The sequence below is a fragment of the Schistocerca americana genome, chromosome 2 (assembly GCF_021461395.2).
Source record: "Schistocerca americana isolate TAMUIC-IGC-003095 chromosome 2, iqSchAmer2.1, whole genome shotgun sequence".
Taxonomy (NCBI): Eukaryota; Metazoa; Arthropoda; class Insecta; order Orthoptera; family Acrididae; genus Schistocerca; species Schistocerca americana.
The window spans coordinates 731,573,172-731,645,260 of NC_060120.1; the positions used below are offsets into that span (position 1 = coordinate 731,573,172).

A 72,089-nucleotide genomic window follows, 5' to 3' on the forward strand; every position below is an offset into this window, starting at 1 on the left:
TAAATAAAACATTGAATCACTGTAGCTTTTCCGTTTCGTGATCTGATTTTGATTAAATAAAGCCCATACGTTGCTCCACACTACTCTCAACTTACCTGTGAAAACCTTATAAAAATTCATGTAGTGGTTTTGGAGATTAGCACGTTAAAACAGACAGACATGACAGTTTTAGGTAAAACTTTAAATTACGTATCTTTTTCTTCCAAGACCCAGATTTGATGAAATAAATCATACATGTCACTGGAAGCTACGTTCAAGTCACCTGTAAAGGCCCCGCGAGAAATAGTCTGGTAGTTTTGGAAATGAGCGAGTTCAAATAGAAAGACAGACAACGATTTTATAGTTTTATTATTAGAATAGATACTGGTATTAATATACTATGGCGTTGGATGGCGAATGATTAGAGTGTTAAACTGCAGTCAGACAGATGCGCTGTGACTAATAGTACGCGTGTAATAGCTACGGACAGTATGTTCAGTGTACTAGTCCAAATACCAATTTATTCTCTGAATTCCATTTCATAAAAGCAAACTGCAGGAAGACTTCGGGTAGACAATGAAACAGGCAGTACGCAGGCCTATTTTGGTTTCTTCGTCGGACTGGGGTCTGGAAAGTGTATGACTTATGGTCCCGCTGGATGATGATGTCGACATGCCTTTCAACGACTGTGCTAGATGGGCGACGCAGTTGGCTGGTATAGCTCAAGGCAGCAGAGGCCGAAGCCATAGCAAACTGTCTTTGGCAGTCCCTTTGCCCGCTGTGTACATAGAAAATGGAACCGCGGACATGACACTGGTCAACTGTCTATGAAGAAATTACGCACGTCAGACACCAAATTAGTGTCCCCAAGGATATCTCAGGCTAATTCCGCGTAAAACCGATCCTAAGCGTGATAATAGCCTCATTTCGGCGAGGAAAGTTTAAAAACCCTCAAACCAGCCAGTGAGACCGTCCAACCAAGAGATCTGCTTCACTTCACTGTTTAGCAGTATTTTCAAATCCATCCTTTCGCAAAGCACACATAAAACCAGCGTCTGCCCCTCCCTGTCAACCAGTGTGGCTCGAGACCTAAATCTTTCTCTGACGACCCATTCTACTAACTTTATATCCGTAAATAAATGTCTTTAAATTCGTTGACCTAGGGCTTTTGTGGCTTTCATAATCCAATAAACTTCCAATAAATTATGTTCACCTTATTGTATCCTTTCTAACCAATCCTATCTAACTATGAACAATACTAATTTCAGTGTCATCTATCCCACTGCAGGTATGCCTTGCTCCACTCTTGTGTATCATCTGCACTGCCGCTATGCCTAAACCCAAATCACCCAAACTACTCCCTCCAGTAAGCCGACGATACAGCCTTCCTACCCTTATACCCAATCCTCGATAAATCACAGCGCTGTTTCTAATAGTCCCAAATGTTTTCCACAGGGTTGGGATTGATGATTTAGCGAGCCGGTCGAGGAGAGGATCCCTGAGTTTCGTCAGACCTGTGAACACGGATCTTGTCATGTTGGACGATGGGAGTGCCCACAGCATTATCATCACGAAGATGTTGGCTAAAGGGTAGCACTTGGCCACCTTAATGTTGAAATAAACCTTCTAGTTTATGTTCACGGTAACATGAAAGAGTGGGCCCGAGTCATGGTACGAAAACACACATCACAGAACGACCCCCGACGTGAAGCACACCCTACACACGTTGCGGATTAACTTGCATCACTGGAAAACAGGCAAAATTGTGACTCGTCGGACGACGCTGCACTCCAGTAAGCTACTGTCTAGTTTTTACACTATGTGATCAAAAGTATCCGAACACTCCCAAAAATATAAATTTTTCATATTAGATGCATTGTGCTGTCACCTACTGCCAGGTACTCCATGTCAGCGACCTAAGTAATCGTTAGACATCGTGAGAGAGTAGAATGGGGCTCTCCGCGGGACTTAGACCGAACGTGGTCAGGTGATTGGGATTCACTTGTGTCATACGTCTGTGCTCGAGAGTTCCACTCTCCTGAACATCCCTAGGTCCACTGTTTCCGATGTGATAGTGAAGTGGAAAGGTGAAGGCACACGTACAGCACAAAAGCGTACAGGCCGACGTCGTCTACTGACTGACAGAGACTGGCGACAGTTGAAGATGGTCGTAATGTGTAATAGGCAGACATCTGTCCAGACCATCACAGAGGTATTCCAAACTGAATCAGGATCCACTGCAAGTACTATGACAGTTGGGTGGCAGGTGATAAAACTTTGATTTCATGGTCGAGCGGCTGCTCATAAGCCACACATCACGACGGTAAATGCCAAACGACGCCTCGCTTGAGTGAGGAGCGTACACATTGGACGATTGAACAGTGGAAAAACATTGTGTGGAGTGACGACGGTACACAGTGTGGCGATCAGATGGCAGCGTGTGGATATGGCTAATGCCCGGTGAACGTCATCGGCCAGTGTGTGTAGTGCCAACAGTAAAATTCGGAGGCGGTGTGTTATGGTGTGGTCGTGTTATTCATGGAGGGCTCTTACACCACTTCTTGTTTTGTGTGGCACTATCACTACAGAGGCCTACATTGATTTTTAAGCACCTTCTTGTTTCTCACTGTTGAAAAGCAATTCGGGGTTGTCGACTGCATCTTTCAACACGATCGAGCACCTATTCATAATGTACGGCCTGTGGCGGATTGGTTACACGACAGTAACATCCCTGTAATGGACTGCCCTGCGCGGAGTCCTGACCTGAATCCTATAGAACACCTCTGGGGTGTTTTGGAACGTCGACCTCGTGCCAGACCTCAGCGACTGACATCGATACCTCTCCTCAGTGCAGCGCTCCGTGAAGGATGGGCTGCCATTCGCCAAGAAACCTTCCAGCACCTGATTGAACATATGCCTGCCAGAGTGGAAGCTGTCATCAGGGCTAAGGGTGGAACAACATCATACTGAATTCCAGCATTACCGATGGAGGGAACTTGTAAGTCATTTTCAGTGAGGTGTCCGGCTACTTTTGATCACATAGTGTATGTTGTCTTGCCCACTGTGTAGCTTTACGCTCACTGTGACCAATGGTGTTATGGTGTTCAGAAGGTGCCCGACTCTAAATTCAATTGCATGTATTTCTCTTTGCAGTGTTCACTAGGAAACTGCGCTAATTCCCAACAACCGACTGTCACACACCACTTCACTGCCGTGACTTATCGTCAGCAGCAGATGGTCACGTTACCTCCTGGAACCAGTTGTACTCCATTTTCAACGCTCCAAGGCGAACTGATTAGTCGAGAATCCCATTATATTACAGTCATAGAACTGCTGTAGGCTACCGTAGGCTGTCGTAAGTATGTGTAGACTACGGTAATTTTCCTAGTAGCTGCGGTCAATTAAGGTCGTAACAGCTAGGTGTGTTGCATACCTGTCGGGCGTTACCTCATTTCGATCGCTTTGCTTGCGTATGAAGCCAACGTTCTACAGATTCCCCTAAAAAACGAAAGTTGTGTACCGTCTAAAAACTAAGTGAGGACATGTAAAGGGCCTCGTAACACACGGACTATTTTTGTTCCACATAGATCTCCTCCTGTCCGTTACTTATAAATAATCAATATTTATACAAAAATTCAAATTGTCAATATTTAATTATTGTTTTACTCGAGAGTTGTTGATTTGTAACGTGAAACAGAGGAACGTTTTAGCAGAAATAAAAAAATAGTACCGGTTTATCACATAGCTCTAGAAAACGCAATTTCCTCAAAGGAAGATAAAACGTAGAAAAAATGAATGGAAAACAAAAACGTATCAATAATTTTTGGGAACATTTCTCCTGGAGTACACAGATTATTTTTATCGCTCAAAAATGAACATGAACAGTCACAACCGTAAGAAACTTCTTTTTTTCATGAGGTTGCCAGTTTCCGTCTGTTTAAGAGCAGTTTCGGGCCTCACACCATGATGGTAGACGGTGGCTGTAAACGGAGCAGTCGCTACGACTCCACAAACGCCACTGCAGTTCCAGTTTGTGGTGCCGTAGCGACTGCTCCGTTTACAGCCACCGTCTACAATCATAGTGTGAGGCCCGAAACTGCTCTTAAACAGACGGAAACTGGCAACCTCATGAAAAAAAGAAGTTTCTTACGGTTGTGACTGTTCATATTCATTTTTAAAAAAACCTATCATACATCGCTTCCAGTACTTCCATAAAACATGTTCCCGTTATTGCTAAACAACTTTCTCACCAATAATAACAGAAAACTCTTGTCTTTGGCCATGATGAAGAACGTTCTAATCAGTACACAACAACAACAATAATTATATAGAATTTTTATATCTGTGCGCGTAATCTGTACTTGCGTCTACAGTTTTTGCTTTGGGTGCATGAAAGCACAAAAGTTACGCGAGCTGCTAATTTTTATTTGTTATACAATGAAATTTATATTTCGTAAGGATATAATATGCACAGTGGAATAACACTGAACGATGTGCGATTCTAGTTATGTGCAACACAAAAAAAAAGATAGCTGGTTGCCTCCCAGTTCCTTTCTCTCACACATTCGTTTATATTTCTTTCCCTACCAATGCTACTAGTTCTTACACTCACTAGGTCAGGTATGTACCGCACCTAAAAGATCGAACTGTAATCTTGGAAGAGAGCAACTCTGCATAGGACACAGGATTCTGCATGCAAGGTCACTTAAAAAAGGAAGAAGGCGTCTACATACCAGATATCCTATACGTCATAACTCGTGAACGGAGAGAATTGAATGGGAGGATGCTCAGCTACATTTGTCCAGGTTCTTTGATGTAACTGTGCTGTGAATTGGGAACGTCAGTGCTCTGTTACACTAGCAACTCTAAGGTTTACTGCAAAATCCAGTCTTCAGACTACCCTGTCAGTTTTGCAGCCACAGTCGTTGCAACTCAGCTATAGAGAGCCGTGACACAATGGTTCGTCAACATGTATTGTCATTCAGTTGTCCTGATGATGTTCCTATCCGGAAGTAGCTGATCACGAAATCTAATACTTCACTTTGCGTAAAATTGTGTAAAGAGGGCCGTCCTTGGTCTGGCGAGAAGGAGTAGACCTGGCTCACGGCTGCTTAGAAATTCATTGGCCGTAGTACGATAGTCTCGGGCTATTTTCCCAGGCTTGCGTTTGAACGCTTTGGACGGTCAAAGAAGCACAGCTGTTTCTCGTACATTCTAAATAACTACATGATTTGAATTATTCGCCCGAGCGGTTCTAGGCGCTTCAGTCCGGAACCGCGCGACTGCTGCAGTAGCAGATTAGAATCCTGTCTCGGGCGTGGCTGTGTGTGATGTCCTTAGGTTACTTAGGTTTACGTGGTTCTAAGTTGTAGGGGACTGATGACCTCAGATGTTAAGTCCCATAGTGCTCAGAGCCATTAGAACCATTTTTTTAAAATTATTTGCCAACTGTTTGGAATACGATATTTTCTGCATTAACATTATGTTAGCGCTGTAAGCAGGGAAAGTGTCATTATTTCGTAAATGTGGCAGCAGAAGGTTCAGACCTCAATCAGCTAATGCGTCGGCGTCGTTCTATACAATTCGCCCGAAACAGCACCAACAACTATCTGCGAGTATTTGGGGAGAATGGAAACAAACTGAGTCTTCATTGTACCATATGTTAGTGGAAAGCTCCATCGAAGGGTGTAATAGTAGTAATACAACTGCAGGTATCAACTGGACCATGTAGTAGAGGTTGTTGGAGGAATTTCGCCCAGTAGTGTTCCTTCATGGCTTATAGCACAACGTTAAGAGACGATAAGAGACAGCTGAAATCGATTTCTAATCCCCCAGATACTCTTGCGATTCAGCAGCATCTGCATTCAGACTATGTTTCGAGGAATACTGAAATTATCCCATATGCCATCCTTCCGATCATTCCATCAAAAATTTGACCTAAATTTTTTAAATGATAATTTTTCGAATGTACGCGTCAGTCAAAGAGGATTTGAAATGCAGATAAATAATACTTTGATAAATAAACTGCAACACATTTCATTTTCATATTAACTACTCAACATATTCAATCAATGGAAAATCCTGGATGGAATGTAACAAAATTATGAGAAGGAAAGTTGCTACTCACCATATAACGGAGACACTGAGTCGCAAATAGGCGTCGCGTTTCGTCCGAAACAGCAGCAACTACTATCTCCGAGTATTCGGGGAGAATGGAAACAAAATGAGTCTTCATTGTACCATATGTTAGTGGAAAGCTCCACTGAAGGGTGTAATAGTAGCAATACAATTGGAGGTATCAACTGGACCATGTAGTAGAGGCTGTTCGATGAATGTCGCCCAGTAGTGCTCCTTCAACGCTTATAGCACAACGGTAAGAGAGTCTTTTTGTTGTGCCTATCTGCGACTCAGCATCTCCGTTATGTGGTGAGTACCAACTTTCCTTCTTATAATATTGCTACTCAACATATTACTAGATCACGATACAGGCGGGTCATTCGCTTAACACAATATTTTTCCAATATTTTTCAGAATTATAAACAGAGACTCTATTCCTCTAGCTCCTAGGCTCTTCATCAGGAGTCTGTTGAATGCGGCACTAATCTTCCCACTCAGATTCCCTTTCGGTATAAAATGATTCAAATGGCTCTGAGCACTATGCTTAGGTCATCAGTGCTTTCGGTATAGTTAGAGACCGTGAGGGATCAGCAGTTGTGGTGAACATACGAACGCAGGAGAAGGAAATGGGAAGTGTTGAAGGGTACATATAAGGCACACGTATTTGCTCAAATATTTGGAGCAGCAGAGAAACTACTCCTAATATCATCGTTCCAAATCAGTAAAACACCTTGATGAAGAAGGAAGAGTGATTTAATGAGCTTCGACTCTAGAGGTACATCTTAGCGTCTACCCTAAAATGCTGCACTAGCGCCGGTTGCACTCTGAGAACGAGTGTAGATAAGCGAGAAGGCACCATCTAGCAGGTGGCTGGGTGGTGCGCCGGCCGCTACAGGATGAAGAGCTGCTCGTAAGGCACCTGCAGGGCGATGCCGGACAGGATCTGGCGCACCGCCTCGGCAATCGCCTGTGCTATCACGGGGCCCACGTCCGTTGTCACCTCCCGCCAGTTCTCGTTCAGGAACATGTTCGTGTTGTCTCCTGAAAGCCACACATACAGCGGGGTTAGAATATGCAGAAAAATCTTCCCAGACGCTTTGGGGCTATAGACATGTTTATAGAACCACACGCTCTCTGTCACACACTTTCTCCTCCTCTCTCTCTCTCTCTTTGTCTTTGGCTGGCACGTGCCAGAGACAAACTTAAGGGGTCAGAGAAAGATAGAGTGTATGCACGCAGGTGCTTGACGTACCAGAGATCAACAAGACATATATCAGATGCGAATGTTTGTTTCTCATACAACTTCAAACGCCAAATCTACGTGTAGTAATCGCTCCTGGATATCTGGTGACGCATAAATTCCAAACCGCGTCGTTTTTTTTCATCAGTCTTCTCACTGGTTTGATGTGAACGCCACGAAATTCTCTCCTGTGCCAACTTCTTCACCTCATAGTAGCTCTTGCAACATAAGTCCGCAATTATTTGCTGGATGTATTCCAATCTCTTTCTCCTTCCACAGTTTTTGCCCTCTACAGCTCCCTCTAGTACCGTGGAAGTTAGTCCCTGATGTCTTAATAAATGTCCTATCATTCTGTCGCTTCTCCTTGTCATTGTTTCCCACATACTCCTTTCCTCTCCAGTTCTGCGCAGAACCTCCTCATTCCTTACTCTACCAGTCCACCTAATTTTCAACATTCTTTTCTAGCACCGCATCACAAATGCTTCGATTCTCTTCTGTTCCAGTTTTCCCACAATCCATGTTTCACTACCATACAATGTTGTACTCCAAACGCACATTCTCAGAAATTTCTTCCTTAGGTTAAGGCCTATGTTTCATACTAGCAGACTTCTCTTGGCCAGGAATGCCCTTTTTGCCAGTGTTGGTCTGCTTTTGATGTCCTCATTGCTCCGTCCGTCATTGGTGATTCTGCTACCTAGGTACCAGAATTCTTTAACTTCGTCGTCACCATCAATCCTGATGTTAAGTTTCTCGTTGTTCTCATTGCTACTACTTCTCATTACTTTCGTCTGTCTTCGATTTACTCTAAATCCCTCCTATTTACTAATTAGACTGTCCATTCCATTCAGTAGATCATGTAATTCTTCTACACTTTCACTCAGTATATCAATGTCATCAGCGAACTGTATCATTGATATCCTTTCAACTTGAATTTTAATTGCGCTCCTGAACCTTTCTTTTATTTCTATCATTGTTTCCTCCTCTTAAAATGATTTTTGTAAGGAGACGTACTATTTCTAAGAGTCATTAAGGTCATATGTCTCTGAAAACCTGCATTTGTGTACAATTTAAACACAAACTGTTGGACACAACGCACTGTAACAGACCATTATGACCAACCTATTCACAATAGACATAAATAGGTTACTGGACAACATTTATAATAATGCGTGGTTTCACGGCAAAATATACTGATAAAATCGTCTCGACCTTCCAACAGCGTCAAGCTGTTTAAAATCCACGAACTTTTGATGGACTATTTCTGAGTCATTGTCAGTTAGTGACTGTCGTGGTGTTGCTGCCGACGGCTGAAGCAGCCAGACGACAGTTATCACTTGACAATGACTGCAGAGTACTCTGTCGAAAGTTTGTTGTGGATTTAAACCATTTCGTGTGGCCGGAAATACGAGAAAATTTACTACCCTAACATTTGCGAAATAATGTACGTTAAAACATGCAGTATATACACAGACACATTGTCTAAAATAGGAGTTCCTTTCTTGTGACAAGTTCTTTCCTTATTTCTCATTGGGGTACTTGTGCGGAGTTTCAGTTAAGTGATTAAAGCACTGGGGAATGGAAGACTATGTACACATGACAAGAACACCTTGTGGACCTATCATTTTCGGTTTATTCACACTGTAGCTGTGCTATACAATATCAAAGGCCATAGTGATCATACTAACCCGAGCTTTGCCACAAGCGTAAAAACGTAGATGAGCGTGGTATAATTATTGAACTAATGTTGTTACGAATATTCTTTGATTGTTTAGACATAACTTCAACATTCACGTACATCCTTTCACGTACATCCTTCCTCTCAAATTCACGAAATTAATGTAGGTTAAACATGTGACAGCAGGGTGTGTTGTTACAGAAGTTTGTTCTAAAGTACACAAATGATATTAGATTTGCACATAAAAACACGTTGTTGTATCGACGAAGTGAAAGAAGACTAGGAAATGTCAAACAAAAAAACTGTGCAGAAAGAGAGTTTCAGTGGGCATACAACACTGATGTACTGAGGTGAGTAGTTCAGCTTTTCCATTTAGTTGTTTTATATTTAAATCGCGAGGAACAGGGATAGTTTTAATCGGTTATGTCGATTTGATATCAAAACACTTATCACAAAGTAAAAGATGTTTAATCTATTTGAGTAACAGCTATATTTCACTTCCGCATCATAAAAAAGTTAGGTAGGGACATAAAAGTTACACGAGAACCGTAGAAGACCAAATAGCCTAATTCTATTGAAACGACTAAAATATGAAGCTTTTACAGTCAAGTTCTTCATTCATCCATTTCCAAAAAAACAACTTGAGCGTATTTCGAAATACTATTTAGCCCGCTCTCAGAATAAATTTCCCCGTGCAGCTGGGTTTGTGGTGATGAGAAACAGTGATTGAAACTGTGTCACAGGAACTCGCAACTGGGACCCTCGCCTTTCTAGGTACGGCTTCCGGTCCAGCATCCAGTTTTAATTTACCATGAAGTTTCTCATCAGCGCACAATCCGCTGCTGAGTGAAAATTCAGTCTGGGAACAATCTCCTGGGTTGTAACTAAGCAATGTCTGCGCAATATTCTTCCTTACAGAAATGGTAGTCCCGCAGTGTGTACAGGAGAATTTCTGAGAAGTTTGGAAGCTGGGAGATGAGGTACTGGCTAAAGTACAGCTGCAGGGCGGGGAGCGATTCTTGCTTGGATAGCTCAGCCGCTGCAGGTACGGTCGCTTAGCTTGTTCGGTCAGAGGGTTAGCTGCCCTCTGTAATAATAAAAATAAGAAAAACTGAATGAATGGGTCATCAACGAACTTCCACGGGTGCCGTGGGATGTCCGCCCTGAACAAATGTAAGAAACAATAACAAAGATAATGAAATTTAAAAAAAAGTTGGTAAATCACTTGCTGCGAAAGATTCGAGTCCCCGGCCGGCACATTGTTTTGATTTGGAAGTAAGTTTCGATTTTAACTGGTGATTACACTTCCACAGCGACTTCTTTCTCTCATGAAATTAACCGAAAAGCTTTCGATTCTTCATAAATAAGTGGGTCGAGAGGTCACCTTTTTTATCCTTTATAGCGGACTTCTCTGCCAAATAAGGTTTTAAATATTTGTTGTCACGAGAAATGAATTTTCAGCGTTTCCCGCCAGTCCTTTGAGTTTTGCATTCCGCCATCATATGTAAGGACATACCCACTGAATCGTGCTACTGTGAATGACTCATTTTACAAGACGGAAGGATCCAGCCTTAGAAAACCTATAAGATACGCACAACTGCCCAAGTGAAGCACTAGAATATCTAGGTTAAATGAGTGCCGTAGTACTGAACTTGAAAAACGTCTTTTGTATTGCGTGTTTTTTTTAAATTATGTATTATATACTTTGTGTGTGATATCTACGCGTTTGTGTTACAAAATGAGTAAATAAATATAATAACTAGATCCTTATTTAGAATCTAAAAATGCAATGGAAGTAGCAAGTATACTTGGAATATTTAAGTTTACTATTTACTAAATGCGGGATTGACTGTTGTTGAAAGATAGTTATTCCCTCAGTCTAAAAGCGTACTAGTGATAGCGAGCCAAATAAAGCAATCTCAACTTGACCTATGAAGTTTCACGTGCTTTATGAGGGTCGCTGTTTTCCTCTCTGACTCACCCAGCAGTTTGTCACCGTTGAACAGGTTGTCGAGCTGTATGTAGGTCCGGCTGGTGTCGAAGGTGGGCGTGGCCTTGGTTGGGTTCAAGTACTCCTTCCCGTCCTCCTTCTTCACCAGCTCGTACTCGAACTTCAGCGCTAGTGGTACGTCAACTGGAAAACACAGGCTAGCCTAGTAGGGCAATTTATGTACCTCTATATTTTTGGCACCACAGGTTGAGTCTAACTTGTTGTTAGGCCAAACTTGCTATATCTCTTACCTTCTTTTCTTCTTTATATTATGTATGCCAATAAAATTGGAAATTTGTGGTAAGAACTACGGGACCAAACTGCTGAGGTCATCGATCCCTTGGCTTACACACTAATTAATTTAACCTAACTTACGCTCAAGACAACACACACACCCATGCCCGAGGGAGGACTTGAACCTCCAACGGGGGAAACCGTGCGAACCGTGACAAGACGCCCAGACCGCTCGTCTACCCTAGGCGCCTGGCAATAAATATAATAGAAGCAGAGACAAATTAATTGCAGATGAAAGAGCTCACATAGGTAGAATGACCAGATCTGTTAAAAATCCCTGGATGACAAAGGAAATATTAAATTTAATTGTTTAAAGGAGGAAATATAAAAATGCATCAAAAGAAATAGGGGAAATAGCATACAAACGCCTTAGAACTGAGATTGACAGAATGTGCAGAATGATTACGTAAGGAGCTGTCTATGGGAAGTTTAATGTGACTTTTGACGAAAAAGGATACAGCTATATGAATATCAAGAGTTCAAACGGAAAGCCAGTAATAAGCAAAGAAGGTAAGGCTGAAAGGTGACGCTCTATATAAGGGCAACTAACTTGAAGACGGTATGATATGTAGAGAAGACGAAATAGCTGGAGTTGGGAGACATGATACAGCGACTAAAATTTCACAGAGCACTGAAATATACAGGGTGGCCCAAAAAGGATGGTCACATTTTAAATAACTATAACTCCATCAGTTTTACAAATTAATTTTATTCAATTACATAACTAAATGCCCCCAGGCACCCAATTACAAGAACTAACCACAAAAAATCATGTACGGAAAATGACTTCCGGAAGATGGTGTCCTTCCTCGGTGATGCATTCCACAAGTCTTTCCTCGAAATTTTCCATCACTTTCACTACTGTTTCTTCTTGAATTGCCATAATTTCCGCACTGATTGCCTCCTTCAGATCAATTAAGTTTCGGGGCTTCTTTACGTAGACTTTTGACTTTAGGTATCCCCAAAGAAAAAAATCACAGGCTGAGAGGTCAGGTGATCTCGCGGGCCAGTGGACATCTCCAAAACGCGAGATGATGTGGTGGGGGAACATCCGCCTTAAAACACACATGGAGTCATTGGCTGTGTGGGCCGTGGCCCCGTCCTGTTGAAACCAAATTCGATCTCGATTTACATGTAACTCTCGCAGTTTCGGCACCAAAAAGCTACGTAGCATGTTAACGTAACGTTTCGAGTTCACTGTGACTGTAGCGTTGTTCTCCTCAAAAAAATAAGGACCAACAATCCCCAATCTTGAAATTCCACACCAGACTGTTACCTTAGCACTATGAAGAGGCTTTTGGTGCAATTCTCTGGGATTATCTGCTGCCCAATACCTGCAGTTTTGTTTATTGACATAGCCGTCTAAATGGAAATGGGCTTCATCTGACATAAGAAGCACAAGATCATTATTAGAGTACAAAATGTCAAGCATTGATTCACAAAATCGTCTTCGCTGCTCAAAATCACGATCATACAGCTTTTGCGTGATCATAATTTTGTATGGGTGAAACTGTAACTCACGGCTTAAAATACGCTGCAACGAACTACGGCTGAGGCCTAAAGTTTGAGCACGACGCCTAGTGGAACGACGCGGGCTTTGCAGCACTGACGCTCTAACATCATCAATGTTCTGTGGAGTAACTGCCGTACGTGTACGCCCTGTAGATTTACCACTTTTGACAGACCCTGTTGTCCAGAATGCAGTCACCCAACGTGATATGGATCTGCGATCTGGAATGGGTCCATCACGCGCTACACCAAAACGTTGTCGAAACAATCGTTGCACAGTAATAAACGATTCATCATTTCTGAAAAACTGTTCCACAGCAAAAACACGATGCTCGACCGTCCACTGCGCCATCTCGTGGCAAACTGGGTGGTAATGGCCGACTTGCAGACGGCCGGCAGTGGTCCCCCCTCCTCACCTTTCAATGGTACTACACAGTTCAAATCCGACCATCCTTTTTGGGCCACCCAGTATAAGCCGAAATAAGGCCTCAGATACAGTAAACAAGTTCAAAGAGATGTAGGCTGTGGTAGTTACACAGACATGAAAAGAGCTGCACAAGATAGAGTAGCACTGAAAACTGTACCAAACCAGGGTTCGGACAGAAGACCACAACTACGCCGGCCGGTGTGGCTGAGCGGTTGTAGGCGCTTTAGTCTGGAACCGCGCGACCGCTACGTTCGAATCCTGCCTCGGGAATGGATGTGTGTGATGTCCTTAGGTTAGTTAGGTTTAAGTAGTTCTAAGTTCTAGGGGACTGATGACCTCAGATGTTAAGTCCCATAGTGCTCAGAGCCATTTTTGAACCACAACTACAACAACAGAAACACTGGACATACATCTCCACAAACATTTACCGATAAATGTCAAGGGTAAATATCAGTACTTCATTTGTTATGTCCACCTGAATATAAGACCTTTTATTCTCTTCAATATTGATACACAAAATAGCGGCTTAATCTCGCAGAACAATGGTTATGTTAATTCTCTCTTTCTCTATGAGAAAAAAAGTCAACGAGTAAAGGGTGTGCAATAGCAGAGATCTAAATTACTCGTGTTTTGTCTTAGATGGAATAGGCAGACACTGCTAGACCATAGAGGTAATTAAAATGATATACTTTAAATATTTTTTTAATTCAGGCTCTGCACTCTATGATTTGTGTGTAAGAGCCGGAAAGCTTCCTTTCAACATAATCTGATCAGTAAGTGGCAAAAGTTTTCCTTCCAAAGAGGTTAATGTCGAGAGCATTCCATAGCATTCTCTGGGTTCAGTGATAACTCTACTACGCCACTGTACAATCAGGGCACAAAAGAGCATAATTTGCTTAGCTGTAGAGACGTCCCTTAAAACTAATCTCTGAATTTATAGATCGTAGATCTCGTCTGTCGAAAACGCTGACTTGTTTCTCTGTTGCTGGCTTCAATGGTTGTTACACTGCGAGTTTCAGTAACGTGGATCTGTTTTGAAACTCAACTCTTCATGCATTTGTGTCATCTATGTACTGCCGTTCCATGTTTCTTACTAAACAGAGTAGATGACAGCAACTCAAGACTCATGTCTGCCGAAAGGGCACTTGAAGCAGCAACCAGTGACTAGCTGAATTCCTTGTTAGGTTAGAATCATGTGAAAATACATGCTTTTCCGTAGTAACTTGTGCTGTCCCTTCGAACAGAGCACGACGTTCTCTTCCTCCATGTTTAAAACGATGAATTATGCTGTAGCTCAATTTCTTTTCACAGGCCTGCACAAAAGTAATTGTTACTTCTGTTACGTGTTACGTAGTGTGGACGGTTCGTCCTCTCAGTCATATTCGACCGCTTGTCTCATAAAATTCTTTTAAAACTTTCTGTAATTTGTGCCAAAATATTGACTGAAGCCAGATATTTCATTTACAGTGTTCATTTCTTCTCGAAAACAATTAAGTTACTCTTTGTCATTGTTGATTTTTGAATGACATTTTTCACTGCAGAAATTCTCCTTTAGTTACACTAGGCAACACTGAAAAAGTAATTGGGATGAAATAAATGTTTGTTGACTGTGTCGGTCACATTGATAACGAAAACGACAATGAAATACGTGAATTAGATCTCTTTCCACGTTAATGGGGGTGCATTTAATTACACTTTCTTAGGATTCATTGTCAATCCCTTCCCATATAGGCTTCGAAATCCCGTTCATGGTAGAAAGAGTGATGAAGTTTGTCGCCCGTGCTCGAAGCAACACGGCGAAGGGGAAAAGGAAGCGAGGAGCTGAGCATGTTTCATTTCAGCGTAGTTTCTATCTGTTACAATCTGTGTTCCGTTCCTGTGTTGGAAGAGGGTGTTACTGAAGTGTAGCTAGTGCGTGGGGTCATTGTAATTACTGTGATTCAATGTGCTTTGCAAATGCGTAATCGGCGTTGACATTTTGCTACATTCGCGGACAGGCTACACTGAAATCTTAAGGAGGTCGTAACGTCATATATTAGGAAGGAGTACAGACTGTGCTTTGGGTGTGACATCAGGGGCCAGTACAATCCGTGAGCTCCTCATGTATGCTTCATATCTTGTGTTTAGAGTCTTCATTCGTAATGGAATCGTAAAAGATCTTCCACGGGACTTCTATACCCGTGATCCGGCGAGAACCATCAAACCATGGGAGTGATTGTTATTTTGTATGACAATTCCTTTAACACATGGCATTTCCAATAAGTCTTTCTTGGCGCATCCTAACATGTCGTTGGCCACGTGACCAGTCCTCCACGGAGACTGCCTGTTCCTGCCTCACTTGACAGTGGCAGTGACAAGAGCGGTAGTGTAATTAGTGCTGCACCGTCATCTTCAAAACCCAATTCTTCGGAAATCCTGATAATAATGAGTATACAGAGATTCGCAAAATAACACACTAGAAACTTAATGACCTAGTGAGAGATATGGAATTGCCTAAAGGTAAAGCTGAACTGTTGGCGTTGAGACTACAACAGTGGAACCGTCTTGATAAAGTGGTAAATGTGACAGCGTTCCGCAATCGCCGTATGGCATTCCATCCACTTTTAGAAAGCGAAAAGAACTCGGTATTTTGTGGAGATTAACAGCGAGTAATGGCAGCTACGGAAAATTTCTGGGAATCTGAAAGCTACAGGCGGATTACTTGGGCTACAACACGGCTACCAAACTGTGTTGCTTCCTGGGACTCTGGGATAGCAGTGTCAAACCTCTTCATTACAAAAATAAAAAAGGGAGATTGACCTAACCGTCAACCATTTGAACCACTGATCTCGTCGAATAAGAAAACTCGTAATTCTCCATGCTCTTCATACAAAATTCGGCCTAACGAAAAACTTCGTTAAGGCCACGGACAAAACTGGGAAGCATTTCTCTATTTGAACGACCAGTTTCCACTCCTTAGTGAGGCGAAAATAAAATAGGGGATATTCGAGGAACCAAACATATGCAGACTGTACAGAGATCAGCATTTCAACACCCCGTGTCAGGTGATGAAAAGTTAACTCGGGATGCCGTCGTTCAAGTGCCAACAAACTCTCTACGAAATAAGAGAGCAGAAAACTTTAACGATATTGTGGCAAATCTTCTGCACTGCTACAGCAGATTGGGGTTGCAACATGTTCTTAAAGTTACAATTCCTAGATTCTCACTTGGACTTCTTTCCTGACAACTGTGGTGCTGTTAGCAACGAGCACGGAAAACGCTTCCACTAGCAAATTTCGGAGGAGGAAATGAGACACCAGGAAAATGGAATGTCTCAGTGTTAGCCAATTACTGCTGGACACTAATCAGGGAATCACCAGCAGAAAACTACAAACGCCAGGCAAAGCGGTTAAGTCTTCAGTGCCCCTCCTTTGAGAGACAACATCAAGGTCTATACATGTATCAACTTAAACCTGTAGTTATCATAACTTAAAAACGAGAACTAATCTTACACTTTCATTGACGTGTACGTCATCAGCACATCCTAAAGCATAGAGATTATCTGTTTTTATGCCAGTTACAGAAAAAAGTAAAGTTTTGTTACCTCGTTTTATCATTATCTTAATCTGGTTGCTGGAAACTCTAAATTTTGCTCTTTTGTCATGAACAAATCATTGTAAAGATTTTTGAAAGTCATCTGAAACTGAAACAGCTATAACATATTAGCTGTTACTGAAGTTCTTTGTGCAGTTAATTATCGTTCATGGCAACGAAAACAGTATCATAAGGAATATTTGACGTCGCTGTAAGATTTTTTGTTATATTTTTCTGACATACATAGCCACATATCAAATTATTGTCCAGTTAGAAAAACGTAACTAATCTCATGATTATTATCCAGCTATAGACCTGGCAATCAATGTTTCACCACGATGTCTTTTCTGTAAGACTTATTTTTGTATGGAGCATAAATGTTGATACATAATCATCTCTTTCTTGTCCAGGTACAAAATTCGTCGATGAAACTTGTGTCCTCTTTAGAGGGACCAAGTGATTTCTTATTGATATCTATGGAAGGGGATTGCCTTGGAGTGTAATGTGTGTTAACATTCAGAAACGTAACTGAGTGATATCTAAATGAACTTCCTGTGAATTAGTTGGTATATTTCATAGAATACATCAAAAAAACATGTAATTATTGAAATTACTAATGTGAGTATGATTAGATTCAAAATAATATGCTATTATTAATCGAGGATTTTAGTTAACAAGCCAGCAGAGAGCATAAATAAATTTCAGAAACAGCTATTACGAGTTTCACTTAAATACGTGACGTGGTTCAAAGTCGCAAAGTACTTACGGAGAGTAATGTTGGCGGGGCCACTGCCTTTCAGGGGCAGCACGAGAATCTTGCCGTCCACCTGGTAGTCGGCTAGAACTTGCAGCCGCGGCAGGAAGAAGCCCCACTCGAACTTCTTGCCTTTTGAGTCAAATCTACGACAAAGGTTACATTCCTATACTGCCATGCATGTTAAACTGGATCAGTGGAGATATAAAAGAATTCTATTGCGTTAATGGCATTGAATAAGATCACTCGCGGGAAAGTAAAAGTGCTTTAACTTCAGTTCTGACGCTCTCTGCTCTCCATGAATTTCTGCAAAGCTGCATCTACTTACACAGGAAATTTAACTATTGGTATACTTTGTAATAAATAAACGGCTTACAGTTACTTTGCCCTAATATTTCATAGTGAATCAGTAGGGAGGCAGAGCTGAGAATATATGAAAAAACTTATTGACTCCTATTGTGTAGAAGTCCATAAAAACGTTAGCGATGTTAGTCCCAGATGAAACAACAGTGTAGTGGGTTAACAAACTGAATTTTCTTATAGGTAGAAACTATTTAACATTTTATAATATTTCCTAGGTCTGCACGCCTCTCTCCCGGCCGTTGTCAGTTTTCTTGCCCTGGAGCCGCTACTACTCGGACCAATAGCCCCGCACGTGGTCACACGAGGCTGAGTGCTCATTTTTCCACGCCTCCAGTCAAGGAAGTATCCTCGGCAATACAGGGAATCGAACACGGATCCACCACATGGCAGTCTATCGTGCTGACCCCTCACCCATGGAGACGGACTAGCAACTGTAGGTTCTTAATAAATGCCACACTTCAAAAACAATCATGATATAGGCTCTAAGATCGAGCTTTATCCTGGTCTACCCCCTTAAACGCTCTAAACATAGTTCACCTTACGTTAATTTTAGATCGTTCATTGTTTGTTTGTCTATGAAGCTTTTGCTGCGTTTGTAAATAAACTCGCTTTGTTTTCAGAGCAAATTTATGACATAGTTGTTCATACACAGTAAGTCCTTCCTATTCCTCACAACTTTGCTGGGTACATACCTATCTGTACAATATCCTCGTACTTCGTCTATTATGGTCCAAAAATTTTAGTCCCAGAGATGGATATTTATTACTCATGTTATCCAAATGGTTGCATTTACCAAGACATACATCCCAATGTTCCTTCACATTCCTACTGACGCCCGTAGTCTGTGATCCTGGGGGCCTCATGACCACTGGTTCGGTACTCTACGTTAACTAAGTCTGATATTTGAGGCGTGACGCGCTGCCCTCTGAGAGTCCAGAGCGGGGCGCACTTACACAGAGGATCGGAACTCGATGTCGGTGATGCCGTGCAGGCGCACGTTGCGCAGCGTGATGTTGAGGCCGCGGTCCGCCACGCTCACCTCGCTGATCACCAGCGGCTCCATGCTGGGCACCCGGTACTTGGGGTCTCCTGCAACAGCACGAGTAACAGGTGTGCAGCGGGGACGGGCTTCAATTACAACCACTATGCCTTCGTATACACACGTTTTACGGGGGCGTGCTGAAAAGTAATGCTTCCGAATGTTTTTGAATGGAAACTCTTAAACCTTTTTGAATAACAGAAACGTTATTGACATTCTGCACTTTTATTATTGAAACTATATATTTATTCCTCAACATAGTCACCCTGGCGACGAACACATTTCTCCTTACGCGAGACCACTTTATTTATACAGTCGCTGTAGAATGTTTGTTGACGGGGCCACAGCCGCACCTCTGCTTGCACCGCTTCATCATTTTCAAACTGAAGTTCTCGAACATGTTCTTTGGCTTTTGGAAATAGATGAAAACCAGATGGTGCCAAGTCGTGAGGGTGACCGATGACAGTGAGCCCAAGGTGCTCGATTACTGAAGACGTCGCAGCGCTCGTGTATGGTCTGACATTGTCATGCTGAAGAAGAGGGTGATCTGTGTGTGGACAAAATCTTCTAATTCGAAACTCGATTCCATCAAGCTGTTCCACACTCAACGAGATAGTTACGTTACAAATCGCCATGTTACACGTTTCAAGGCATGACTTTGCAGCACGCCCTCGTATACGAACGATGAAAAGATAATCTTTTGTCAGTGCGGCGCTTAGCTGCTTACTGTGGAATTTTGTTTTTATGTTGGTACATTTTACGCAGTAACGTAAGTCATATTTAAACGCGATTTGGGTAATACCGTTGTCTGCAGGTTTTTCTGAGTTAGCCATGTTCCGTGTGTTCTCAAATAGATAAACTGTGAACTGCGTAGTCTCCAAACTTTCGTTCTTGACGATTGTGGCAGCGGAATTTCATTGAAAGTTTTCGAATATTTACAAAACATTGATGGCTGGCAATATTGGCAAGTTATCGCACCTCTGTCGGAATTGGTCCAGGTGAATGACTTCCCGAAACAGCAACCACAGTTGGTTCAAATGGTTCAAATGGTTCTGACCACTATGCGACTTAACTTCTGACGTCATTAGTCGCCTAGAACTTAGAACTAATTAAACCTAACTAACCTAAGGACATCACACCCATCCATGCCCGAGGCAGGATTCGAACCTGCGACCGTAGCGGTCACGCAGTTCCAGACTGAAGCCCCTAGAACTGCACGGCACCACAGATGGAAAACATCGAGGAAGTGTAGAGTGTGGTGTTAGGGTATGCACTGCTGGAGTATTCTATTTGTACCTAGTGCAATTGGCTTATCAGTCAACAGGATGTATCGTGTTTTCCAATAAATTATAAGAACGCTATCTGCAAGGTGACTGTCATGTAGTTTAATGCAGGCAAAAGAGATTGCGCAAATAAGTGTCTCCTCGTGTTCAGATCTTATTAAAACAAATTAAAATTTTTTGTATAATATTGCTATGGAGAGAGTGATACATCCACAACTTCTAGACATAAATGAAACTGCAGTCTAAGTAGTCGGAAGAAGCCAGTAACCCTGCACGTCTTTGTGAGCAACGGAAGAAAAGAGTACTTGAGAAGAAGCCCTGAGGCCTCGTATCCATAAATTCATTAATGGAATTTACCGGCACACAAAGGTTCTTCAGCAATGAAATCTGAAGCATGAATTGTTAGAATATCAAACTCTTTTCTCAAACGTGGGATCTGCTGACATGCGTCTAATTCCCATGTATGACAGCATTCGTGACTGCAAGCTATGAGAGCCTTCGTCAAGAATAATGGTTAACATACTGAAAATAGTTATGGGAAGAAAAGATGGACTAAAGGCGTGTAGCTGAAGTGGATCTACGATGAGTAATATGTGCATTTTGAACCAAAAATCCCAGACGAGAAAGTCTCGAAGAGCTGGAGATATTATACATGATAATTAAAAAAATCACTATATTCTGTTAGTTCTGAAATGCAGCGTTGCCTACTTTTTGGAATTGTTTCGATGTTAAGGGCATTTTGCATCTTGGAGGTGCCAGCGATGCTGGTGTCCTCGTACCGTGAAATTGCACGTCTCGTAATGAATCTGACTATTAAGAATAAAATACGTTCGCAAGGATGTTTAATGTTGTAATGTAATAACCTTGGAGGTACATATAATACGGGGAGATTGCGCTACACACATAGGCCTTAAACTGTTTTAAAGCCGCGCCGCCATGTTAGACGCCCCAGAACATTGTAAGAGTTTTGCTTACGATTGATTCTTGTTATACCGTGTGTAGTGTGCACGCAGGAGTTAAATGGAAAATATTACAGTGCTTTCGTGAATAACACAGTGTCAGGATGGTATTTTCAGACTTTTTTCTAATGTTGAATGAATATTTGAAACAATAATACGACTCATTTCGTCTCGTTCATGTAACACACTTTTTGCCGTATGTTTCGAATAACCAAGACCACAAGTTTGTGATGTGAAACGCTGCTATAGTAATATAACTTTTTCCTTAATATGTTCTGAGGAAACTGGTATTAGGTCTACGCACTCCTCCCGAAAATACAGATTATACTTTCCTATGTTTGGTCGATTGCCAATCTTTCCTTCTCATACCGTTACCGAAAGATCTTCTCGGCTTGAAATAATAGGAAATATGAAGTCAAATGACAATTTTTATTAAGAAAACTTTCAAGGTGAGCAACATAATTCTGTAGTATCAGAATACTTCCTCCATTTTCTGGATACAAGTAAGTAATTTTTTTTATTCTCCCGACAAAAGTGAGATTTGGCAGTCAGAACGTGTGACTTCTTGACTAGGAAACTACCTCATTTGTCTTGATAGGGGTGTGTCGTAATCCTACATTTATATTCTGGAAAAAAATCCTTGATTATGAGTTAATTACACTGATGAACGAAATCATTATCATCACCTGCTGGACTAAACATTGGTCCGACTTGGGAACACAACACAGCAGAAATTTTTGGTGACATGGATTCGCCAAGTCTGGTAGGTTTTTGAAGGTCCGTGCCACAACGTCAGAATTGTGCTATAGTGACTTGGGAAGCACGGTCATAAACTAACGTTGATGTCTTGGCCACAAAACTCGTCTTACCTGAACCAGAAGGAACACGTCTGCGATACAGTCGAACTTCTGTTCTTGCGACATAAACCCGCTACTGCTGATTACTTCCTGATGAGACCAGAATAGCGATGCCTTTGGTACAAATGCCAGTGGGCAGGCACATGACCGTTTAGTACGTTTAGTGATTTGATTTTTGGGCTCTGTAATTTCATACACAGGTATTATTTTACTTGTGCAGTGGCATGGTCCAGTACTCTAAACTCGCTAATGTTGGTTAATTCCCCACATTCTTCTAAGCAGAGCACAGGTCACGTAACTCCCATAAATTAAGTGTCGTTGGTCGTGAAGCTTATAACGTTACAAGCCATGGGTTTTATACGTATAAATCGATCAGGGCTGCACTGTACCCGCCAGGGTAGCCGAGATCGCTAATGCGCTGCTTCCTGGACTCGGATAGGCCCGCCGGCCCCGAATCGAATCCCTCTGGAGGATTAACGCCATAGCCCGGTATTCCAGCCAGCCTGGATGTGGTTTTTAGGTGGTTTTCCACATCCCGCTAGGTGAATACCGGGCTGATCCTCACGTTCCGCTTCACTTGCACGACTCACAGACATTTGAACACGTTCGCACTATTTCATGGCTTACACTAGACACAGACAGCTGGGGTACGCTACTTACATCCCGGGGGGTTTGGGGTGGCAGCAGGAAGGGCATCCGGTCACCCTCTGCAACTAACACTGCCAAATCCGTAATGACACGGCCGATCCCGCGTTAAAAAGCGAGACAATGGCCGAAAGGAAGAAAGCAAAGGCTGGGATGAGCAACATGTAGCTGACGAGTGAGGCCGCAGAGCAAGGTGAGCGAGGTGTATGCCGGAAAACAGGATGGGACAGCCGACCCACGAAAGGCTGTGCAGCCGTGTCCGGAAGATTCCGAGTCGTTAAATAAACTGCATTGCCGAAAGCTAGCTTGCAGCATGCTAACACGGCGAGGTTCTGAGTGTATGCAACTCTGAATTGTATACTCAGAAAAAGAATAAAAGAAATCGCAACAGAATAACGATCCCAATTAATTTATTACTACCGATGCATTACACAGAACATTGTCGAAGATTATATAACTTTTTTATTTATAAGAAATATTCATTACGACAATGTGTCACAAACAAATGACACTCCATGTGAAGGAAAGTGAAGACATCTCCAGAAAGAGCCTACATGACACATTGCTACACCAAAAGAGGAATGTATAAACACAAATATTGCATTGCAATGCTTGTGGGCAAAACAGAAAGTCCGCAAGAGTAACACAACCAATGTCCTCTGCGTAAATAATTTGTATTGTTGTTCTTTATTTAGGTATTAGTATGAAATTCTAGTACTGTTGTGAGTGTGTCATTTCAGTAAAGCAGTAACATAGGATATGTAAATTGTGAACTTCACTAGGTTCCAACAGTTCCGATTCAAAGTGTAAAATACTTTTCCAAATGACATAATTTCAGCTATATAAAAAATTAATCTGTCTCATACTGCGTTGCAGATGTAATGTAAAAATATATCTTATTTGGTTAGTATAAAGTATGTTCAAAAAATGTAAATAAATTGGAATGATGGTACAGAAGTTAAGAGCTAACATGACTCGAGTAGTGATCACAAGACCAAGTCGAGGAGGGAGAGAACAGAGGTGTTCTTTTGTCGCTGTCCTTGGTTGGGGCCAGAAATGAGCGCCTAACAGCCGCTGGTGTGCTTTTGTTAACGTGGTAGGAATTTGGAACTTATTCACCTCAGTAAAAACAGTTTGCGTGTGTGGAGATGCACGTTATTCGTCATGAGTTAGCCTGAAAAACTGTATTGATCTTTGTATGTTACTCTGTAACTGAATAGACTGTGTGAACTAGATAAATGTTGGATCAACATGGGAATAAATCGGGCTCGTCTGCTTCTAAGCACTATGTTCAACTCGAATGATTCCCCTTTAGTCTCAGCTCCGTTTGTATTCTCTTCTTGCCACGTCAAGTGCTCGCGTTGCCAGCAAGGGGGAGTGGTCATAATATAATGGCTCGTCTGTGTACGTCAGTAATGGTGCAAAAAATGTTACAAATATTGTAGATGAAATGTCTCACCTTTTAGGATGGATGGTATCGCCTCTCGACCATTCTTCAGTGAACATTCATTCAGGCCAGGATCGTTGATTTTGCAAGGCTTGATGTAGCTCGCTGGAATAGAAAAAATTTTTATCGTTTATTCGTGTAGAAATGGCAGACGTTACAAACAGAAATAGATACGATGGAATTACCTTAATAATTAACAACTGAACTCTACAATTCTATGGGCACGACGGCTGTTCGATGAAAAAAATTCAGTGCGCATGTAAAACCAACAGCTGAAATACTACGGGAATCAGAACTCTGTCGTTCCTGTGGGCGAGCGGGAAGCTGGGAGTTTGGGCCTGAAGCGAAGCGCGTCCAGATGGCGGTGGAGGTTGAGGCAACTGTTCTAGAGAAGCAGAACATCCTGATCCGAAACACATTTTCAAATCTCGCCGCTGCATTTCCGCTTTGACCTGCGCGGCTGGAAGCCGTTATTTCCTTTTTATCTCTTTTCCATCCCGTCCCTACCCCCGTACTCCCCACCCCTCTCCCCAATTATACATGTAATCGTACACAAGATCGCTTGCGAAAAGCATATTGAAGTTAATTAACGTGTGCACTAAGACCACTTTTCCGTTCGTTCGTTGTATTCTACTAATGTTATAAGATAATCATCGGTATTCTACAGTGTGTACAGGCCCGTGCACAACAGTCCACGCTATCAATATTTTCCAAAAATCTGCCAGTCAAAATGCGATTTTTCCGAGGCTCATATGCAGGAGTTCTATTGATTACAGAGATAAAGGGTCAAGAGTTTTGGATAGCCCTTGGCCAAGTGACCATTTGTATAGCTATCAGAAGAAAACGGCCGAGCCTTCTGTAGCTACCCTACAGCACAGCATCAAAATTTAAACATTACATGTTTCCTGTAGCCCAGGCAAATTGAGCAAATCGGTTGGTTCTCTTGCGGTAGGTGTGGTCCGTGGTGGACCTTAGGCGGCTTATAAATGCACCATTTGTTCATGAGCGGCTACTGAGGAAACCTCGAAAAACCATGAATTTTGGCTATCAAAAATACCAATTATTGTGATGATGATCACTTCTATAACTGCTATTCAAGGCAGATTTTTTACCATATGTTCTTAAGGTTAAATTCTCGGGGAACCAAGAAACTTTTTTCGATATCACCAACCGTTACCGAGATCCAGAGGTTGAGGGTTACCGTACGTATGCTCGTAAAACGCGCAAGTAACATACGGTCTGTTTAACTGACGAAGCGAATACATGGCAAAGGTACTAGGGTCATCGCAAGGGATCTAAGGCCACTTTTCACCAATAAAACTTTACGACGCGCTCCCTCTGTACAATGGTCACATTACTTCTATACAGATAAATCCAAAATTGTGCTATGGTGACAGAAATCGGCTAAAAAGTATCTTAAAATGTCTGCCACAAATTATGTAATACTGGAGAGACTGTAAGTTCATCAAAATATTTCTAACAAAGTTTTTACCCCTTTCAGATATAAATCATAAGCAAAGCATTTCCGATGACATGCGTTCGATGAGTAAAGTATACAAAAAATGGTTCAAATGGCTTTGAGAACTATGCGACTTAACTTCTGAGGTCATCAGTCGCCTAGAACTTAGAACTAATTAAACCTAACTAACCTAAGGACATCACACACATCCATGCCCGAGGCAGGATTCGAACCTGCGACCGTGGCGGTCTCTCGGTTCCAGACTGTAGCGCCTGGAACCGCACGGCCACTACGTAAAGTATACAGAAAAAATGAAAAAGTAAACGGTTTTATATTAATCTTACATTATGCGTACTTGTTTGTTGTTTACATGTGTCAAAGTATGTACAGTTAATGTGTCGAAGTACATAAATAAAGCGTCGAAACTTAAATGACTTACAGAATTGGTTTTATGTAAGTAGTACACCTTGCTTTAACAGGGAAAAGAGGGAAACCAACGAAAAAATGCACCTGTTAGCACAAAAAAGTCAAATATGGTCCTCTTTAAAAAAACTCTGACGTAGGTGGGAACCAGCTGCACCAATCCACATTCCGCCTTCCCCAACAAATATTTTGGCATGTGAACATATTCGCACATTTTTGTGCACAAAAAGAATAGCACAGAGACAGTGACGGTGGAACAGAGAGGAGACAGTGCTAGTGGAGAGAAAGAAAGAAGAGACATTGGTGGTCAGTGAGAGAAACTGTCAATAAAAGAGAAAGAGAGGTGGATGGAGATAGAAGCAGTGGAAGGAAAAGAGAAAGTAGACGGTTTTAATGAAAAATGCAGAGACTGTACATACGCCTGTGGGTCTCCAAGACCAGCGAACTTTAACACGTAGGTACAGAAGAGGGCGAATGTTTGACTGAAATTTTAAACACTTGGGCATAGAAAAAAAAGCTAGTTAGATCCCCCAAGATCCAACCTAGATATGGTGGAGACAGTGGCAGTGGGAAAGTAAGTCAGAAGGAGAGAGTTTAAGTAGAGGAGACAGTGGCAGTGGGATACGACGTAAATCAGTGAGAGAAAAAAGAGACTGTGGGAGAGAGATATAAAATCTAAGAAAAAAAAGACTCACCATGAAGGAATTATCCGAATGGAAATTATTAGATGTGAGGTACGTGTACAGCAAACAAATGATTACAATTTTATAAAAACTGAACGATTTATTCAAGAGAAAGAGCTTCACAAACTGAGCAAGTCAGTAACGTGCTGGTATTTATGCACGCAGGTACTCGGCTTGGCATTGTACTTACGATTAGGGCCAAATCGAGTAACTGCCTGCAAATGGCCAGAGGTGGACCAAAGTGTTGTTAGCTTGCTCTTTCTCTTGAATTAATCATCCAGTTTTTCTGAAATTTTTATCATTAGCTTGTCTGTACATGTATTTGGTTGGTGCGTAAGTTCGTAGGTTTTTTGTTTTACATGTTGGCATTCCGGTTTCAACGGGCTAATTTATCGATTGTCATGTTTCACCAGTAGTCCACGGCTGCTATCTGAGTTTACATACTGTCACTTTGTCGTCTGGACGTAGTGAACGATGCTGTGGATGGCAGGAAGTGGAGCACCAAGTGGAGAAATCGAAACATTTCCGACACATTCATCTGTTTGAGATCAGTAGAGGGATGACAGCAACGATCAGAAACATTTTCGTCATGTACGGGGATAACACCACTTGACAGAGCACAGCAAGAAAACGGTTCTCTCGTAATAAGAAGAATTATTTTGACATTACTGACTTTCCACGTTCGGGAAGACTTCCGCGGCTTGATGAAGGTCGTTTAAACGCATTCATCCACAATGACCGACGTCAGTGTATTCGAAAAATTCCAGATGTGAAAAACTGTGATCATCGTGGAACTTTTCTATTCAATGGAGAAGGCTCAAAAATCGGGTGTACAGGTACGCCCTTTTCTAAGCTAAAATCACAAAAGTCAGCGGGCGCCATATGCGTGCCTCTGCTTTCACGTTATCAATTGGCTCGAGAACAACACGGTCCAATCCTATCCTGTAACGTTACTGGTGATAAGAAATGGTGTCTTCATGCCAACATAAGGAAAATAAACGAATGGTTGAGCCCAAATAAAGCAGCCCCGTACAAAGACCTGCCCGCATCCATAAGAGATAATTTTGTGCCTCTAGCGTATCTGTGAAGGTGTCGAGTAATACGAATCGCTTCTACGAGGTGTAATCATCATTGATGACATTTATTCTCAACAACTGAAACGTATTGCAGACGCAGTCCAAGAACAACAAGAAAGAGTGCGTGAAGTGATTCTACTCCACTAGCTTCCTACTAGAGTGACAAGAAACGCTATACAGGTTGTTGAGTCATTCCGCACTCACTTTATTCACGTGATCTTGCGCCTTCAGATTTTCATCCTTTCCGCTCTGTCGAACAGCCTTCAAGGAATTTCCTTTCCGGATTAATGTGCACTCCGAACATGGTTCGACGAGTTCTTCGCCTCAAAATCACATGGCATCTACAGTCGAGGAATCGAAAAGTCACCCGAGCATTGGACGGCTGTTGTAAACAGCGAAGGAGAATATATTATTCATGGCTAAAGTCTCTGTTATGTGTATCTGTTGTGTTTATTAAACTTATGGAAAAACGCTACGAACTTATGCACCAACCCAATATATCAAATCTGATTCTTTCGTGATCCGTAGTTCTTTTTGTCGGATCAGGTCAGGAATTGTTTTTCTCCTGAAAATAAAATCATAACTTTGCCATCATCCTTCGAATTAAATTATGATTTTTCAGATGTATAAAATATTCCGGGATGCCTCCCAAGGGGGGATACAACTCGTCCGCAAATGAGGACATTGTGTTCAAGTGGGTGCAGTATAATTCGAAAACTCAAAGTATTTTATGTGATTTTTATTTCATCAAAATACATAAACTACACAAAGCTTACTCAATAATTATATACATAAACTATGGCTTTACCCTTGTGAAGAATTATTATCAAAGAAACATATTTTTTTCTATCCAGACACAAGTGAATGTTACATTTTACACAATAAAATTTGTTATTGCCTTTGCAACCCGGTTTCTTGCACCAGTCAAACGATTATTTGCCACTGACCACTGGAACATGCTCAACGTTGTCCAAACTACCGTCAGCTTCGGAACGAGCTTCCACGTTGACCCGTTCTGAAGTACTTGGCCTCTCACTAGAGGGACACCTCTTTTCCTGGCAGCTGGCTTATCTATTCTTGTCAGTACTTTGCCCACATTTGCCCTAAAGTGAAGCAAATCAAGTGTCTTATTTTATTTTTAGGAACACCTAAATCTGATGCGTTTTTCTTGTAATCAGTCCATGCATTTTCGCATGCAATATCAATTGCAAGAACAAACATGGCTGTCAAAAATCGTGGTGTGTGCCTGAGGGCACTTTACGTGCCACTGTCATTACCTCCCTTTCCTGTTCCAGTCGCGTATGGTTCGCGGGAAGAACGACTGCCGGAAAGCCTCCGTGTGCGCTCGAATCTCTCTTACATTCGTGATCTCCTCGGGTGGTATAAGAAGAAGTAAGCAATATATTCGATACCTCATCCAGAAACGCACCCTCTCGAAATCTGGACAGCAAGCTACACCGCGATGCAGAACGCCTCTCTTGCAGAGTCTGCCACTTGAGTTTACTAAACATCTCCGTAACGCTATCACGCTTACCAAATAACCCTGTGACGAAACGCGCCGCTCATCTTTGGATCATCTCTATCTCCTCTGTCAACCCGACCTGGTACGGATCCCACACTGATGAGCAATACTCAAGTATAAGTCGCACGAGTGTTTTGTAAGCCACCTCCTTTGTTGATGAACTACACTTTCTAAGGACTTTCGCAATGAATCTCAACCTGACACCCGCCTTACTAACAATTAATTTTATATGATCATTACACTTCAAATCGTTCCTTACGCATATTCCCAGATATTTTACAGAAGTAACTGCTACCAGTGTTTGTTCCGCTATCATATAATCATACGATAAAGGATCCTTCTTTCTATGTATTCGCAATACATTACGTTTGTCTATGTTAAGGGTCAGTTGCCACTCCTTGCACCAAGTGCCTATCCGCTGCAGATCTTCCTGCATTTCGCTGCAATTTTCTAGTGCTGCAACTTCCCTATCATCCGCGAAAAGCCGCATGGAACTTCCGACTCTATCTACTAGGTCATTTATATATATTGTGAAAAGCAATGGTCCCATAACACTCCCCCGTGGCACGCCAGAGGTTATTTTCACTTCTGTAGACGTCTCTCCATTGAGAACCACATACTGTGTTCTGTTTGCTAAAAACTCTTCAACCCAGCCACACAGCTGGTCTGATAATCCGTAGGCTCTTCCTTTGTTTATTAGGCGACAGTGCGGAACTGTATCGAACGCCTTCCGGAAGTCAAGGAAAAAGGCATCTACCTGGAAGCCTGTATCTAATATTTTCCGGGTCTCATGAACAAATAAAGGGAGTTGGGTCTCACACGATCACTGTTTTCGGAATCTGTGTTGATTCCTACAGAGTAGATCATGGGTTTCTAGAAATGACATGATACGCGAGCAAAAAACACGTTCTAAAATTCTACAACAGATCGATGTCAGAGATATAGGTCTATAGTTTTGCGCATCTGCTCGACGACCCTTCTTGAAAACTGTAACTACCTCTGCTCTTTTCCAATCATCTGGAACCTTCCGTTCCTCTAGAGACTTGCGGTACACGGCTCTTAGAAGGGGGGGTGGAGGGTGAGGGTGAGTGTCTGGATATGCTGTTTCGAGCCACTTATTGATTCAACGTAAGACCAGAACTTCCTAGGATTTTCTGTCAAGTCGGTACATAGAATTTTACTTTCGTATTCACTGAACACTTCACGCATAGCCCTCGTTACGCTAACTTTGACATCGTTTAGCTTCTGTTTGTCTGAGAGGTTTTGGCTGCGATTACATTTGCAGTGAACCTCTCTTTGCTTTGGCAGTAGTTTCCTAACTTTGTTGTTGAACCACGGTGGGTTTTTCCCGTCCCTCACAGTTTTACTCGGCACGTACCTGTCTAAAATGCATTTTACGATTGCCTTGAACTTTTTCCATTAACACTCAACATTGTCAGTGTCGGAACAGAAATTTTCATTTTGATCTGTTAGTCTGAAATCTGCCTCCTATTCCTCTTGCTAAACGGATAAACCTTTCCCTTTTTTATATTCCTATTTACTTCTATATTCATGGATGCTGCAACGGCCTTATGATCACTGAATCCCTGTTCTGCGCTTACAGTCGAAAAGTTCGTGTCTGTTTGTTATCAGTAGGTCCAAGATGTTATCTCCACGAGTCGTTTCTCTGTTTAATTGCTCGAAGTAATTTTCGGATAAATGAGGACTCCATGATTCGCATGTAAGGATTCCTAGGAGAAAAAGAAGGATGTAAGGGTTTAACGTCCCGTCGACAACGCGGTCGTTAGAGAGGAAGCGCAAGCTCTGGTTTTTACAAAGAAGGGGGAGGAAATCGACCCTGCCCTTTGTAAAGACCCGTCTCGGAATCTGCCTGGAGCGGTTTAGGAAAATCACGGGAAACCTATATCAGGGTGGTCGGACACGGATTTGAACCATCGTCCTCCTGAATGCGAGTTCCGTGTGGAAATCAATGCTCCACCTCGTTCGGTATTGTTGCTAGGATACGAGTATGTTATTCCTGACCACTTAGTGGATGCTCCTGAAAGACAAAGTGTATGGTATCCGCAAAATCGAAGTACGCTGGATAGATGCTGAAGCCATTAACGGTATAAGACAGAGATTCTCGCTGGTAAGTTGTCGTTATAACTTGAAGAATCAGTCTGAGTCCTGATTTACTTGTACATAAATTGCCAATACCAATTCAGAAGCAAACGCTAAGAACTTGCTATGCAGTTACAGAAGCTCAGAACATATTAATAACAAAGCCACAGTTAAGGATGAGGTGTGGTTTGAATGTGCTGTACAGCAGAGTAGGGAAAAATTGTAGACCTCTGTCCGGAGTTTTGAAACTGCTACTGTTTGGTTGCAACAGAGGCCACTCCTACAAGTGTGGCTGTTGTGGAACTGGTTTGGCACATATTGCATTTCCAGTTGCTATAATACCGACCTCCGTCTCGTAGACGTATACTGCAGACATCGAGGCCGCCACGTGACTCTGGAAAGGCGACTCGTTTACCAGCTTCAAGGTTCATCCGGCAACTGACGAGGCAGCCGCGTACCCTCTGGAATGTACGAGCGATCTAATAGCAACGGTACTGAACCACGATCCTTTCTGTTGGGCGAGGGATGTCACTGCCCGTTCGCCTCTAGATGAATTGTAATTTCTTTGATGTTGTTGTCATCGTCTTATTCTCGGAAGCTAATTTCTCGTAATTTCAAGAGGAATCATTTCTATCAGGTACGGTGTCTTTGTTTTAGAATTTCTCTCTGTGACTTCTTTCCCTCTGCCTTAAACGACATATGGTGAATAGTAAACGTCGTCTGTTTATATTTTTTCTGGTAACCTGTTATGTATCGATCCCGAACTGAACAACTGTACTCAGGTGTGTGCGTGACATGCGTTCCACTCGGGGATGACATTTTATGAGCTTTCCCAACAACTGCATGTATGTTACCGTCTAATTTTGTCCGGATATAGCGGACATTAAAAACGTACCACATTTTGAGACAAACGGTACGAAATTTTTTTTTCTGTTCAGGTACATTCCGATATATTTTCTTATATTCAGAATAAACAGCCAATCGTTTCACCAATGTTTTGTTAATCCCCAAGTTTTCCTGTATTTTATGCAGTTCTGTGTGTATAAAAAAGAACTGTTCGAAAGGGGTCTCAGAAATTTATCACTGGTAGCGAATCCAATGTAAAGGTAGTGGGTCCCAAGACTGTAATGCTGTTCCAGGGTAGGCCGTACTCAGAAATAATTATTAACAAAAAATTCGATATGATGTGCTGTGTCTGATTTAATTAGCATTGAAGTTATGCGATCTGGCCTCCGTGCTCGCAAATTTAAGGTGGCCGTCAGTAGCGTTGTTGCCAACATGTACTTCGTATGGGTTCCTAAAACTGAACAAGAGAGCGATGCAAATAGAGACATGGGACGATAGTAAGGATCGAACCCGAGACAAAGGCAGAGCAGTCTCTAGCACTATCATCTACGCTATGAGACCAACTAACACTAATTATATCTGGTGGGCCGCTTGAATTAGCACACCTGATTGGCTAACTTCAACGCCAACTAACCCGGAAACGGCGCAATGTATCGAAACTTTTTACTTAACAATTATTTCTCAGCACAGCCTACCCTGTAACGCGGCTTACAAACCCAGCCGTATCGGAAATGCACCCGTCCTTCTCCCGAAAGCCAATTGTCAGGCCCTTTGGAGTCAGATAAAGATTTTCAGACTGTTTCCGATCAACATGAATACAGCTAAATTAACCAGCTACGTTGTAGTCCTACAAGTTATATCAACTGCAACAACTCCTTTTAAAATACTACAGAAGACGTGTCACCCTGTTAGTTAGTAGATAATAGGAAACAATTATTCGTCTGTGGTGATTTCAGTCTTGTAACTGAGAACGTTGTTTTCGCAACATAGAGACGGTTACGCTTCTCATGTAGCAAGTGCACCAATATCATCTTGTACTCGATTCTACAGTGTATGAAAATGAAAAGCTGATAGTATTGTCTTTTTTCCATCATATCTTATATGCTAGCCAGATATTACTTGTAAGGAGCCCTTGTCACTTCTTGCAGGTGTATTTGCAACTTTGCATCATCCTGTACTTCATTCAAAAATCCTTAGAATCTGCAAATTTTTTGTATATTTTTAGTCTGCATTCCCTACGCTAAGGTCTGGCGGTTTGTTATAGAAAAGACTCGCAGTACACTTGGACCTTTTAACCCAAATCCCAGTGAACTGAGTGCAGGGCAGAGTGGTACTCAAATGAGCGTTTACTATCATTTACTTTACAACAAAAGGAAAACTCCCGAATACCTAGGTCGGAACTGTGGTGCAGGGAGCGGAGGTGTGGGATTGGCGCTTTCGTTAATTTGTTCCAGAAACAAAGTGTGCGTATGTGTATGTTTAATGCACCAAAATACAGTGCATCAGTCGGTCGAGTTGCAATGGAGTGAAAAAGAATCGTTTGCAAAATGAAACATTCTTAGTAATGTTGTAACACCTACCAGTTGCAAGAAACTTAGCCTATAACTACTACTAACATCTACAGTAGTCTGCTATGTCACTCTGATGAAAGTACTGCAACAACAGTTTTAAGACCTCGGTATAATATACGAGGGTTGGAACTTAAATAGTGGCAACTATTTATTCACAACAGATACGATAGAGTTATATGTTCGCACCTGTTACTGTCCTCCAAAGTAGTCATCAGCGTTGTGTGGAACCAGTTTCCAGCGATGTGGAAGGCGTAGTATACCTTTAGTAGAGCCTGTTCTGTTGATGGTGCGAATGGAGTGGTCTACTGCCTGTCGAAAATCTGTAACAGTTCTGAAGCGAATGCCACGAAGTGGTTCCTTCATCTTCGGAATCAAATCAAAGTCACAAGGACTTAAGTCCGGGAAGTATGGTGGATGGTACAGCACTTCCCAGTCCCATGGATCGAACAGAGCAGCACAGCTTGCGCTGTATTCGCCCGCGCATTGTCGTGCAAAATGATGGGTGGCTTGCGCAGAAAGTGTCGCCGCTTCTTTCGCAAAGATGGTCGCAGGTGATGCTCCAAAAAACGAACAGTAATACTGTGCTTTGACGGTCTGCCGTGGAGGAACGTAATGCGTTAGGATAACACCACCACAGTCGTACACGAGAATCGCCATAACTTTAGACCTCTCCATCAGTACCATCAACAGAACATGCTCTGCTAACGGTATACTACGCCTTCCACATCGCTGGCAACGGGTTCTACACAACCTGGTGACTACTTTGAAGGTCAGTAAAAGGTGCAGACATGTAACTCTTTTGGATCGGTTGTGAATAAATAGTTGCCACTACTTAAGTTCCGACCCTCGTACTTAGTAGACAAGCGCTTCGAATTTAATTTTGAACAATACACAGATGTTATGGGAGAACAGCGTAAGGATGCGGACTTAGTCCAGGGTTATGTGGAGACCATAGACGCCGTCACACACTGTTTCTCGGCTGTGACGTTGCGCTGGCGGTGTCAAGGGCGCGCTAGCCCAATGGCCGGTCTGCTAATCTCGGGCTCAGTTTGCATCCACGCCACGCGCTGCGGTGGCACGCGGCAGCGCAAGCCAATTGCTCCGCATCACAGCTGGTGGAGATTATGGCTAACTGCCGACCTTCACTGCCTTTCTCTACCTTTCGGTGCTATTGTCTTAGCGCGTAGCGAGTCCTGAAAAAGTTTATACCTTTCGTTTCCTCTCCATTTAACAGTTGCATACCAATTGGGGGGGGGGGGGGGGCAGTAACTGACCCCAACGTTCAGGCTGAAACTCCTGTCTGTTCAGTAGTTTATTTAATACATACATGACATTTATCGTAATTATAATTTCTATTCCCAATGTTGAAAACTAGGTGGACTGATAAGGTAAGGAATGAGGAGGTTCTACGCAGAATCGGAGAGGAAAGGAATATGTGGAAAACACTGATAAGGAGAAGGGACAGGATGATAGGACATCTGCTAAGACATGAGGGAATGACTTCCATGGTACTATAGGGAGCTGTAGAGGGCAAAAACTGTAGAGGAAGACAGAGATTGGAATACGTCAAGCAAATAATTGAGGACGTATGTTGCAAGTGCTACTCTGAGATGAAGAGGTTAGCACAGGAAAGGAATTCGTGGCGGGCCGCATCAAACCAGTCAGTAGACTGATGACCAAAAAAAAAAAAAAAAAGACAATAAGAACAGCTTTTGGTTTACACTCATGGTTGAGTTATTATAGCGATTGTTATAACTGAGGGTGTAACAGGTCAACAATCACCACTCGCAGTCAAACGGTAAACACTGTGGTGGGTGGAAGGTAATATCTTTGCGGCATTTGACAGAATGTACAAGAAGATGAAATTGACAGATGACGAAATTCGAAATTTGCTTTAGAGTTCAGACATTGAATTCAGTGGTGAACTGTCTGAAAGCTCAAGCAGTGAAACTGAAGATGTAGTCATGGAAATTACAGATCAAGTAGTTTCTGACAGCAGCGAGCTGGATGAAAGTGAAAAGGGTAGGTATTGATTTTTATTACTTTTTGCAGATATTTTGGAGTATATTAGGATGTGTGTCTCGGTAGAGGGCTTAGTTTGCTTGTGTTCGGTTCTGTTTTCATATTTTTTTATAGATATTCAACCAACAAGAAGACGACCCAGGCGGAAAGCACAACTTGATCAACTTGAAAAAGACATGGTGGCTCCGTCAAGTGTGATATGGAAGAGAAGCCCTTACGTAAATCAAAGGAGGAGGTCTGTTGCTAACGTAATGAGAACCCCGAAAGGAACTAAGCCAGGGATAAAACCTGATGTACCAGGTAAAGCTTTTCTCATGTACCTCGATGATAACATCTTGGACAACATTTTGATGTGTACCAATCAAAAACTTGGAAATCTTAGGGAATCATCTGAAGATATTTTCATAAAAAATTCCAAAGCATTTGAAAGGGAAGGAATTGTGTCAGCAATTGGAATTCTATTGAACTGTGGAGTCCATAGACAGAACAAAGACAGTGTACGTGACACAATTAGTAAAGAAAACTTTCCGATATACCGAGCTTCATTTTCGGAGCACAGACTGAGGCTCTTACTGAAGTGCTTGCGTTTTGATGATGCTCTAACTCGAGCAGCTAGAAAACAGACCGACAAATTTGCTCCTATCAGGGATATATGGAACATGATAGTTAGTAAATTTCCTGAATTTTATAATCCTAGTGACTCAGTCACAGTTGATGAAGAACTTGTGACCTTCCATGGGCGATGCTCATTCAGACTATATATTCCAACAAAACCAGCAAAATATGGAATAGAAGTGAACCTGTTATGTGATTCAGATACGAAATACTGCTTCGCTGCGGATCCCTACGCTGGAAAGCACGCTAATGAGAAGAACCATAACAGTGGCCCTAAAATAGTTAGAAGATTGATTGAAATATCTAGCTTGAAACAATCTGCAAGAAATGTTACCATGGACAGAAAGTTCATTACCGTTCCACTTACATCTGATCTTTTTAATGAGAAAATAACTATAGTTGGTACTATTCGAAGTGACAAACGCGATGTCCCTACAGAACTCCGTCCTGTTTTTCTAAAAAAAGCTACACCAGGAACAATCCGATTTGCCTTTAGTGATGATGCCACTTTAGTCAGTTACGTGCCTAAGAAAGGAAAGATTGTTACAGTATTGTCAACCCAACATCATGATATGAATGTGACGGAAGAGAAGCCAGACATCATCCTATTCTACAATTGTACGCGTCGATGGCCAATGGTGGTGTTTTTCAACTTGATTGACATTGCAGCATGCGATTCATATGTTGTATTTCAAGATACACACAAGGAATGGACAAAGAATTACCTGACAAAGAGTTCTGGAAGAAAGAAGAAAGATCTTGCACGTGAACTTTGTGAACTCAACATGATAAGACTCGCTCAAAATGCTGTAGGCCTCCACTCTAAACACACTACAGCGTTATCAACTTTTGAGTATGTGTGTAATCAAAATCAAGGTGCTGTGATCAGAGGAAACAACGTTACGGAGCCACGACGGAAAGTAACATGTGCAGCTATTCATAATCTGCCAAAGAAAGGACGCTGTTACTTATGCGCCAGAAGCAAAGACCGTAAGTACATGAAGGGTTGCACTTCTTGCAGGAAGTATATCTGCCCCGCACACACCAAGAAAGAAGAAGTAGTTCGTATTGTAAAGTGTTCTTAATGTGATTCTGAGCAATCCTTGTAATAGTGAAATTAATATAAATAAATGTAAAAAAACTATTTATTTTTTACTGAAAATGTCCCAGAAACCCTTTCCCAGTAATAATAATCAACATTTTAATCTTCTAATCTGCCAAAATAATGGAAATACATCAGTAATGTGATTTATCCTAGATAGAGAATGTGTGATGGTTGCGGGGTTAGTCGCTGATCTCTCCCATTGGCGTTGGCCAGCGCAACATACATCACTGGTATGCAACTGTTAATGTTTTCCAGCTGTCTCATGAGCAAACAACGAGAACACAGATGACGTAAATACGGAGTGTTCAAAAAGTCTCTCCGCAGTTCCGAATGATTGTTAGCCGCGCGTGCCGTATGCCGCAGTGAATATACCGAAATGAAACTCAGTGAAATACAAGTTATTAATTTACTGAATATTCATTTTTACTTGAAAATTTCCACATTGAATGTTGCAAGTGTCCCCCCTGTTGTTGAATACACAATTCAATTCGTCTAATCATGCTTCCAAACACAATCTGGAACATTCCTTCTGTAACAGAAGCAGTGAAAGTGGATATGGCAGTTTTCAGTTCATCGATGGATTCTGGACGGTTTTTATAGACAGTTCCTTTCGCTGCACCCCAGAGGAAAAAGTCAGGTGGTGTTAGGTCAGGCGATCGTGGAGGCCAAAGTCCCTGTGAAATTATGCGATCACCAAAAACATCAGCAAGCAGTAACAGTGAAACGCGAGCTGTATGCGCGATTGCACCGTCTTGTTGAAAATAACCGTTCAGTATTTCACTTAACACAATTTCTCCTATGAATGATTACAGAATATCACTGCAGTATTGTTGTGCATTTATTGTTTCGTTGAAAAATATGGGACGCAAAATCCGACGTCTAGAAATTGCAATCCAAACTCCTATTTTCACAGAATGAAGTGGTTTCTCATGAACACACAATAGATTTGCAGTACTCCACATACGAGAATTTTGCGAGTTCATGTACCCGGATGAATGAAACCACGCCTCATCAGTGAAAAACGTTGCATTAACAATATCCCTTCCATTTTGCTGAACGAAATGTTTGAACCATAGACGATAATGCAGTAGTTTTCAGTTCTTTCACGACTGTCACTATGTATGAGAATAGTTCTAATTTTTTCCTTACAGCTGTGTGGGCCGTTCTGACGCTAACATCGATTTCCTGGGCGAGTTTTCTTACTGACGTGTTCGAACTCATGGACATTTTATCAGAAATATCGAGTACTTTATCCTCAGACAAAACGCTAGGACGACCACTTCTCGGTGCATCTGTCACTGAACGCGTACTTCGAAATTTGTTAAGCAAATCTCGCACAGAATCGCAATGTGGGAGTGTTGTCTCTGGGAAAACTGAATTAAATGTTTGAGTAACTGAAAATCTGTATTTACCGCCAGCTTTGAACACTTGTTTGACTAAAAACACACGTTCTTCAATGGTTAGCATTTTAACACTGACAAAATCGAAACGAACGAACAAAGGAACTAAACTGAAACGTTCACGTCAACAGGTAAGAACACACACCAACGATACTACTGACGCTGGCTGAGATAAAACAGTGGGATGTTGGGAGAGTCCACTTGAAGGGAAGGAACCCAGGCAGGCGAACAATCAATACAGCACGCGCGGCTAACAATCATACGGCTTTGCGGAGAGACTTTTTGAACATCCCGTAGTTCCCTTAAGCACACGACGCTGTAAGTTACTTCAAAACGGCTAGCTCGAATTTCTAAGCTGTGTAACCCAAAACTTATTTAGTTGTCCCCCACTGTCGTACTGGTTGCCATAAGTAGATAGACACCTGTGTGTCACAAATTATAAACTCGGTAAGGTCTCATTTTCCATTAACTGCCGCAAGGCTTTTGTGTCTTATGTTCTCAAATTGTGGCAGTCTTTAAACGGAATTGGGTTCAAATGGTTCAAATGGCTCTGAGCACTATGGGACTTAACTGCTGAGGTCATCAGTCCTCTAGAACTTAGAACTACTTACAAATACTAACCTAAGGACATCACACACATCCATGCCCGAGGCAGGATTCGAACCTGCGACCGTAGCGGTCTCGCGGTTCCAGGCAGGAGCGCCTAGAACCGCACGGCCACTCCGGCCGGCAAACGGATTCTAATGTACGGAAAAAATACAAAGACAATAGTAATTTTTTAATTCTTTCTTAGTTTGGTCTAATTCCTTTTTGGCGTATTAGTTTTCTTTTCGCGCAACATATTTCATCAGTTAAATAACAGGCATTCTAGATCTTTTCTTACCACATTTCCAGAGCACGCAAAGTAAGACGACATATTTAATAGTAGCGCATTTCTTTATCTTCTACTAGTGGGGTAACAGATGGTATTAAGTCAGTATGGCATCTGATAGAAACTAAGCCCATAGATGCTCTTGTCTGGGATACTAATAAAATGACTTGTGTTATACGTTCTTCAATTCGCAAGTTTACTACTACGTTTTACCATAGTATTCCTCGCTACTCAGTGGACGTCTATTAGCGGTACTGGAGTGCAAATGTCAGCCTTCGTCGCCTATAAAGTACAGCTAACATGGGCGCATAAACCAGTCATCTGCTGTGGAAGCCCATATGCAGCAACGGTCGTTGAGGAGACACTGTTGGTAGCCCATTGGTTCACCTGGGCGGTCAGTTTCTCAACAGTTGCACGTCTGTTCGCCCGTACACGTCTCCGCAGCCGTCGTTCAACCTGTTGTCTAGGCCCCTTGTCCACTACAGTTGCCTTGGCGCCGGTTTTGGATAGCGCCGTTTTGCCACGCGCTGTATACTTCAGCCACTGCGGCACGCGAACGGTTTACAAACGCAGTCGTTTCGGAAATGCTCCCACCCTTCTCCCGAAAGCCAGTGATCATGCCAGTTTGGACTCAGATAAATTGCTCCGTTTCCGGATTACGACAACGCGTGCGCTGCTTTTCTGCTTCATCCCGACACGCTTTACATACCCTCTACTGCCAGTGCTGCCACATGCCACCTGCCAGTGGTTATTGCACGTTGACGTCGTACAGGGGCGGTGATCTCATTAATGTGACTGGACCGTGTGTCTGACAGATCAGACATAATGGTACCCAATGTTGCAAAGTGAGTGCTAGTCATTAAAAAGCGATACGTTTGTCGTCTACAGTCGAATTCATAACAGTAAGTAATATTCAGAATGAAACAATTTTTTTGCAAATAGTGCTAGCATGATATGGATGAAGTACACTTGTAAACTACTAATGAGTAACCCATGTTTTCCTAGACACATCTGAAAAAAATTGAAACTATTGTTAAACGTAAATGTAGGTCCTAAGAACTGTGCATCCTCAAATCTTGTCATGAAGAACTGCAGTCTACAGTGCTGAAGGACAGCAGATTACAGTGCTGTACCTTACTGCAGAAGACACCAAGTTACGGAAGGACGACAGAGGGAGCTCCCAGAAAGACGTTCCTGGCACAGGTATGAGCTCGTTAGCATCTCTCGATGCTAAGGAAAGGCCTTGTACCAGAAACGACGGGTATGTTACACATCCGTAATTTGGACGAACAATAGGAGGAACTTTTGAAACATTGCACTCGAGACTTTATCGTCAACACGGCTTCATTATTTTACTAATTACAGCTTGCGTTCCTCACAAAAGATTCAGTCGTCGTAAATAAATTGAATGTAATGAAATAAGGTTGCTGTTGCCAGTCGCTATTTATTTCCACAACGTGTTTTGAAGTTTTAATCTTTCATCGTCATGAGGATTTCTGTAGATTAAATCTGCATGTGTTAGTACTTCGAAGAAACCTTCGACACTCCCTCCATTAACTCTTGGAGTCCATTCCCAGTCGTGTTGCATCAGACGCACCGAGAGATTTGCGTTTACAATGTGTGATGAGGTATCTGATGTAACACGACAGCGAAAGGTGTCTGTGACGAAATTACATACATGCAACATAAATCTACATAAATCCTCATAATGACGAAGGTTTAAACCTTCGAAACGCGTTGTGGAAATAAATAGTGACTGGCAACAGCAACCTTGTTATTTCCTTACATTCAGTTTATTTATGACGACTGAATCTTCTGTGAGCAAAGCAAGCAACAATATAAATGGTGATTGGTAGCAGTAAACTCGTTCTTTCATTCTGTGTTGATAAAATTCGTGATAAAGTGTAATCAAAATGGGCGTATTTAAAGTTAAACTAAATGTAGGGAGCTACAGTACGGTTACAAAAAGTTGTACAGTTATGTGTGACTCTTGAAATCGAATCGTAGGGGCATGAACTTGTGTTGTCAACTCAAAGAGGGCGAGCGCGTGCAATAGTGAAGATTGACTTTTTACCAATCAACGATAGACCCTGCACGATAATGTGCGTTCCTTTACGCATTTAATCGACACGTTTGGGAATTGAGAGACGTAAAGAAACAGTTTACCTTTGCTTCCCAAGAGATCGCTAAGTAACACAGATACTTCCAGAATGAGATTTTCACTCTGCAGCGGAGTCTATGCTGATATGAAACTTCCTGGCAGATTAAAACTGTGTGCCGGACCGAGACTCGAACTCGGGACCTTTCCCTTTCGCGGGGAAGTGCTCTTCCATCTGAGCTACCCAAGAAGGACTCACGCCCCGTCCTCACAGCTTTACTTCTGCCAGTACTTCATCTCCTACGTTCCAAACTTTACAGAAGCTCTCCTGCGAACCTTGCAGAACTAGCACCCCTGAAAGAAAGGATATTGCGGAGACAAGGCTTAGCCACAGCCTGGGGGATGTTTTCAGAATGAGATTTTCATCCTGCAATGGAGTGTGCGCTGATATGAAGCTTCATGGCAGATTAAAACTGTGTGCCGGAGCGAGACTCGAACTCGAGACCTTTGCCTTTCGCGGGGAAGTGCTCTTCCAACTGAGCTACCCAAGCACGGCTCACGCCCCGTCGTCACAGCTTTACTTCTGCCAGAAGTCTCGATCCGGCACACAGTTTTAATATGCCAGGAAGTTTCAACACAGATGTTTCATCCATGCGGATTCGTTTATTTGCGCTCCTGCGCTATAACGTTTCATATAATTGTAATATTCACCAAATTCGAATAAGTAGCTTTTTCAAATAATGATCACCCATATGCACAGCGGATAGGCCTAATGAGGCTACTACACACGTGTCAAAATTGCGATGTCATGCTAGTATGATCACAATGATGTGTCATTTTTATTACGTGGGCGTTTTTAAAAGTAACGCCTCCGAGTTTTTTATGTGAAAACTCTTAAACCTTTTTTAAATAAAAGTAATCTCGCTAATAATTTTTTCATAAAGCGGGACCACAGTCATAATATATTTCTTTAAAGTCAGAACCTTCATTAGACTGTTTATTTACACAGTTACATTTACATCGTGATTGTGTAAGTGTAAATGTAAGACTGTAAATAAGCAACAGTCTAATGGCGGTACTGACTTTCAAGTAATCTCACTAAGATTTTAAATCTTTATTTTTCATGTCTACGTTTTTATTTCTCAACATTTCTCCCACTGGGAGGCTAATACGTAGATACCGTCATTGTAGAGCGTTTGACTTTGTTGGCAGACCCACAACCTCACTCCTGCTTGCACCGCTTCATGGTTATCAAAGTGCAGTTCTCGAAGGTGTTCTTTTAGTTTTGGAAACAAAAGAAAATCTGACGGGACCGAATCGGGAACGTATGGAGGGTCTTCGACCACAGTGAATCCAAGGCATGGCATTGTTGGTGATATCGCGGGGATCGTGAGTAGTCTGACATTATCGTGCTGAAGGAGAGGATGCTCCATGTGTGCACGAATTCTTCTGCGGTTAGAAACTCGATTACAGCACGATGTTTCTTACGCACAGACATAGTTACATTAATACCGCCATGTTACACGCTGCAATTCGGGGCCCTCTAGTGGCTGTAGGTTGCAACCTGCGTCAGTGAGCCGGGAAAGTCGAGCGATTAATGTGTATGACGTGTAATAGTCCCATATTGAGAACAGAATAAAAAATTCATAATCACTATTTTTCAAAAAGCCTCGTACTAACCTAAGGACATCACACACATCCATGCCCGAGGCAGGATTCGAACCTGCGACCGTAGCGGTCACGCGGTTCCAGACTGAAGCGCCTAGAACCGCACGGACACACCGGCCGGCATTTACGAGGGGACATCAAAAAGTTAGTTACACATTGTGGTTCAAAATGGTTCAAATGGCCCGCCGGGAATCGAACCCGGGAACCCGGGCGTAGGAAGCGAGAACGCTACCGCACGACCACGAGCTGCGGACCACATTGTGGTGACAAGCTATGTAAATTTTAGTGAATACTGCACTGTACTAAAAATGTCACATATGTATAACATTATTTTTCAACATAGATACCAAGTCTCTGTAAGCAACGATTGAAAAGTTCCACAGTTTCTCTACAAGTGAAATCATTTCCTTGGTCACGTAACCATTCGAGAACTGCTGTGTGAACATCCAGATCGCTGACAAATCTGCGACTGCTCGGAACCAGTACCACGACTGCCTGAACACTGTTATTGTGTGGTCGATGTCGATGGCCTTCCTCTCCGATTAGCACCAACTACGCCTGTGCATCCTTGGACAAACTGTTGGTACCCTTTCACAATGGCGGTACGCGACATTGCATTTGGTCCGCATTCCGTCAGAATTTCGTTCTGAATCATAGTTTCGACGTTTCTGAAATAAGAACCGTAATGTTCTGTGTACTTCTGCTTTGGAATTCGATTCTAGTTGCCACTCCATTTCTCTCGCACACTGTGATACACCTGCTACCTGTACAGCAGTAGAGCTTTGTACGACACGCGGAACTTATACTCTCTTCTGACAAGCCAACGAAAAGCTATGACTACAATTTCGAAACTCCTAGTGAGAACATCTGATCTGTTAGACTATTCTTCAACCTAAGTACACAGCGTACCTGTTAGCAACTGGGCGCCGTCTCCATAAGCTTTGGTACAAAGCTGTTGGTATGGGAAAAGCGTTACAATTATTGAATCAGTCTTAGAAATGTTTCTCCAGTCGAAACTCGGAGTTTGTGCTAGATTGTCTTTAATGAAGTTGTACCTCCATAAGCTAAGAAAGCGTTCTATGTAATTACATTCCAACGAAATGTTATTAGTATTAGTGGTAAGACACCCAGAAATAATTAACTTGGCATCTGGAGAAGACATGATGAGGGAAGTTTCTGGGACACATCGAGACTGTAATATCGATGTCATGCTACAGAGGAGTGTAGGAGGTATGCACTGGTTACAAGATTAAGCAAAATATTGAGACATATCGAAAATATATCACACCAGTTACCAAAAGAAAAAAAATGTTTCGGCAACTTCTCTGTCAGCGTTACCAGGATGTGATACGTCGCTGGGTCATATTTCTGCAACAGTGTGCCAAGCTGTCAGATAAACAACGTGTTAATTTGTTACTTTCGGGTTCTGTTTTGCATTTTGAATTTCATAGAGTAGAAGAAGGAGAGAACTCAGTGTTGACTGTTTCCCTCTGGAATACTTATATTTGTTTCATAGTTTTAATTGTACATGAACTATATCAGAACAAAATTTATTTTTCCCACTTCTCGTACCGCTATTGTATTAATTTTCCGTCCAGAGTAAACAAATACACACGTATGACGAACGATTTATCTATTGGTAAAGAAATTAAACCTGATAAAATGGAGCACTAAAATTAATTCTTAGCTAAGACTTCTAATGGTTGGAGGAGGAGAAAGATCAAATCTGTGAATACCGTGTCAACGAAGTTTTGAGTGGTTTTTCGGGTTACTTCATTATATTTGTAGAAACAAAGCAGATGGTCTGAAAAATAGTCGACTAGTTCATCCGCATTTTTGTTGTATGTGATAGAATGAAATCTGTGTTGGCGTCGCTGTTTCACAACCGTTCGTGGCAGAATGAAACCTATGACAGAGACCAGAGCAGCACCAACTACTTCTGTGTATCCTTCGGCAGTTTCTTCGTACCATTTCACTACGCCTATAAGCGACACTGCATTTGGTCAACATACCGTGAGAATTTTGTGGTGAATCTCAGTGCAATTTAGACGCTGTAAGGATATGGTAGCCATTCGTTGTAAAATGTTGATGGGTATGTGTAACATAATAGTACGTGGCTACAGCAAACAAGAGTCGGCTTTTCCTTGTCGCGGTACCGCCGTTATGGAGACAGAAATGCAAGCTGTGACTTTTATTTTACCAGCTAGAAAGGTACATAAATGTATTCATTTCGGGTCGCATAGCGTAGTGGGTACTAAATTTAATCGCCAGCTGTTTCTGTGGTATGTATCAGACGTAATGAGAAGCAAACACTGCAGTGTTGGTGAAGCGATGTAGCCGATGTTCTGAAATCGCGATTTTTGCAGGGGTCAGCAGCCCTTTCCGATTCCGGAAGTGAAAGTGGGTGTTGCAGAGAACATAGCGCGGTATGCTCTGTGCGTGTGATGAACGTATCCAAGAGCATACTCATCCCCGTACTGCCCAGTATGACACGACGGCCTTCTTTGGCACAAGAATCCCAAGGGTACGAGAACTGCTACAGTTATTGTGAAAAGGCTATTAGGGTACACAGTTTGTAGTACAATAAGTCCAGTTTGATGGTAAGACCAATTACATGCAGACTTACTCGAAAAGCTAACAATTCAAACAGATTTATATTCACTAAGACAATATCTCATATTGAAGTCTGTGGCGGGTTATAACAACACATCTGCGGTTGTCTTACGAATGGCACGTTGATGGACCTGTGTTTACTGGAACGTGCTTGATTCAGTTGTCCGATATTTTAATTAATGGTAAATCCTGTTACACAAACTTTTTAAGATAACCGAATGTTCTTTCTTTTTACAGATTGCATGACGCTAGAATGTGAATGAAGCCAACGGGAACGCAATATGGCAGAATCTGACAAGAGTTCCCTACTGTCGACGGATAAACAGATATAAGGTCTCAAAACTGGATATTAACTTAGCAGCAAAGAGTGCGCTGTTTTGAAAGTTTTTGGCAGATTAAGAATGTGTGCTGGACCAGAACTCTAACCCGCGACGTCTGCATTTCGAGGGCAAATATACATTACTAAAAAGTTAACCCACTTCATGGTTCATGGCTCATGGTGCAGGGCCCAAGATGAAAATTGCTTACCTGCTGGCTTCCTGAACCAAGAAAAGTTTTATATTCAGTATTTCATATTATTATTGACCAAATTTAAAAATGTAAAATGCTTTCGTAACCTTATGCTTAAAGGTTGACCCATTAGGACAAGAATTACAGTTAAAACTGCTTATATGTCTCAAAACAACGTAGTTCACGAGGCGCAAATCACCCGGACTATATTCATCCAGTATTTGAGAATAGGAGCACTTACACCCAAACCTCCAAAGGTCAGACACTCATATTGGAACCAAAGGTTGTATGTCGACAGAGTGTAAACCAAGACTCCGATTTAATTCGTACCATGTGCTGTCGTTCTGCAGAAGGGGCGTTAATTAAAAACAACAGCAGGACTCAGGAAAAGTATAGAAGTTAGTAAATAATACGTATAGCTTCCCTGGGAAAGTTGGTAGTAGGTTAAACTGTCGTACCAAGGATCCTGGGTTCATACCCTAGTCATGACAATTTGCTTTTACTGTATATTGCTTGAACGTGTTATACGGGACTATTAATACTTTCGCACATATGATGCAATTTTTTCTTTATTCTTCTGTTCCGATTGTTTATGTTTATTCGGTGAAACTTCAAATGCACTCGCTACTTCATCACGAGTGGTGTCTGTTTTGTGGCACATGTCCAAATGAACACCACACCGCTCTGTACAAATATACCCTGTAAGTTTGCTTCTTTCAACTAACGAACGAAAGCAGACTGCCAAAAGAACATTGTTACGAATTCCGAAAAGTCCTTTTACTTGTCAGGGAAGTGTTCTACCATTGAACCATTCAACCCGTAAGCAGTTAAAACACACTGTCATCGGTGTGTTTGAACGCGGGACCTGTGGTGCAACGACCACACGCTCTTCCAATTCACCCACGCGAGATTTGCCAAGATATCGCTCACTGATACGCGTTTCATGTGCTCCATAGTTCTGGTGTTACTTTTAATTACCGTTTACGCAGCTTATACCAGACGATAGCACATAGCACGAACTAAATCGGTGTCTGACATATGAAGCTTTGGTGTTATCGTCTTCCAACAGACTTATGCAAAATTTCAAACCTTTTCTTAAATTTTTTCATACTTAATTCGTTTGTAAGGTAATCAGACGTCTGAAACTGTTTTATACATGAGAGTTCGATTCTTTAAGGCATCTGTGTTCACTGGTGCTCTGCTAAGGTATCTTGGAACGTACAGTTTTACATCTACCAGTACCTATCTTTTACTTCCGAAACTGCACAGAAGTTCTCCTGCATACTTTAAGGGACTAGCTTTCCTAGAATAAAGAATTTTACGGAGAAACCACTCACTCACATGAAGAATGAATTTTTACCACACAGTGAAAAATTCGTTGATTTGAAAATTCCTGGTCGATTAAAACTACGTGTCGGCCCAGGGACCTTTACCGTTAGCACGCAGATGCTCTTCCAATTGAGCTGTTCACATACGATTTATTGCCTGTCCTCACAGCTTTGTATTTGTCCACGAAAGGGAAAAGTTGGAGTGTCGGTCCGGCACGCCGTTTGAATCTGGCAGTAAGTTTCACGTACAGTGCCTCTAGTGCCGTGACGAATACCTACGGCCGCGTACACTGTGCGTCGGACGGTACTCACGCAGGGGGAGAGCGGCGGCGGCGGCGCAGGCGACGGCAGCGGCCAGCACGGCGCAGACGCGGGTGGCGGTGGCGGTGGCTGTGACGTAGGCCATGGCGCCGCGTCCTCCGTGCCGTTCCGGTGTGCCGCGTCCGTCTGCGCGCCCCTTTTTAAGTGCGCGCCTTCCCGCGGGCGGCGCTGGTGGGGGATGCAAGGCTGCCTACACCATCGGGCTAACAGAAGAGAGGGAAGCTGCCGCCTCCCATTTACGCACGTTCAGCGGCCAAGCGAATCAAATTTGGTACCTGATGGCTGCTTTTCATGGTCAACAAGGGCAGCCTCAATGTCAAGATGCGAATCCGCTGTGACTGCACGTACTGTCAGAAGACACGGGCCGTCGTCTACTGCAGGCTTCACGTTTAACTCCCTGGTTCTATACTGAAGAATGTCTAGCTTCATCCTTCGCCTTGAGGCTGGCAGGAAATGAAGTAACGAGCCCACTACAACTGTTATTTTAGCACCTGACAATTGAAATTATTTCGCTGCGCCGCTAATTACAAGTCGCTTTAGTTACTAACATCAGACATTAATTTGCACTTGATACGAACTACTAAACGTGTTAACCACTTGCAGCCAGCCAACCGAAACGAGCTTCACTAAGGACAGGCATTGCCAAGGACAGTGTACGTTTGAGAAAAATTCAACGGAAGGTTGTTCCATGAAACGTAAGGAGAGTAAGAGGTGAATGTAGTCCTATCGTCTTCTCACTGTTGCATAACACGCTGTAATCTTCCTATTTTAATAGAATCTTGGAATATATTCTGAGCTCAATAATGACTTATTTCGGACAGAATGACCCCCTCATGCCGACCACCATGGATTCCGAAGACATCGATCATGTTAAGGCCAACTCGCACATTCCTCACTTGAGATACTGAAAACCGTTGATCAAGGCAGTCAGATAGATGCAATATTTCTCGATTTCAGAGAAGCATTTGCCTCTGCATTACACTTAAGCTTATCGTGAAAAGTACGACTGTAAAGATTGGGTTGGGTTGTTTTGGGGGAAGAGACCAAACAGCGAGGTCATCGGTCTCATCGGATTAGGGAAGGACGGCGAAGGAAGTCGGCCGTGCCCTTTCAAAGGAACCATCTCGGAATTTGCCTAGAGCGATTTAGGGAAATCACGGAAAACCTAAATCAGGATGGCCGGAAACGGGATTGTACAGCCGTCCTCCCGAATGCGAGTTCAGTGTGCTAACCACTGCGCCACCTCGCTCGGTGAGTGTTAAGAGTGTCAAGCGAAATTTGTGACTATGACTAGAGTTACAATTTTTTGGTAGGAAGGACACAGCATTTTATCTTGGAAGGACAGTCGAAAGATGTACAGGTAAATAACTTTCGGTGTGTCCCAGGAAGTGTGTTGGCACCCTTGCAAAATTAATAGAAATCTCAGACTTTCGAGATAATGCGGTTATCTGTAATGAAGTACTATCAGAACGAAACTTCACATATAATCAGTCAGATCCTGATAAGACAAAAGATGCAGAGACTGGGAACTTTAGATGTTAAGAAATGTAAAATTATGCACTTGACGAAACGAAAATAACGCAGTGTGCTGCGAGTGTACTATCCGTCAGTCAGAGAGGGGAACGGTCGACTCAAACAAATACCTGGGTGTAACATTTTGTCGATATATGAAATGGAATACTCACATAGGCTTCAGCCTGGTTCGGTGATGGGTAAAGCAAGTAGTAGACTTCGGTATATGTGTACAAAACTGGGAAAATGAATCAGTCTACAAAGGGGACTGCATACGAAACGCTCCTGTGACTCAGTCTAGAATATTACCTAAGTGTGTGGGACTCATACTAAATAACAGAGGATATTGGACAGATACAAAGAAGAGCAGCAGGAAAAGTCGCACGTTTGTTTGACGCACTAGAGAGTGTCACCAAGACGCTGAAAGAAACTTGCAGCTGCTTGAAGACAGACCCAAATTATCTCACGAAAACCTACTTATAAAGTTTGTAGAACCAGTTTAAGTGATGAATCTAATCATATATTACAACCCCTACGTGTTGCTCCCATAGGTATCTCGAAGGCATGGTTAGAGTAATCGCAGCACGCACGGAGCGTTCAAGCAATCATTCTTCCCGCGCCCCATACGTGAGTGGAATGGGAAAAAGCCACAACAACTAGTCTGTTGTGACGTACTCTCTGCCTTGCACTTCACAGTGGCTTCCGGAGTATACAGGACGATTCAAAATTTCTGTTACTGACTACTAGGCGTTGTAGGTTGTCGTCGGTGTTAGGTTCTTGGCTTGCTGAATTGTTCACAGCAACTCACTCTCTGTCGTACCATCCTATCCGTAACGAAACCTACTCTCTTTATACCATTTTGTGCTTCTCTTGATGTTACCGGATGCTCGTCTGAACAGAAATCTTTGTCTTCTTGCCATTTCACTTCACTGACACCTACTGCATATAGAACAAGCCTTTGCATTTCCATTTTTAGGTTTTCTGGTTTACCTGCTACCTTCAAACTTCTGTCGTTCTACGCTCCGATCTTTAGAGCTTTATCCTTTTGATGGTTAGTCAATCTTCTTTCCATGGTCACCTCCCCCTTGGCAGTATTTGCCCAAAGATCCAAATGGGGGACTAGTCCGGAATATTTTCCATTGTCTTCTGCTTCCTCATGCCGTTGATCATTGCTGATTATTCCGCCTTTTAGTGGAGGTTTCCCACACCAAGAGCAGGTGGGTGCTCTGAATCTCTGTCCGCTCCTCGATCCTCTTTGACAAGGCCGCTGGCAGAATGAGGGTGACATCTTATGTTGGAATTTGTCGGCCGCCATTGCTAACGATTTTTATTCAAAATTTAAGAAACGGCGGGATTCAGACACGGGACCGAGGACTTCGTGATTACCAATCAAAGGCGCTACCCGTAGACCATTCTCCGCCCATATATATGATAAATATGGATGTGCGTATTTATGTAAGCATGCATATTCTACATCTTCTCTTAAATCACTGGACCGGTTACACGCAAACTTGGAACACATATCACTTAATATGTGGAAATTATCACTGTGAAAATAACTTACCTGCCAAAGGGGTGAGGTTCGACGAGAAAAAGCAGTGTAGTCCACGACGAGCGAATACCCGTACTTCAGCCGTCCAAGATTTGAGAATGGGAGCACTTAGTGATTGCAAAAAACATTACACGTATTTTCAAACGTTTACAAAACTTTTTCTCCTTGATGGCGCCTACAAAATTATGAGAGGAAAAAAGTTTATCGATTACTACATCTCTGCTTTTGATGCAGTAACAATGCCCCCTGAAACGTGTATTGATTTATTACTTCTTTACTACTAACTGTATTCAGTACACATTTTGGAGACCATATCCGCATACATCACTGAATGTACGAGAAAAGTTTTAACTACGTAAAAAATTATTAATTTTGCAACCCGTTCCCGTGTCGTTGCTGTTAAAGGGAGCTGAAGCGACAAAATTCATAAGATGGCGATGTGCACATATACAGATGACGGTAGTATCGCGTACACAAATTATAAAAGGGCAAATCAGTGGCGAGTTGTCATTTGTACTCAGGCTATTCATGTGAAAAGGTTTCCAACGTCATTACAGCCACATCAGGGGAATTAGCAGACACTGAATGCGAAAAGGAGAGATAGCCGCATATGAAATTCCATTTCGGAAATCGTTGGGGAATTAAATATTCCGAAATTGACAGTGTCAAGTGTGTGCCGATACAAAATTTCAGGCATTACCTCCCACCACGGACAATGTAGTGACCGAAGGCTTTTACTTAACGACCGAGAGCAGCGGCGTTTGCGTAGAGTTCTCAGTGTTACAGGACAAGCAACACTGCGTGGAATAACCGCAGTAATCAATGTGGGACGCACGACGAACATATACGTCAGGATGGGCTACGACAGCAGGCGCCTTTGCTAACAGCACGACATCACCTGCACCGCCTCTCCCGGGCTCGCGATCACATCGGTTGGCCCCTAGACGACTACAAAACCAGGGCATGGTCAGTTGTTTGTTGTTGTGGTCTCCAGTATAGAGACTGGTTTGATGCAGCTCTCCATGCTACTCTATCCTGTGCAAGCTTCTTCCTCTCCCAGTACTTACTGCAACCTACATCCTTCTGAATCTGCTTAGTGTATTCATCTCTTGGTCTCTCTCTACGATTTTTACCCTCCACGCTGCCCTGCACCACTAAATCGGTGATCACTTGACGGCTCAGAACATGTCCTACCAACCGTTCCCTTCTTCTGGTCAAGGTGTGTCACAAACTCGCTAATTCTATTCAATACCTCCCCATCTTCAGCATTCTTCTGAAGCACCACATTTCGAAACCTTCTATTCTCTTCTTGTCCAAACTATTAATCATCCACGTTTCACTTCCATACATGACCACACTCCATACAAATACTTTCAGAAACGGCTTCCTGACACCTAAATCTATAATCGATGTTAACAAATTTCTCTAGCTTCAGAAACGCCGGCACGAGTGGCCGAGCGGTTCTAGGCGCTTCAGTCTGGATCCGCGTGACCGCTACGGTCGCAGGTTCGAGTCCTGCCTCGGGCATGGATGTGTGTGATGTCCTTAGGTTAGTTGGGTTTACGTAGTTCTAAATTCTAGGGGACTGATGACCTCAGAAGTTAAGTCCCATATTGCTCAGAGCCATTTGAACCATTTTTCTTCAGAAACGCTTTGCTTACCATTGCTAGTCTACATTTTATATCCTCTCTACTTCGACCATCATCAGTTATTTTGCTCCCCGAATAGCAAAACTCATTCACTACTTTAAGCATCTCATTTCCTAATCTAATACCCTCAGCATCACCCGATTTAATTCGACTACATTCCATTATCCTCGTTTTGCTTCTGTTGATGTTCATCTTATATCCTCCTTTCAATACACTGTCCATTCCGTTCAGCTGCTCTTCCAGGTCATTTGCTGTCTCTGACAGAATCATAGTGTCATCGGCGAACATCAAAGTTTTTATTTCTTCTCCATGTCTTTTAATTCCTACTCCGAATTTTTCTTTTGTTTCCTTTACTGCTTGGTCAATATACAGATTGAATAACATCGGGGATAGGCTACCCTGTCTCACTCCCTTCCCAACCACTGCTTCCCTTTCATGTCCCTCGACTCTTATAACTGCCATCTGGTTTCTGTGCAAATTGGAAATAGCCTTTCGCTCCCTGTATTTTACCCCTGCCACCTTCAGAATTTGAAAGAGAGTATTCCAGTCAACATTGACAAAAGCTTTGTCTGAGTCTACAAATGATAGTAACGTAGGTTTGCCTTTCCTTAATCTATTTTCTAAGATAAGTCGTAGGGTCAGTATTGCCTCACGTGTTCCAACACTTCTACGGAATCCAAGCTGATATTCCCCGAGGTCGGCTTCTACAAGGTTTTCCATTCGTCTGTATAGATTTCGATTTAGTATTTTGCAGCCGTGGTTTATTAAACTGATAGTTCGGTAATTTTCACATCTGTCAACACCTGCTTTCTTTGGGATTGGAATTATTATACTCTTCATGAAGTCTGAGAGTATTTCGCCTGTCTCACACATCTTGCTCATCAGATGGTAGAGTTTTGTCAGGGCTGGCTCTCTCAAGCCTATCAGTAGTTCTAAAGGAATGTTGTCTACTCCCAGGGGCTTATTTCGGGCCGGCCGAGGTGGCCGAGCGGGTCTAGGCGCTACAGTCTGGAACCTGCGACCGCTACGGTCGCAGGTTCGAATCCTGCCTCGGGCATAGATGTGTGTGATGTCCTTAGGTTAGTTAGGTTTAAGTACTTCTAAGTTCTAGGACACTGATGACCTCAGCAGTTAAGTCCCATAATGCTCGGAGCCATTTTTGAACCTTATTTCGGCTTAGATCTTTCAGTGTTCTGTCAAACTCTTAACGCAGTATCATATTTCCCATTTCATCTTCATTTACATCCTCTTCCATTTCCATAATATTGTCCTCAAGTACATCACCGTTGTACAGACCCCCTATATACTCCTTCCACCTTTATGCTTTCTCTTCTTAGCTTAGAACTGGGTTTCCATGCTAGCTCTTGATATTCATACAAGTGGTTCTCTTTTCTCCAAAAGTCTCTTTAATTTTCCTGTAGGCAGTATCTATCTTATCCCTAGTGAGATGGTCAGATACGTCCTTATTTCAGTTAGTAAGAGCTTATGGTAAGGTTCGAGTGTACCGCATACCCCACGAAGCCATGCACCCAAGTTCTCAACAAGGCACTGTGCAATCTGTTGGTGGTTGCATACTGGTGTAGGCTGTGTTTACGTGCGCTGGACTGGGTCATGTGGTCCAATTGAACCGATCATTGACTGGAAATGATTATGTTTGGGTGCTTGGAGACCACATGCAACCATTCCCCAAACAGTATGGAGTTATTTATGGAGGACAATGTCCCAATTCGGCAGGTCACATTTATTCGCGATTCGTTTGAGGAACATTCTGGACAATTAGAGCGAACGATTTGACCACCAAGATTGCCCGACATGAATCTCACCCAACAGATGTGGGAGATAATCGAGAGGTCAGTTTGCACACAAAGTCCTGCACCGGCACACTTTCGCAATTATGGACGGCTGTAGAGGCAGCATGGCTCAGTATTACTGTGGGGGCATTTAACGACTTGTTGACTCAATGCCACGCTGAGCTGCTCCACTGCACACTGTGCAGGGCAAATTCGTGCTATCCAAACCCGGCGCAAAAGCAACTGTGTGGCACCAAGGGCCATAGATGACAGAAGTGAATGACAGCCGCGGTGATGTGTACGGTCGAATAGACGTGCAACTGTTGTGCAACTGACCAGCCAGATAAACCAAGGACTACCATAGTGTCTCGTCAACAACCGTTCAACGAACGTTGCTACAAATGGTCCTCCACAGCCGGCGCCTGGTTCATGCACCCATGGTGACTGCTGTTCACCGACGACGAAAGCTGGAATTGGCACGGCAATACTGCAACTGGACGTCTCTGGGTGGCGACAAGTGGCCTTTCGAGATGAGTCTCGTGTTACGCTCTGGTGGATAGATATTCGTTGGCGCATACGCCCCTGCAACAATTGGCGGAAGGGTCTAGGGCTGGGGAGGCGGCGTTATGGTCTGGAGGATGTTTTCATGCCATCCCCTGGGTGACATTGTAATTCTGAAAGACGTAATGGATAAAGAGAAGTATGCTGTGCCTCTGGGAACCACGTCCACACCAAATGCAGTTTGTTTTTCCTCGGCACGACGGTATCAACCAGCAAGAAAATCTAACATGTCACACAAATCGCAGTGTTCGTACGTGGTTCGAAGAGCACCACTATGAGTGTACCGCACTCCCATGGCCTGGCTGTTCGCACCAAGGATCCTCAACTGAGAAACTTACCTGGCCACAGCACTGGAGTCGGAATGGCTCCGCACACCAAGCGGTAGCTCTAGATCGTGACTGACTCTCTCCCTGCACGCCTCGCCCTGCAGAAGTGCTTATCGAGGCATTTTACAAGTGACCACATTAATGGGACTAGATGGTGTATTAATTTTATTTTGTTTTCGCTGTAACCGATTGTTGTTTATGGTTGTCTCATTAAGAGGATAGTCGATATTGTGCTGTAAAGGCTTAGCAAAGGAAACGACCTCACTGTTCAAATGCTAATTATAATAAGATAAGGTTTTGCACGCAACGTGTGCATTGTTTAGCTGGTCCATGTGGAGGTTTAGCAGACACTTTTTTCTCTAATAATTTCTTTAATAATTTCTTCAATAATTACTTCTCGTTAGGTAGCATATGTGATGGCTGTATGTGGTTAACTCTGTGGTAGTTGCAAGTCGTTGTTAATTTTCGATTTTGTTCTTATATCCTGTACATTATTATTGAGAAAACTAATTAGAGTAAACTACACATACGTAACTTGAATCTGAAATGACAGCATTATCAAGAAGTGAGAAAATACATGCCATGTGATTGCATTGTTGGTTACTTCTAACTTCGTGATTTACCTGGAATCTAAAATTGTTTTTGGTAAAGCCCACTCATATACATCCTGCGGTGTGTTATTGGTAAGACCGAAGAATTTTCGAAGCAGAGCATTCTACCACCAACAGATACCAACTGCCGATATTTGTGGCAAGTAAATTTTATTTCTTTTTACGTCTGTTTGTCAACGATCAAATATTTGTATAAGTATTAGCACATGCTTAAGCGGCAGTGTCGCAATTGGAAAACAGAAGACTTATCTGCGCAAGTGAGAATTTTTGGAAGAATATGAATTCTGAGACTGTGGAGGTACTCAGACGATAGGAACCCTGTGAAAGTTACGTCCGTCAACTAGCAGTGCACAAGATCTTCTGCCATATCGCAACAATGTCGTTGGCGTAGCCCGGTATTACTTGCCTGACCATCTACATCTATGTTTCTTAACTGTATATTTGCTGTGACTGTCAAGATTCGATTATTAGGCGGTCTGCATACATCCTTGTATTATAATTTATAATATAGATAGTTTAGCAACCATACGTTCTCCATAGCGCTTGAAACTCTTGTTTTTTCTTCTTTTTTATTTATTTTCATGAACTCTTTTCGAGGATACGATAAATAAACATTGTTTCTGCTTATTTGTTTCCATCTGTAGTTTCCTCAGGTTTCACACCTTTTTCATTCTTCTCTTCTTGTATTTACATTCTTCCGGTTCTTGACATTTTTCTGTCCTAAGAGTCTGACTTTTCTTTGCCTCCTTAAAAAGCATTCTGTTTCTTATTTCGTCCATGTCGACTCCAATATTTTCTGTATCTCTGCCTACTTCTCTCAACCAAGTGGTTTTTGATTTATAATTATTTAATAAGTCAATGGTTTATTTTGTTATTCTGTCATTATTGGTTCAAATGGCTCTGAGCACTATGGGACTTAACTGCTGTGGTCATCAGTCCCCTAGAACGTAGAACTACTTAAACCTAACTAACCTAAGGACATCACACACACCTATGCCCGAGACAGGATTCGAACCTGCGACCGTAGTGGTCGCTCGATTCGAGACTGTAGCGCCTAGAACCGCTCGGCCACTCCGGCCGGCTCTGTCATTATTCATCCTGATTATGTGTCCAAAGAATTTTATTCTTCTTTTTCTCATCACATTTTTTTCTCAATACATGTATCATCTTTTCAACCTTCTGATACATTTCTGTAAGATCTTAACGCTCGAGCGGTAGCGCGAGTGTATAAAGTTTGCCAACCAAAACTGTTTTGCATTGTTCCGTTGTTGTTTCACCATTGTGAACCCATGCACATTCCTTCATTTATGCTTCAGCTAAAACAGCTGTAAACTGAGTCGTAAGCAGCTGTAATAAAAAATAAACAGATAGCTAGGCAAGGAAAAAGTTTACGATCCCTGCAAGAAAGATTACGAGCTAGCAACACAACGCCACAATGAGGCCACTGCCCATGAGGTTAATAGTAATCGAAACAGCGGTTGGCTGGGATCCATGGAGCTGCACTGTTTCATGCTTCGAATGGGTCATTACTACGGGGAAACACCTGTCAGTGGCAACAGAGTGATGTAATAAAGATTATTTTATTATTGTCTAAATAAGGGAACAATTGACAGGAATGCGGGAAAGAAAACTGTAGAAGCAGAATGGGTAGCTTTGAGGGATGAAGTAGTGAAGGCAGCAGAGTATCAAGTAGGTAAAAAGACGAGGGCTAGTAGAAATATTTGGGTAACACAAGAAATATTGAATTTAATTCATGAAAGGAGAAAATATAAATATGCACTAAATGAAGCAGGCAAAAAGGAATTGAAACGTCTCAAAAATGAGATCGACAGGAAGTGCAAAAAGGCTAAGCTCACATGGCTAGAGGACAAATGTAAGGATGTAGAGGCTTATCTAACTAAGGGTAAGATAGATACTGCCTACAGGAACATTAAAGAGACCTTTGGAGAAAAGAGAATCACTTGTATGAATATAAAGAGCTCAGATGAAAACCCAGTTCTAAGCAAAGAAGGGAAAGCAGAAAGGTGGAAGGAGTATATAGAGGGTCTATACAAGGACGATGTACTTGAGGACAATGTTATTGAAATGGAAGAGGATGTAGATGAAGATGAAAAGGGGGATGTGATACTGCGTGAAGAGTTCGACAGAGCACAGAAAGACCTGAGTCGAAGCAAGGCCCCGGGAGTAGACAACATTCCATTACTGTTGACGGCCTTGAGAGAGCCAGTCCTCGAAAAACTGTACCATCTGGTGAACAAGATGTATGAGACAGGCGAAATACCCTCAGACTTCAAGAAGAATATAATAATTCCAATCCCAAAGAAAGCAGGTGTTAACAGATGTGAAAATTACCGAACTGTCAGTTTAATAAGTGACGGCTGCAAAATACTAACACGAATTCTTTACAGATGAATGGAAAAACTTGTAGAAGCCGACCTCGGGGAAGCTCAGTTTGGATTCCGTAGAAATGTTGGAATACGTGAGGCAATACTGACCCTACGACTTATCTTAGAAAATAGATTAAGGAAAGGCAAACCTACGTTTCTAGCATTTGTAGACTTACAGGAAGCTTTTGACAATGTTGAATGGAATACTCTCTTTCAAATTCTGAAGGTGGCAGGGTTAAAATACAGGGAGCGAAAGGCTATTTATAATTTGTACAGAAACCAGATGGCAGTTATAAGAGTCGAGCGACATGAAAGGGAAGCAGTGGTTGGGAAGAGGGTGAGACAGGGTTGTAGCTTCTCCCCGATGTTATTCAATCTGTATACTGAGCAAGCAGAAAAGGAAACAAAAGAAAAATTGGGAGTAGGCATTAAATTCCATGAAGAAGAAATAAAAACTTAGACACTCGCCGATGACATTTAAATTCTGTCAGAGACAGCTAAGGACTTGGAAGAGCAGTTGAACGGAATGGATAGTGTCTGGAAAATAGGATATAAGATGAACATCAACAAAAGCAAAACGAGGATAATAGAATGTAGTCGAATTAAATCGGGTGATGCTGAGGGAATTAGATTAGGATATTGAGACACTTAAAGTAGTAAATGAATTTTGTTATTTGGGGAGCAAAATAACTGACGATGGTCGAGGTAGAGAGGATATAAAATGTAGACTGGCAATGGCAAGGAAATCGTTTCTGAAGAAGAGAAATTTGTTAACATCGAGTATAGATTTAAGTGTCAGAAAGTCGTTTCTGAAAGTATTTGAATGGAGTGTAGCCATGTACGGAAGTGAAACATTGACGATAAGTAGTTTAGACAAGCAGAGAATAGAAGCTTTCGAAATGTGGTGGTACAGAAGAATGCTGTAGATTAGATGGGTAGATCACATTACTAATGAGGAGGTATAGAATAGGATTGGGGAGAAGAGTAGTTTGTGGCACATCTTGACTAGAAGGAGGGATCGATTGGTAGGACATGTTCTGAGGCTTCAAGGGATCACCAATTTAGTGTTGGAGGGCAGCGTGGAGGGTAAAAATCGTGGAGGGAGACCAAGAGATGAATACACCATGCAGATTCAGAAGGATGTAGGTTGCAGTAGGTACTGGGAGATGAAGAAGCTTGCACAGAATAGAATAGCACGGAGAGCTGCGTCAAACCAGTCTCAGGACTGAAGACCACAACAACAACAATTAAACAGTACTGTAGGTCATATTGTATAAGTTTATTTTGTGATCGTTCAGTTAAACTAAGATTAAACTGTAATTTTAGTCATATATATTTACCTCCTTGGTAACATACAGACAGCCTTTCTCTGTATGTGTAAGAAGTGCTCGGCGAGTTCGCTTGTGGTATTAAGTTCGCTTAAGGATTAATCTGTTTTCTCACTCGCTGTTGCTTCAGGTCCTAGTATTTTTCTTAGGATTCTTCTTTCAGATTCACTAATTTTTGAAGCTCTCCTTTCGAAGTCAGTTTAAGAGCTTCTGCTGCATAATGTATTTCTGGTGTTACCACTGCTTTATTGTTTCAGTGTTGTTTTCCAGGATAAGGTTTCATAGTACATATCTTTCTTGTTATGTGATGGGACGTCTCAATTTCATGTATTTTAGTTTCTTTTGCTGTCTTTTCCTTCATGTTGTTTGACTTCCATTCTGCTAGATACTTACAAAAGCTACATCTGGATATCGTATTATATTTATTTTCACCTTTTGAGGTACATTAGCGATATTTGTCATAAACTGTAGTTTTTCAAATAGTATATGTAATACTACATATGCTGGACGCTGTTGTTCTGTGATTTGTTCTTGTGCGTTTTCAAATGAGTCTGTGATAAATATCATAACATCTGCAAATGACAATCCACTGTGATTTTGTTTGACTGTCTTCCTAGTTGTATACTCTTCATAATTATTGCCTTTCTCTAGTCTCTAACCACTAACTGTAATACAGAAATAATAAGTGGGCTAACACACCATCACCACACCTTACTCCTGATTTTATTTCAAAATTTTCTAAGCATGTTAATTAATGCATTTATATCATCGCAGTCTTAAGCTTTTTTTAAACTACGAATGCAACCACTCATCCCAAGCGTCTGGGTTTCTTAATTTCTAAGATGTGCTTTAAATATACGATTTGCTCTACACATGATCTTCTCTTCCTAACCCCTGCTTAATGCTCTCGCAACTGTGATCACGTAGTCTTTTAGCTCTGCTTGAAAGTGCCTTCTGTAGGATCTTGTAGGTCATCTGCAAGAGGGAGATTCCTCTATAATTGTTAGGATCTGTTTCATCTCCCTTGTTATGCAGGAATGTGTTAATGTAAGTGCCCATCCAGTTGGCAAGGTGTTTATTTCCCACACTTCCTGAATTATTGTTTTTGGACATGCTATCATACTGTCGGTAGAGTGCCTCCGTAATTCTGCGTCCAAGATGTCTTCCTCAGATGCCTTGTTATTTTTTAGTTGTTTTTATGATTTCTATACTTTATTTGATCTTTGGTAGCTTCGAGACTGGTTCTCTCGATGTTCTGTGTACACTGGTGGATTTTGATTCGAATGAAGAAATAAATTATTGATGTTCTCCCTTTCATTTGTGACGTTCTAGTTTTCTCGGATTACTTGTCATACTCACTTAACAACCATCCTTTGATGAGGCTTCCCCTGAACTACCCATATTGCTCATTTCCTATTTTTGTCCTAATGTTGCCTTCGATTATTTTGTGTGTTGTGTAGATGAGATTGAGCTTTGAATCTCCGACTTTGAATGTCTTGTCCGTTTTTATGAGTTCTACGTTGGTCAGATATATCGGTTTAAAACGTGTTGCGAGCATTTATGATTTTCGTATTAAACCTTGTGAGTTTCTTCAGTTTTAACTTTTATTGTTCAGGATGTGTTGGTACGGTTTTTTCTGTCGTTGTTTCACAATTGTCGTGTTAAAATTGTGGGGGCATTAAGAGATAAATAATTGTGTTTTTCAAAGATGGAACACTAAGTCATCAACCAAGCTCCTCGCACAAAAAAATTAGAAAGAAACACTTCTGAACGAATTTTATTCACAAACAGTGAAAAACGGTCTTACTCTGTTATGTCGGGAAGCTTCCGCTAAAGGAAAGGATGAGGAAGAATCAGGACGGTATTCCAACATTTTCATAGGGAATAATTTTATTCTTTAAATGAATTGCGAAATGCCTGTATCGAAAGTATATGAATCAGTTAGACATTGAAATGTAAAGATATTTGCTGCCGTCCACTGTGAAGGCATTAGGCTAGCCGCAGGACCCTACTGGATCAGCCTAGAGCTCTGTATGAAAGACAGTGCCGCCAACCTTTTATGTGCGGATTTCCGACTATCGGCGGCTGCTATTGGTCGATTGAGGCGAGAGGAGGGAGGCAGCCATTTTGCGCCTAAGCAATATGTGAGCGTTAAGTGGCAAATCTGAATTAACTCGCCGATATTTTAGTATTTACAGGTGTTGGAAATATATATACTCTTTGTGTATTAAATTAAGAGCTTAACGTGGCATGTTCCACTGTTCTATAGAGAAAATGCCGCAGTGCTGTGCTGTAAATTGTTATACGAAACCAGTCTGAGGTAGCAAGCTTTTCCGCATTCCACAGGGCGAAAGGAATGCGAAAAGACGCGAATTGTGGCTACACCGTATTGGGAAAAAAGATACATTTCCCTACGAAACAGCTAAAGTGTGTGAGGAAGGAAACTTATCTTTGTATCAGATAATTACGTGAATTACGTATTACAAAGCACACTGTAACAATGGAAGTATAGTTCAGTCGGTAGCCGGCACGGTAGCTCAGCGTGTTCGGTCAGAGGGCTGCGTGCTCTCTGTAATAAAAAAAACTGAGTAAAGGAGTCAACGATCAACTTGAACGGATGTCTTGTGACATCCGCCCAGACTAAACGCAACGAACTGTCGGACAAAATGAATTTTTAAAAAAAGCGTGCTTGATCAGAGGGTTAGCTACCCTCTGTAATAAAAAACTGTGTGAACGGATCAACAAAGAACCTGAACGACTGTCATCGGACGTCCGCCACGAACAAATTCATCGACCAATATAGAGCAAAATGAGACAAAAAGTCGGTATAGCATTTGATTTCTGATTTTTGTAGTACTTTTTATATAGAAATAGCTCTAAATGCATTAACAGTATTATTGATAGTATTAATAAAGCTACATCCACATCATTTTCCAATAATGCCTACGATCACCATTGAATAAGAGACGGAACCTGAAGAATCAGTTCAAATACGGATGTACTTCATGTACGTGAAACTTGAAAAGGTTTATTTTGTTAGTTATTCACAATGCCATCTTTACTACTTTACAAGTATTAGTTTTGAACTTCATTTAACAGTGTAATTTGGATTGTCATTTTTAGCTTCACTTCAGACCTGATCAGTTTGAAGCAAATCGTAAGGATGGTGTTAAAAAACAGAAACCTAATGCTATACCAACTGTATTTAGCCATCGTCCTCAAAATAGGGAACGAAAGCCGCCAAAGGACAGGGGTTTGTAAAGGGAACCTGAGTGCACTTACACTGCACAGACAGAGCCAGGTACTGTTTAAATATATGTAACTAAAGAGAAACTTATCTATCCTATTCACTACTAAGTTTTTATGAAACTTAAATTTCTCGCGTTGTAGTTCGACAAAAAAAATTTTTGTTATTATTATTAATATTATTTCTTTTCAGGTAATGAGCAAGTTTGCGTACTTCCTCAATAAGGTTTGCCGGATGTTCACATTTCAGACGTCGGATTAACTCCTGAGAATGACACTGAAACGGAACTAGAAAGTTTGGAAAAGAAAATCCAGTTATTGCAGAAGCAACTGCCCAGTGGGAATGGTAAAACTGATACAAAGGCTGCATCTGTGAAACCGTTATTAAACGACGATCAGATCTCGGCATTGCAGAAAAAAACTATGCGAGGGACAAAGTGGTCACCGGAAACTATTAAGAAGGCTTTCAAAATTCAATTAGCTTATGGAAGGGTTGGATATAATGCGGTAAGAGAACTGGGACAACCATTACCAAGAAACGAACTCTACAAAGGAAACTTGAGTCTCTTGCACTCAATCCAGGTATTTTGAAGGATGTCGTATCCGCTCTTAAAGTAAAGGTAGAGACCATGAATCGTTTTGAAAGACATGTTGCAATAACGATGGATGAGATGAGTCTCACGCCAGCCCTAAATTACGACATTTCATCGAAATTCGTAATTGGCCATCCAACACTTCCAGCAGCCAACGGTTCGTATGAAAAACATGCTTGTCACGCCTTGGTATTTATGCTTGGTGGTCTAAGTACGCGATGGAAACAAATAATTGGTTACCATTTCACCGGGAAATCAGTTTCAGGTAAAGAACGAAAGTCTTTCCTGTGGCAATTAATTATGAAGTGTGAAGCGATTGGTCTGATGGTTGAAGCTATTGTATCAGATATGGGTGGACAAAATCAGGCACTGTGGCGTGAATGTGGTATTATTGCTGGCCGTTACAATCAAGCAAAGAATTTCTGCCAACATCCATTTTATCCAGAGCGGAATCTGTACTTCATGCCTGACGTAGCTCATATCTTGAAGAATGTGAGGAATCACCTAACTAATTCCGACCACATTATCCTACCATAGCAAGTAGTTGCTGACAATAATTTGGCGGGACCGGTAGTCTCGATTGAGCCTATCAATAAACTATACGAATTTGACAAGGAAAAGAGATTAAACATTGCTTGGGATTTAAAAGATAATGCATAAGGCCAGGGCATTATGATAAAATGAGTGTTGGTCCTGCTTATGCACTCTTAAATCACAGCGTTGCAGCAGCGTTACAGTATGCAACAGAGGAACATGTACATGAAGATTCTGCCACATCAACAGCGTTTTTCATAGCCACAATTTTCCGTTGGTTTTCATTAATGACCTCAAGGAACAGGAAAACTGCCATTGGTAGAGCCGTTGAGGACAAACACAGTGATGCTGTACAGTTCTCGCTGTTTGAAAATTTGAAAACTGGAAACAGGGGTATCTGGAAACCTGTACAGTTTGGAGTTATTCTAGCAACATGCACAGCTATTAATGTCCAGGATTATGTTCTGAACGAAAAAGGTTTCCAGTGTGTTCTGTTGTGCAGGCTGTCACAGGATGCTCTGGAAAACCTTTTCAGTATGGTTCAAGCCAGTAATCCTGTTCCAGATTGTGTTAGTTTCAAGATGATTCTGCGGCTTATTGCTGTGTCACAGTATTTTCGTCCCAGTCCCCATGGAAGTTATCAGACAGAAGATGCTGAATTTCTTGTCGAATACTTGGAACACAGACGGACGTACGATTAAGCAGAAGGCACAGACGATGCAGACTTGCTTGCAAGTGCGAATTCAGACGTATGCGATGTTGAAGAAATGCCACCTGAGGAAGCACAGTCTCTACATTATTTAGCAGGCAGAACAATAAATCAAGTGAAGCAAAAGTATTTGCTTTGTGAAGCGTGCCGAGAATGACTTTCAGCAAAGGAGGTCTGAATATGAAGCAGTACAAAGACTCGCTGAACTAAAAAATTACACAGCTCAAGACAGCTTGGAATGCATTTCCCAAGAAATATTTCGCATTACTGAGATGACATAAAAAGTCTTTCGTGTGAATGAAAATCTGCTCCTGGAATCTGTCCCTTCAAGCAATGGAGGCAGTTGCACATAAATCAATAGAGGAACTCATTCAGAATATTCCTTTTTGTCACAGTGTCGTGGACAGAGTTGGACATGAATTTTTTGAGACTCGAATTTATATTATTCGGAGGAAATATAACTGCCAGGTACAGAAGGATGCCACAGCAAAGTGCGACAGTAGAAGTATTGGTATGAGAAATGCGGCAAAGGTACTTTAAGAAGAAGAAATTTATTGTCTTTCATTTGTTGTAGCTAAATTTATGTACCGGTAATTTGTAATTTTGTGTTTCTTTTATTTTTAATTACAAACAATTAACATTATTTGAAACAAACAAGCATTAAAAAAGAAATTTTGCAAATCGAAGTATGCATTTGTATTTTAATATGTACTGTAAGTCATGTATGCACCTCAGAAGACCTTGACTGGAGTCTATCTTAGAGCATGTAATACTTTTCACAAAGGTCAGCATGAGAAAAAAATTACTGCTAGTTATATTTATAAGCGTCTCGATCTCAGTGACAGAGTAGCAAATTTTCATTAATTTTCACAGTAAACGCCGAGTTATCAAGGAGGTACGATTAATAACGATAGTTATTTGTTCACTTAACGCACTGTCATATTCAGGCCGGTTCCCATCTTCATAAAGGCGAACTTTACAGTTCCGTCCATAGGGCTGGCATTGCGTAGTAGACCTAAAATGGCGGCGGCCGGCAGGTTGGCGGTACTCTCCCGTATACAGGGCTCTAGACCAGCCCCATTCCTAGCGCCTCTGTAGAAGCTGGTGATCTGCGCCTTACCATTCGGCGAGAACACCTCATGGTGCGACATATGTACTAAATGCAGCCCATCACAGACCTGTTGGCTATGTCAGAACTGCACAATACAAACAACGAAGGAATATCGATCGCGTGGCTACTAACCTTTTTTTCTGTCCGTTAGAAGGAATATCTTGAGCAAACTGATGTAGCTGCGTGGAGCAAATTCCCTCCCTGGATGATTGACAGGCTCACTCTAAACTTCGATATGACGAAGTACAACAAGCTCACCACTCCGACCTTAGTTTTTAAACGCGTTTTTAACAGCAATTTATCGAAGTATCGCAAGCCCATGGTGTTTTTTTCCGACGGACGATATCATGGGAATAATGTAGTGTTCTATTATCTTCCCACATTTTGTCATTAAACTCTGCTTACCATGCCACTTCTCAGTGTACGACGCAGAGTTGTGGCTGGTCAGAAAGACGCTGGAACCCGTAAGACTTATTGGCAGAGGGAAGTTTGTTGCCTGCACGGACTCTCTTAGTGCTCTGCACGCTACTCAGCAAATGCTTCCAGCAGGTAGGGTAATCAGATGGTCCATAACACTTATCCACCTCACGCACAACCAGAAGAAAGAGGTGGCTTTCTGCTGGGTCCGTGGGTACATGAGAATTGAAAGGAATGAGGAAGCCGATAGAGCAGCGAAAGTAGTCCGCCAGGAAAATACCACACTGCAACTGCCCCCCCCCCCCCCCCTCCCACCTCACCTGCTGTCGAGTCGTGGGTGAGAGGGTGACAAAGAGAGTGTTGGCTGGAAGTGGCTAGTGACAATCTGCTATTAGTCAAACCGGCTATTCGCCGTTGGTACACTTCCTTTCGGTCTCCACGAAGGGACAAAGTGGTCCTCACTCGCCTTCATATCGGGCACTGCCCAATGCCACACGCATATCTCTTGCGGCATGATGACCCATCGGGATGCAGTGTTTGTGGCAGCAAACTCACAGTGCACCATTTTTTAAAGGCATGTGTGTTGTGCACTGATACGAGAGAAGGTTTTTCTCTATCTAGTGACTTACCCTCAATTAAAGGGGATAACGAAAATTGTTGAAATCTTTTGAGGCGTCATGGCACACGCCCCATCTAACTGGACGTAGGTTTTATTGTGTTTTCTAGTGGCTGACTCATCCTCTTAGTTCCACGATCAACAAGCCTTCTTGCTGATTTCCACTGTTTTATTAATACTTTTACCACGTGTATTACTAGATCTACTGGAAACTGTATGTGACGTTTTCTGTAACGTTGACAAACGTCACATGGCCTTAACTTTTAGTTTTAGCTAGACTATTCTTTCACCAGTACCACGATCTTGTGAAAGCGTGCTGATGAGCACGCTGTGTAGCGTCCAGCAGTTTTAAATCCATGGGTCCATCTAAAACCGCACTGCACAGCAACAACACACTACTCGGTTATTTCACCAGCGGAGGAAACCATGTGCCAGGGAGTAGCGGCCAGTTCTTCAACGTGTTAGGAACACTTCCTGTCGCTATCCGAGGCTGTGATCTTTGCTTTCACTTTCCGCGTGTTGCTATCCTTCACTTCCAGCCACCGTTCCTCCTGTCCCTCAGCAGTCTGGTCACTGCACGATTGGGAGCAGAGTTGAAGTCAGATTCGCGGTGTTATTGTAAATATTTTACATGTCTCCTCGCCCTTCCTGTCTGCTAACTTGTTTATCATCATTCACACACCCCCTGATATTCAGCAGAGCATTAACTCCACCCCTAGACCTTGTAGATGGAGGAGAGTGTTTTGGATTGTCTCCATTTCTTTCTCTGCTAATTTCATGTGCCATATGGCTTGTCTTCTTGCCTCCCATGTCTGATAACTCGTTTGTCATCATTCACACACTCCCTGATATTCAGCAGAACATCAGCTCTTCCCCTCGTCTATAAGGGGAGGATAGCGTTCTATATTGACTGGATATGTTCGTCTGCTGATTTCATGTACCGTATGAATTTAAGGAGATGGGATCTGGATAAACTGACAGATTCAGAGGTTGTAGAGAGTTCCAGGGAGAGCATTAGGGAACGATTGACAAGAATGGGGGAAAGAAATACAGTAGAAGAAGAATGGGTAGCTTTGAGAGACTAAATAGTGAAGGCAGCAGAGGATCAAGTAGGTAAAATGACGAGGGCTAATAGAAATCCTTGGGTAACAGAAGAGATACTGAATTTAATTGATGAAAGGAGAAAACACAAGAATGCAGTAAATGAAGCAGGAAAAAAGGAATACAAACGCCTCAAAAATGAGATCGACAGGAAGTGCAAAATGGCTAAACAGGGATGCCTAGAAGACAAATGTAAGGCTGTAGAGGCATATCTCACTAGGGGTAAGATAGATACTGCCTACAGGAAAATTAAAGAGACCTTTGCAGAAAAGAGATCCACTTGCATGAATATCAAGACCTCGGATGGAAACCCAGTTCTTAGCAAAAAAGGGAAAGCAGAAAGGTGGAAGGAGCATATAGAGAGTCTATACAAGGGCGATGTACTTGAGCACTATATCATGGAAATGGAAGAGGATGTCGATGAAGATGAAATGGGAGATGCAATACTGCGTGAAGAGTTTGACAGATCAGTGAAAGACCTAAGTCGAAACAAGGCCCCGGGAGTAGACAGCATTCCATTAGAACTACTGATAGCCTTGGGAGAGCCAGCCCTGACAAAACTCTGCCATCTGGCGAGTAAGATCTATGAGACAGGCGAAATGCCCTCAGACTTCAAAAATAGTATAATAATTCCAATCCCAAAGAAAGCAGTCGTTGACAGATGTGAAAATTACCGAACTATCATTTTAATAAGCCACGGCTGCAAAATACTAACACGAATTCTTTACAGATGAATGGAAAAACTTGTAGAAGCCGACCTCAGGGAAGATCAGTTTGGATTCCTTAGAAATGTTGGAACACGTGAGGCAGTACCGACCCTATGACTTATCTTAGAAAATAGATTAAGGAAAGGCAAATCTATGTTTCTAGCATTTGTAGACTTAGAGAAAGCTTTTGACAATGTTGAATGGAATACTCTCTTTCAAATTCTGAAGGTGGCAGGGGTAAAATAAACGGAGCGAAAGGCTATTTTCAATTTGTACAGAAACCAGAATGCAGTTATGAGAGTCGAGGAGCATGAAAGGGAAGCAGTGGTTGGGAAGGGAGTGAGACAGGGTTGTAGCCTATCCCCGATGTTATTAAATCTGTATATTGAGTAAGCAGTAAAGGAAACAAAAGAAAAATTCGGAGTAGGAATTAAAACCCATGGAGAAGAAATTAAAACTTAGAGGTTCGCCGATGACACTGTGATTCTGTCAGTGATAGCAAAGGACCTGGAAGAGCAGCTGAACACAATGGACAGTGTTTCGAAAGGAGGATATAAAATGAACATCAACAAAAGCAAAACGAGAATAATGGAATTTAGACGAATTAAGTCAGATGATGCTAAGGGAATTAGATTAGGAAATGAGACAATTAAAGTTAAAGTAGTAAATGAATTTTGCTATTTGGGGAGCAAAATAAATGATGATGGTCGAAGTAGAGAGGATATAAAATGCAGACTGGCAGTGGCAAGGAAACTGTTTCTGAAGAAGAGAAATTTGTTAACATCGGGTATAGATTTAAATGTCAGGAAATCGTTTCTGAAAGTATTTGTATGGAATGTAGCCATGTATGAAAATGGAACGTGGACGATGAATAGTTTAGACAAGAAGAGAATAGAAGCTTTCGAAATGTGGTGCTACAGAAGAATGCTGAAGATTAGATGGGTAGATCACGTAAGTATTGAGGGGCTATTGAATAAATTGGAGAGAAGAGAAATTTGTGGCACAACTTCACTAGAAGTATTGATCGGTTGGTAGGGCATATTCTGAGGCATCAAGGGATCACCAATTTAGTGTTGGAGGGCAGCGTGGAGGTTAAAAATTGTAGAGGGAGACCAAGGGATGAGTACAGTAAACAGATTCAGAAGGATGTAGGTTGCAGTAGGTACTGGGAGATGAAGAAGCTTGCACAGGATAGAGTAGCCTGGAGAGCTGCATCAAACCAGCCTCTCGACTGAAGACCACAACAACAACATGGATTGCAGGGTAAATAGGATCACTAGGGGCAACTGAGAAATTTGTTAACCTGAAAACCTCCCAGCTTATCTAGCGTCTTCAACACCGAGTGTCGTGGATGATGCAAATGGATCTTCAGTGTTTGTAAGTGTACACAGGCATACAGTTACAAAAAGTTTTGAACTGACTGTCTGAAGAAAGAAGTCCTGACACTATGTTGTCTATTCTCGAGTATTTGAAATCCATCCGAGATTGCAGTTAACTAACGTGACAGTTTCATCTCTAAGCAAGGACTGTCATTTGCATCACATTAAGTGCCACTAGGTCGGTTATCGCCTGACCCTTAAATGGTTTGAAGCACGCGAGAGACTGGAAGTGGCTAATCAGATGGAATGGAGGTGACTGCAGGTCTGTCATAGATCTGATGTCTTGGCGCTCCATGAGACGTTGCTCTGAGATGGATAGAGAAGCTGCTCACCACACAACACATAAACATCAGCGGCCAGTTAAGTCTTTTCGTAGTGGAGGACTTTAATGATCTTCAGCATCACAGAATAATCTCGTTGTATGTGCCTAATTTTTTTTTGTAAGTTCTGCTCGGCGAGCTAAGAGCCGGTGTACCCATCGTACCGCCGATGTAGCAGAACACATTGACAACAGGTGGGCATTCCGACACATCTTCCGAGCAAGAGAAGCAAAGGAGCAAATGTTGCAATACGTTGTAACAGTGCAGCATGAAACAGAGTGTAACTTCACGCTGGCAGAGTAACTTCATGTGCCAGAACGCCTCGTTGCAGCAAGATCCTAGATTGGTGACTCAGAGTAATTGTTTAGCGACCACAGTGAGGCAGGGAGCAGTGACGAGACCAATAAACAAGGTCAAATTCGATCATGCAGAAACACCGGGTCATAAGTATCGGATCTGTTCTTAAGTAATGGGGCTCCTCAAGCTCGCCGGCCTGTGTGGCCGAGCGGTTCTAGGCGCTACGGTCGGGATCACTACGGACGCAGGTTCGAATCCTGCCTCGGGCATGGATGTGTGTGATGTCCTTAGGTTAGTTAGGTTTAAGTAGTTCTAAGTTCTAGGGGACTGATGACCTCAGAAGTTAAGTCCCATAGTGCTCAGAGCCGTTTGAACCATTTTTTCCTCAAGCTCAAAGACATATTCAGACGTGCCGCCAAAAGAAAAGACAATGGCGATCTTTGAGTTTTAGTGAAACTATTACAAGCTCATAGATGATGGTCCACCTGCTACCTCCTTCCTGACTTCAGCACTGAGACGCCGCGCGGAATGGCCGCACGGTTAGAGCGGCATGTCAGGGACTGCTCGGCCCCTTCCGCCGGAGGTTCGAGTCCTCCCTCGGGCATGGGTGTGTGTGATGTTCTTAGCATAATTTAGTTTAAGTTAGTTTAAGTAGTGTGTAAGTCTAGGGACCGGTGACCTCAGCAGTTTGGTCTCTTAAAAATTCACACACACACACACAACACTGAGACGCAGCCAACCCGGTACAAAGTACAGCCGTGGTTTGCTGTTGCTCCCGAGTGGGACACCACGGATAAAGAGAAGACTGGGGTGCTGCGAGCCCTCCCCCACCGAGGGTCATTCGCGCATGAGCTGTGAGCTGTCATTTGCGCACCACATGGGCATGGCGCTCTCATGCAGCCCCTTGCCGACTCGTGAACACCGGATACGGTCTTGGTCGATCCGTGGTGAATTACCACGG

General features: G+C 42.2%; 1 protein-coding gene across 1 annotated transcript; it reads right to left on the bottom strand.

The window, feature by feature from the left end:
- Positions 1 to 6,831: 6,831 nt before the first annotated feature.
- Positions 6,832 to 48,517, bottom strand: LOC124595686 (circadian clock-controlled protein daywake-like). Its single transcript, XM_047134544.1, has 6 exons — positions 48,374 to 48,517; positions 24,164 to 24,256; positions 18,875 to 19,010; positions 17,571 to 17,704; positions 10,993 to 11,145; positions 6,832 to 7,137 (listed from the first exon to the last, which is right to left on the bottom strand). Exons 1-6 carry the CDS (start codon positions 48,465 to 48,467, stop codon positions 6,986 to 6,988), a joined length of 762 nt encoding a protein of 253 aa, XP_046990500.1. The 5' UTR covers positions 48,468 to 48,517; the 3' UTR covers positions 6,832 to 6,985.
- Between the last annotated feature and the right edge of the window lie 23,572 nt (positions 48,518 to 72,089).

Bases quoted from the DNA above. Each gene is read 5' to 3' on its own strand.
- LOC124595686 (XM_047134544.1), bottom strand. From the start codon at position 48,467: ATGGCCTACGTCACAGCCACCGCCACCGCCACCCGCGTCTGCGCCGTG. The intron at 19,011-24,163 runs GTGAGACATTTC...GTGCTGTTGCAG, and splicing joins GATACCATCCATCCTAAAAG to GAGACCCCAAGTACCGGGTG. The intron at 11,146-17,570 runs GTAAGTACTTTG...TGTGTTTTCCAG, and splicing joins CCCCGCCAACATTACTCTCC to TTGACGTACCACTAGCGCTG.